The sequence below is a fragment of the Sminthopsis crassicaudata genome, chromosome 4 (genome assembly GCF_048593235.1).
Source record: "Sminthopsis crassicaudata isolate SCR6 chromosome 4, ASM4859323v1, whole genome shotgun sequence".
NCBI lineage: Eukaryota > Metazoa > Chordata > Mammalia > Dasyuromorphia > Dasyuridae > Sminthopsis > Sminthopsis crassicaudata.
Genome location: NC_133620.1, coordinates 166,018,475 through 166,090,563, shown reverse-complemented (window position 1 = coordinate 166,090,563; position 72,089 = coordinate 166,018,475). Strand labels below are relative to the sequence as shown.

Genomic DNA, 72,089 nt, shown 5'->3' with positions numbered 1-72,089 from the left:
TTCTTCAAGTGATCCTCACATAACATGGACTTAATGTCCTTTACCATCCCAAATACTGTCCTTATTAATATCTGGTTTTCTTATCCTTCAATATCACTTAGGACTAAATGATTCTTCTGTCAGTGAAACCATATTCTTTAGCTTCCTCAATTGGATGAGGCTCTTCTGGATCACATCTACATCTTCATCCTATCTCTGCTTTAAGCAAACAACTTCCTTTAGTTTTTTTTTTAATATTTAATTTTCTTTAGTTAACTTAGATCTTATTCTAGAGTAAGAAGTAAAGATGAAAGCTTTATTTACGAGGTAGAATCAATCAATTGACTTCTGTAGGTATGTCTACTTTCCTTATCACTATAGTGCTCTTCTATCTTCCAGGAGGGATAGGAATAGGAATAGAACCAGACAGAGGTGAACCCAAGGACATTCCTTTGACAATTTCCTTTGAAACATATTTCCTTTGAAAATTTCAATGAATTATTTTCCCAGAGGTACAGACATAAATCACAAATGCCTAATCATCACATGTAAGTTATGTTCATGTCTTTCTGGAAATCTTTCATGTAGGTAATGAAGTAAATAATTATTGACATTTGCAAAGTTCTTTAAAACTTACAACACAGTTTATACACATTATATCATGTGAGATAGATACTACAAGATTTATCTTTTACATTTTACATATGAAATTGAGGGTCAGATAGGCTAAAAGGCTTGTTCAAAGTTATGCAATTACTAAGTACCAGAGTGGGGAACTCTGAGTGGGGAACCAGAGTGAACCTCTCAGATCCTCTGCACTCCAATTCTACCTCTTTATTCCACATGCTTAAGACTTTTCTGTTTTATTTCATATTTCATAGATATCAATGCAGTATTTGAGCTGACCATCATAGATCACTTGAAATTTTGATTCTTCTGAGATACTGATGTCCCATAAGTTATAGTCATTCAGTCAAGACTTGATGACTATTATTGCTTAAATAATCCAATAAAAATAAATAAAATTTACTTTGACAAGATAGAGTTTAGGATTGCTGGAAGAGATGGTCAAATTCTTTAATGTGATCTAGGTTGCTCTCCTCTATTCAGAACTAATCCCAATTCATTATCTATAGTCAGTGCCAGTTCAAGAAATATATGTTGATGGACAAACACAGTAGGAGTGCCGGTCCCAAAACATGCCACAATATGGGCATAATACATTTTTTTGAACATTTGATTTTTATAAAGTGTTTAATGTTCACTTTGTGATCCAGAAAATGGAATGAAAGGATAATATAATAGATTATTTAATTTTGTTTAAATAAGAAGGAATCAATTTTTTCATGAATATTTTATTTTTTCTTTTTGTACAATGTTCTCTTCAGTCATATGAATAATTTATTTTATATTCATGCAGTCTGTGTTGGCACATTCATAGCAAAGGGGAAAGTAGTAGATATAGAGTTGAAAAATTTGTTAGTATATTACTATGAAAAAGTCATCAATCTTTCTCGGATACAGTTTCTTATCTGTAAAATAAGGGGATTATATTCTATGGTCTCCAAGATCTCTTCCAATTCTAAATTTATGACTCTAGAGGCAACTAAGTAATACAAAAAAATAAGACGTTGAACTTGGAATCAAGAAAGCTCAAATTCAAATCTGGTCTCATACACTTATTATTTGTGTAATCCTTGATGATGTTTAAGCCATTGCTTGCTTAAGTTACCTAATCTGAAATATGGAAACTAATAAATAGCAAGTTACTTAATTCCCAGATTTGGACATAATGAATTACTATTTGTAAAACTTTTTGCAACCTTTAAAGAACTATATAAATGCTAGTCATTATTTTAGCTATTAAATAAAGTGAAAACTGCTTCAGGGGAGGAATTTTGGAGTAGGAAAGAGAATCACATTGGATATATGAGAGGGTTTGTTTGTTTGTTTGTTTGCTTGTTTTGAAATATACAATGGTCAGTTTGGTTATTTGGATTATGTTGGGGGATGTATAGGGAAAAATTTACTAGAAGAAATTTGTTGCTGAATCTCAATACTCTATAAACATAGTCTTCCCCAAATAAGAGAAGAGACCTTAGTTGGTTTAGGAATGGTTAATGAAATTTCTTTCAAATGAATATGAATTTAACTTACCTTGTTGCATTCCAGGACTTAATGGAATCATTTGTCTGCTATCATGACCTTTTGGGACATTCAATAAGGAAGCTACTTCTATTTGATTTGGACCCTGTGGAGTTCATCTTTTCCACCTCTATCCTTCATTGATGAATTCTCAAGTGAACATATGTCTCCTTATTTCATGCCTCATGTAGAATCTTAGTAGATCACTAAAATTTGCTAACTCCATAATGGATTCTGGCCCAGAATTCTTTCTGATATCTGCCATATTCATTGGAGACACTTAGGTAGAGGAGAACCTTTAAGATAACTTTATGTTCAACTAAGGCAAATACCCTCCTCTTCCTCCCTCCCTCCCCACCATGACCACAGCAGGACTGAATATGCTTTTGTTTCTGCCTATGAAATTTCAGTGACTGCAAAAAACATAGCAAAAAGCAAAAAGCATACAAAAACTTGTGGGTCTTTCTTAATATTTTTCCCCCTTAGATCCTAAGTGTTACCTCCACCCTTCTTCTAGTAATCCTTTGGTTCTTTTATTCAGTCTTTGATAACATGGACTCATAGAACTAGAAGGGACATCATCTAGCCCAATTGTTTCCTTTTATAGATGAGGAAACTGAAAACCTAATATGATACGTGATTCATTCAAAGATACAGAACAGCAAAGCTGGAACTAATTGTTCCTCACACTATTTTCTATGAGTTGTTCTCATTGCCTCCTAAGAAGCTTCATTTGACTGCTGTGATATAACTTTTCATAATATTAATTAGGATTAATTTTATGGAAACAATAAAATGCTTTCATTCCATAGCTGCCTATTAAGAACCATTTTGTTTCAAGCAGTCCACTACAAGTGACTTAGGGGGAAATACAAAAAAAGATGATTATGACATAGTTTCTGTCCTCACAAAACTTCCAATCTTTTATTACACAGTAATATCTTGGAATGTTTATAATATTTCAGAAAATAGAGTAAGGTATAACACAGCGATGGATCATTTGTACCCATTAAAACTATTTTTATCTAGAAATAGAAACTAAAACCATTATTCATGAGTCTTTATTTTTAATGTTTTAACTATTTTGTAAATAATGGTAAAGCCTAAAGATGAGGACTGAGTCCTTCCTTCAGGTAAAAGATAAAGAATTAATGTAAACTGGGCAACCATGGTGGGGGAATGAAGAGGGGGAACCTTTACTGAACTTAATCAGAAAAATGATTACTTGAATTCATGGTATTATTTTTTTTAAGTGCGTTTGTATTGCATAATTAAGGTTATAAGGTTTCTAAAACTGGCTGTTGGGAAGGAACATAGTTCAGTCAAAGCAGAAAGATCTTTAAAGCACTGCCAAAATGATATGCTTATAGTGTCAATTTCAGATATTATCCCTTTGACTTTGAATAATTATGGTTCTACTAGATAAAAGATCAGTTTTTTAAATGATTATGGTTTTCTGAGATTTATTGCACAGCACTTCTCAGAAAACATAACTATTCAGTGTAACTGAAAAGTTACAAAGATTTCTTTTTAATGCATTCTGCTTAGTGACAAAATATAGTAAAATTTTTAATAAAAGATTTTTACATTTTTTGCTATTCTGAACTTTTCAAACATCAACCAAACATTTTCATGTACAAAGAACAGAAAACTTACCTGATATGAAATTGTGAATCTTAATATATATGACATCTGTTATTTTTAAAGTATATATTAAATTCAGCTTGTTATTTCTAAAAGCTGTGCCACTTGTTTATGCTTTCCTCTAAAGAGCATTAATCTTCAAGATTCAATATACTATTTCTATATTTGGAACCCTAAAAGATGAAAGAAAAATATGAACTACATGCCAAGTTGACTAAGATTGGGTATTACTTGAGTATATAGAAAACCCTTCCCCAAAGCATAAGTACCTTCTTGATTATTTCCACTATGGGCTAAAAGAAAAAATCTAATCGTTTTATGATAAAAACTTGGGGAAATGGTTTCTCTTTTGTCCCATTCCCACATTCAATATCTTTTCCAGTTGGAGTTAGTTTTATGTAACGTTTTTAGTTTTATGTAAACTTTCCCAATTTTGTCTCCTTTATTTTGGCCCTTATCCTCTGCCTGCATTCCTTTTCCAGACAGAGGCTTTCATTTGGGTCTAGCCTTATCCAGGTATAGTAGACCCATTAAAGATTCATATACATAAGACTTATTTAAGAGGGAATTACTGTCACACTAGATATAAAATGTATAGTTGTGTGATTGTGGGCAAGTTGTGGATTTTCCTGGATCCCAGTTTTCCCATCTATAAAACAGATTACCTGTATCATAGAATTGTTGTAAGAAAAATGTTTTATAAAGCATTTTGTGAATGTAAACAATTATTTAAAATAATTTCATTTAAGATTATAGCAGGTTGATTTTCTAAGGACTTGGGAGCAAATAGCATAATAAAAGTTAAAAGCAAGAATATATCAAATCATTTCTTACTGACTTAATCTAAAGATTAATGCTTCTAAAACTGAGACTTTCCTGCTGAATGAGCTTATATGTGATCTATTACCCTAAGAGATTAAATTTTATTCTTGCTTAGCTGGTACTTATCATCTAATTATGTCTTATCTTCCTGTGCTTCCACTCTAATCCCTTAGTATCCAGTTTAACAATAAGCATTCATTAAAAAAAAAAAAAAAATCAGTTATAATGTACCACTGGCCAATTCACTTCCTCTCTTAAAGTCATAAATAGGTCACTTTAAATAGGTTTTTGTTACAGGGAATTTAAAGGGATTTTAACACCTTCCTGCGAATGATCTTTCCTCTCTTCTCCTCCAGGGACTTAATCTTCTATCCAATCTCTCACTATAGCAAAAACAGAGGTAGAAGTAGACTTGATCTTTCTCTATTTCATCAACTTTCTGTAGTTTTCAGAATCTCTCCCAGGAAACTTTTTCTTCCTCTAGTAGTCACAGCTTCAGTGAGAATTCCTTCTTCTTGATTTAGAAATAACTAATCATGTCTCTGTCTTCTGGAAAAGCCTCTCTGTAATCCAGAGGAGAGCTAATTGATTGGGATGGGATAGTCCTAGGCTTTGCCAGAGATTTCCATAAGGTTTGATGGCCTTCTGTTGAGTCCAGAACATGGGACTCCAGAACTTTATTCTTCCCACTTTATTCAAAGATCTTTATGAATTCCACATTACCCTAGGCATGGAACAAATGCTCTAGGTTGACTTCAAAAGAAAAAAAGAAGCATTTCTAATTTTAAAAAAAGTTAAAGAGAAAAAAAAAATCCTGGATCAGTATACAGAAGCATTTCTCAACAAATAAAGATAAAAATGCAATGGGCTGCCTCATGAGGTAATGAGTCTCTCTAATATTGCTGAAACCCACTCATAGGACAAGGATTTAGATTAGATGATATCTAAAAGCTCTTCTATCTTTATGATTCTGTATCACACTGTGAATCAGACTTAGGTCATAGTTCATATTCTCTTTTTGATAGTGACATCAAGGGACCTTTTTGAAAAAGCATAATATTCTTCTTGACATCTTCAAAGTTTAGAGAGGTAACCTCCAAATATTTTTAAACCCTGATCTATGACCCATTATCATTCTGTTGCCATTGACTTTATCTAAACTGTAATTACTCTCCCTGATATCAGGCACTATCTCTAAATAATCTTTGTGCCTCTTCCAGTGACTGGCTGATGGAATCTATTAAAAATTTTAACTTGGTGCTTGCTTTGACAGCACATATATAAAAATTGGAATGATAGATACAAGTTTTCACTTGGCCTCAAGCAAGGATGATATGCAAATGTTCCAAATTTTAAATAAAAATATCTATCAATCCATAATGGTACTCTAAGGATTCATAGAAATACAACTATGAAATATTTTATAGGAATAAAGAAAAATTTAAATAAATGGGGAATTAGTCATAGTAAATGGATGTCATATCAATGTAATGAAAATTATATTATGTAAGATCAATTTGTGGATTTGGTATAATGCTGATTAAATTGCCAATATATTACTTGATAAAAGCAAATAAAATTATAGCAGAATTCATTTGGAAGAAAAAAAGATCAATTGAAAATAACTTTTAAAAAATAGACAAGAGGTGAGCCTTATATTATCAAATCTCAAAATATATTCTAAAGCATTTATTATTATTTAGTTCAGTTTTTTTTTTTTTCTGAAGCAATTGGGGGTAAGTGACTTGCCCTGGGTCACACAGCTAGGAAGTGTCAAGTGTCTGAGGTCATATTTGAACTCAGGTCCTCCTGATTAGGGCTGGTGCTCTAACCACTACACCAACTAGCTGTCCCAAAAATTGCTTTAGTTTTCGATAACTTCACATGTACTTTCTTAGTGGGAGACATGGGTAGGGATAAGGGAGAGAATCTGAAACTCAAAAGTTAAAAAAAAAAAAAACAAATGTAAAAAAATGTTTTCAATGTTAACTGGGGAAAATATTAAATAAATAAGATTAAAAGTAAAAAAAAATAATAAAATGAGAAATGATCTCTAAACTTCCCTCTTTTAAAAGTGCTTTTAAAAAACTTAAAAAAAAAGAATCAGTGGAACAAGTAAAATACCCAAGACCCTGAAACAATAATAATATAGTAAAACAAGAATAACAAAAATAGTTTTAAAAGAATAATAAAAAATACTTTGCATTTATATAGAATTGTAAGGCTTGCATGACACTTTTGATCCTTTGATCCTCACAACAATATTGTGAGGTAAATACTATATTTATTCTCATTTTATAGATGTGGAAACTAAGGCAGAGAGAGGTCAAAAGACAAGTCACATAACTAATAAGTGTTTGAAAGAGAAGCCTTATATTATTGACCTACAACAACATGAGACTTACTTATGAACAAAGTTTGTTTGCTAATTTTACCTTGGACAAATAAATAAGATATGTAGTTAATTCTTTCAATTTCTTATACTTTTAATATGTATTGTTGTTGAATTTATCTTTACAACAGTCATTTTTGTGAAGAAAAAATAAAAGCCCTCTCCTTGCTGCATATGGAACAAAGCCTTGTGACAAAGGGTAACAATTATGGAAAAATATCTAGTGATCATATCAGATTATTAACAAAGCATTTTGCTTCTGCCATAAGTACAGGTGTATGTTGAATGATCTGCTCTCTGGTATCTCCAGTTTTTCCTTTTTTTTCCCCCAGTTACTTATAGTTTGATTTCCCTTCAGTTATTTTTCTATCTACACTTCTGTCTATATCATAAACACTGTGTATGTGTATGTGTGTATGTACATACACATATATATTCTCATTTTATAGTTAGTATAAAGATTCCCACAATTTTTTCTGAATTTTTTCATATTCGAGATTTTTTCCTGCTTGCAATAGTAGATCATTATTATATTCATATACCACAATTTTTCCTCATACTTTGATAGACTTCCTCTTTGTTGCAAATTCTTTACTAGAAAAATTGTTCTGTCATGAGTATGTTGGACTTTTGTTTCAGTCTTTGACTTCCTTTATGTGAAAACTCAGTCATGGGATTTCTGAGTCAAAGAGCTTGAAAGTTTGGGCCCTTTTCGTGCACAAATATTGAACTAGTTTACAGCTCTCCCTTCTCACAACCTTAATTATTCCCATGTTTTGTGTTCTATGGAGTGAAGCCTCAGGATTGTTTCAGTTTTAATTTCTCTAACCATTAATTTTGACATATTTTCATATGATCATTTATATTTTTCAGTTCTTAAAACTGTTAGTATTCTTTTATTGTTTAAAGGTTGTTTTGGTGTCAGGTAAAGCAGAGAGTAGAAAAATGGCTTCGAGTCAGGAAGGATGGAGTTGAAATATGGCTTCAGACTCTTATTAATTGTATAATTCACTTGACTTAATTGACAATTCACAGCTTCAGTTTGCCTCAGTTGAAAAATGGAAATCATAATAGTACTCAATTCTAAGGATTGTTGTGAGGATTAAATGACATATGCATGAAATATGTATCACAATGTCTAGCACATTATAGATTCTCTATATATACTTAGTCCATTCCCAATTTTTTTTTATTACCAACTAGGTTGTATAATAGATATAACATTAAACTTGGAATTAGAAATATCTGAGTTTAAATTCTTACAAGCACTTATGGACTGTGTAATCCTGGGCAAATCACTCTACTTCATTCAAAATGAGTTTCTTCATCTGTAATTGAGGATAATTAGAATACACATTTACAGGATTGTTATAAGTAAAGAAACAAATGAGATAATATTTGTAAAATTCTTTGCAAATTTCAAAGCACTATATAAATTTATTTATTATCTATTAATAGGTCTTGTTATCTATTTGTATTAGTTCCTATATGTCTTATATATCAGATTATCATGATATTTGGTGGAATTTTTTTCACCTTTCTTTTTTCTTATCCTGTCTATATTTATGTCTGCAAAAACTTGTTTAATTTTATGGAGTAAAAATTCTTCATTTTTTCCTATTCTATACATTGTTTTGATTTTGATTTCTTTTGTGTCTTATAGTTAAGAATTCTTCCCCAGTCAGAGTATGAAAAATATCTGATCTTATGCTTTTCTAATTTCATTCATTCAAAGATGACTAGGAAAAAAGGAAAATAAACTATATCTATATATTAAACTATTTATAGTTGCTCTCTTTGTAGTGTCAAAGAACTAGACATTGCAAATAGGCTGGCAATTAGGAAATGGCTGAACAGGTTGTAGAATATGATTATTATGGAATATTACTATGCTATAAGAAGTGATGAATTCAATGATCTTAGGAAAAATATAGATAGACTTGAATAAAATAATGCACACAATTAGCAGAACCAAGAGAATATTGTATACAATAACAGCAATATTTTAAGAACAACCTGGAGGGAATAAAACATTGCAATTATTATAATTACCCAAATTAACTACAAAGGATATATGAAGGAAGAAGCTTTCTGCCCCAGGAAAAAGAACTAATAAATAGAAAATTTTTTTGGTTTGTTTTTGTTTTTGTCAAACACTATCAAGATATATGGTATAATGGGTTGAAAACCAATATTAAAGTCAAGAAATCTGGGGTTAAGTTCTAGTTCAGAAAACTACTGCTTGTGTTATCTGGGCAAATCATATAAATTTCATATAGCCTCTGAAATTACAAATTTATAGAAGCTGATGGACAATATCATAGAAATAATTTCTTCATCTGGATGTTCTTTGTACCAGTATGATCACAGATTCAAGCATTATATTATATACTAACAATCTGGATTATTACAAATTAATAATATAGTTTGAAGTATATTAATACAGCCTGATTCATTTGTATTTTTTCATTTTCTTCGATACTATAGTTTTTTATTTTTCCAAATGAATTTTATGTCTTTGTCAAGTTCTATAAAGTAACTCAGTATATTAAATAAGAATAACATTACAATTGAAAATTAAGTAGATTTTTTCTCTACATATGTATGTGTATGTTGTGTATGCATGTGAGAAAAACAGAGAGACACAGAGAGATAGAGAGGAAATAGAAACAGAAAGAGAGAGAGAAGAAAGAGGGACACAGAGAGAAGAGTGAGACACAGGGAGAGAGAGAGAGAGAATTGAACTTGGAAAGCAGACCTGGAAAGCTAGTATTTCAACATGTTCCTGATATTTAGCTTACTTCACTAGAGATTTTAGGAAATTACCGATGATTAAGTTTCAGGATTCTTGGTTGAACTGAGATACTTTACTCCCAGTGTGAGAGCTATGTATTATCTGGTATATACTAATCTGCATAACTTCTCCAATATCTGTTTACTATTTGCTCTGGTAAATGAATATACCATTATCCTTTATACATTTCATAACATGAGGTTAGGAATGTTTCATCCCCATGATTTTGAAAATATGCACAAACAATTTTGGCCCTCATTTCATACCAGAGAAGAAGTCTGAATTATTATTGTATTAAAAGATAAACTATATTGATAATATACAATGTTATAAAGCATTTATAAGTCTCTATGTATTTATATATTTATTTGTTTCTAATGTATTTATTGATGGATGTATGCACTTATTTATGTATTTATAAGTTTCTAAACTTTCTGTCATCTGCTGGCCTTCTTTACCTGTTACCTGTGGCTGCCTCAAAACTCCCTCAGAATTTTCATTTAATTTCTTATGCAGACCTGCAATATACTAAAATATATGTGGAAGGGATAACTATATTCTTCATTGTTTGTCACAGTCTTTGGTGTAATTTTGTGGGAAGGATGAAACTCTATTTTATAGTTTATCTCATAATCTTTAAGGAATAGAGTCCAAGATAACAGCTTGTAAGCTGATGTTGCTCAAGAACTTGGAGGAACATTTTCTTCTCTGATAGAAACCTGGATTTTAGTGGTGGTTAGGAATTTACACCACTCAGATCTCTCATAGTAGCCCCCAAACCAATAGGATGTAATTGAGGCTTTAGGAGCCTCTGCTACTACCTCTCCAATTACTCTAGATATTTCACCATTGCTCTAGGTGCTTCCTTCCCTTGGGTGCTGAAAAGCAGCCATGATTTCTGCTATGTAGTTAAGAGAATGAAAGCTATTACTTCTAGATACTGCATTCTCAACTGGTCTCACTTCCAACTTTGCTGTGTCTAGACTGAGAGGCTGCTGTATCTCAGACTAATGATTATGTGGTTTCCCTGTCAATGACTGTTGAGAATATGTGGCTCCCATGTTCCTTGCCCTAAGGCATCTGTTAATGGGGTTATTAGTTAGGAGTAAGCCTTTGGTGATTCTTCCTTTCTTCTTCCCTCTTGCACCTTCTAATCCTTGCTTTGTTAAAAGGGCAAAGGGACCAAAAAGTAGCCTCCACACTATATATTATAGGACAGGATTCAGTCATAATACTTCATCCTTTAGACCAAGAGTTCTTAAACTTTTTCCACTTATAATCCCTTTTCACCCAAGAAATTTTTAGGTGACCGGCTCTTGAATCTAAACCTAGGTATATCTGGCAATGTTTGAGTATGTGCAGTCCAAAATGTGCATGTCGTATGGTAAGAACCAAGACTACAATGAAGTTGCAAGGTGCAATATGGACAAACATTGCCAAAAACACCTTGGATTCATTATTGTTTGATTTTGAATTAAATTTTGATTGTTGCATTCAGAAATATTTAAAAACTATTGCCATTTTTTTGGTGATTTCCATATTCAGTTACACATCCCCACAGTTTAAGAAACTTTGCTCTAGAATGAGACCTTCTTAACTTTTAATTTCTGGCAAGGACTATTTTGACAATCTGGTGAAACTACTGAATCATACTCCCCACCAATAATGAAGTTTTTTAAATGCATAAAATAAAATGTATAGAATTACAAAAGAAAATAATTATTTTGAAATGCTATTATCAAAAATTTTAAATAATCACCCAGACTAAGAATTTTTAGTATAAGATAAACTCAGGAGTGTGTCAATCCCTGTTATGGCAGATACAGTCAAATTTTAAGCAAAGATTCATCAGGCTATACATTTATTAAATTGTTCAAGGAACCCTTTATGGTAATATGACAAGTAGAAGTCATTTTAGAATTGGAAGGAACCTTAAGGGTCCAACTATTCAAATTCATTTTTTTCCATCAGAGAACTTGGGCTCAGACAGTTTATAAATGAATTGTCTACTGTCATACCCAATTCATGGAAGAGGTTACACTAGAATTAAAGATTCCTTGGTCCTCGTTGTTATTGGTCCATTGTATTTGACTCTTTTTTTTTTTTTTCCTTGAGGCAATTGGAGTTAAGTGACTTGCCCAGGGTCACATAGCCAGGAAGTGTTATCCACTATACCAATTAGCTACCCCAGTGTCTGACTCTTAGTGATACCATATGGAGTTTTCTTGACAAAGATACCAAAGTAATTGCTATTTCCTTCTACAGCTCATTTTATAGATGAGAAAACTGAGGCAAACAGGATTCAGTGACTTGACCAAAGTCCCATAGCTAGTAAGTATCTGAGGTTAGTTTGAACTCAGGCTTCCCTAATTACAGACCTGGCTCTGTATCTACTATACCACCAAACTGGCCTGTCTTCTTCACTGTATTATTTAATCATGGTGTTTTTTAATAAGTCAACCAGGATGCAATTACAGAACATCTTTTGGATTCAGAGGACTTACTTGGAGGTACTAAATCCTGAAATTAGAAATCTAAAAAAACAAAAAAAAAAAAAACAAAACCAAAACAGTCTGCTTGCTTCTCTGTTTGGTTTCTGCTTTGTGGTCCCATTTTCCTATGTAGGATCTTCAAGAATAGGGACTATTTTTTCTTCTTGTATTTGTATCCTTGGTGCTTTGCACGGTGTCTGGCACATGTAAATACTAAATAATGCTCTATCACCTGTCTTTCTTTCTTTTCTGTCTGTTTTTCTGTCTATGTATATCGATCAAATGGCTTCCCAGTCTTCTCTATCTTCTCGAAAAACATAATACAAAGCATAATAGTACAGCTTGAGATAGTAGCCAAAACTTAGTTTCATGGTTAATTCTGAATTTCTTTAAAGGTTCCTAGGCAGAGCCTAACTAGATGCAATTTTGTTTGTACTTGAATCCATGTAAAATGACGCACCTTTCCCCAGATGCTCTGATCTGTTGCCCATACCAAGAACCCATATAGCCCAGGAGAATAAACAAACCATTCAGAGCTTTTGGCTTTGTGTATATGTGTGAGTCATGGAGGGGCTGCTTGCAGGAGTATGAAGAAAGATAAACACACAGCAGAACCTAAGCCTGTTTCTGGAAATCTCACAGGAGGGAACAGATAGCCATTGTTCTGAACCTGTAGAGGCTTATGTGGCTAGAGTGGGCAATGGCTGCTGACTGGGAACTGGAAATGGATGGTAATGATCTAGCAAGAAGAAAAACCTTTTTGGAAGAAGGTCTAAAATAGAATGGGAGAACAGGCAAAGCAACAAAAGTCAGTGAAGATCTTAGCTAGAGATGCTTTGTATCAAGATTCTCAAAAAGAAACAAAATATAGTTTCTCAAAGATAAACCTCCTTCATTTTTTCTTCTGAATAGAAGACAATATATCACTAAGCATATGAATCTGTCAATCCATATTATAGTAAAGGCATCTATCATTCTACTGTTACATGTACATGTCTGTAAGACAGAACTTTCACACTGAATTCATTTTAAGAGTTATTAAGGCTTACTATATACAAAAGCATTATTTCAGGACTGCAATCACATGGTAGTGCAAAGCATTTTGGGCTTGGAGTCAGGAGACTTGGACCTGAATCCCAGTCTGCTACTCAAAGCCATAATAGGAATAATTTTCCACGGGGAACAGTCACTGGGGGGGAGGTAGGGTGTGGTGTAGAGGACTGTCCAATTGGTAGATGTGGTTAATGTGGGTGAAGGAGTGGCCAATCCCCCAGAGATTTTGGCTTATACTCTTGTTGAGGTTGAAGGAAAGGCAAATCCTCGGCATATGGGAACCATGGAGACTAGGATTCTGGGAGGCAAGCACAAGGAGGTTGTTCTACTGTGTGACTGGCTGTTGTAGAGAAGAAACATATGCTTCTGGGAAGCTGGTGTTCTCTCACCTAGATGTCAGTGCCCTGGGGCTCTGTTCTAACTGCTACATGCTAGTTTGGGTATTGCTGCTGCTTACTCTCTGTATTATCTTACACAAATCATATCCCATTTCTAAACCTCAGTTTCCACATTTATGGAAATGTGTCAGATTATTGTGCCAGATGATCCTTTGCTATTTTATCTTCTTTTAAACTAGTAGTAGTACCTTTTATAAAATCTTTTTGTTTGTTTTTAAAAGCTTTTTGTTTTCAAAATATATGCATGTATAATTTTTGACATTCACCCCCACAAAACCCTGTGTTATAATTTTTCCTTCCCTTCTCTTCACCCCCCAGTCGGCAAGTGATCCAATATATGTTAAACATGTGCACTTCCTTTATACATATTTTCACAAATCTCAAAGTGCACAAGAAAAATCAGATCAAAAAGGAAAAAAAATGAGAAAGAAAACAAAATGCAAGCAAACAACACAAAAAGAGTGAAAATACTATGTTATGGTTCATATTCAGTTCCCACTGTCCTCTTTCTGAATGCAGATGGTTTCTTCATCACAAGACTATTGGAACTGGTCTGAATCATCTCATTGTTGATGAAAGCCTCATCCATCAGAATTGATCATTGTATAATCTTATTGTTACTGTATATAAGGACCTCCTGGTTCTGCTGATTTCATTTAGCATTAGTTTATATAAGCCTATCCAAGCCTCTCTGAAATCATCCTGCTGAGCATTTCTTATAGAACAATAATCATAACATTCATATACCATAATTTCTTCAGCCATTTTCCACCTGATGGACATCTACTTAGTTTCCAGGTTTTTTTCCACTACAACAAGAGCTGCCATAAACATTGTTTAGAAGATGTGGGTTCCTTTTCCTTCTTTATGACCTCTTTAGGATACAAGGTCATTAGAAATACTGATAACCCTTTGGGCAAAATTCCAAATTGTTCTCCAGAATGTTGAATCAGTTCACAACTCCACCAACAATGAATTAATGTCCCATTTCCCCACATCCCCTCCAACATTCATCATTATCTTCCCCCATAATTTTAACCAGTCCAAAAGGTGTGTAGTGGTACCTCAGAGTTGTCTTAATTTGTTTTTCCCTGATCAATAATGATTTAGAACATCTTTTCATATGAGCAGATATAGTTTTAATTTCTTCTTCTGAAAATTGTCTGTTCATATTCTTTGACCTATAAGATCTCTTAAACTAAGTTTCCCAACCCATAAAATGGGGATAATGACATTTGTAATACCTAACCTCCTATCCTGAGTTATGGGAAAAATACTTTGTAGATTTAAAAATGTTCTATCAATATGTGTCACTATATTTATGGTTAAATAGGTGCTGTGAAATGACATATAAAATGTGAATCTTGGTGAAAGGAAGACCCAGGTTCAAATCTCACCTCTGACATTGACTGCAAGAATATGGACAAGTCACTGAACTACTTTGAACCTTTGGCAACCTCTAAGACTAATCACTTGTAAGTGACTTATCATTTCTGTAGGTGTAGAGAATTTCCACAGTGAAGAATTTATGGCTTCTTAATGTATTATGGATTTCATAAGGGAGTATAAAGACACAGAGGGCTCAAGAGTTTTACAATCTAATCAGAGATATCAGCCAGGCACTAAAACAATGAGATCATAAAACATTGGAAGTACATGAAAGAGATATACCATTTTGTAAATAGCAGGTCTTAATAATAAATGGATATTATACAATACGGTTATAGGAATTTAAAGGAGAAATATCTATCTCCTTATTGCTGTTTTCTTCAGGAAGACAGAATGCTATGTAAACCATTTTGCAGATGAGAAAACTGAAGCAAACAGGAATAAGTGACTTGTCCAGTATCACACTAATTATAAGTATCTAAGGCTAGATTTGAACTAATGAAGATTAGTCTTATTGATTCCATAGTGTTCTATCCACATGCCATCCAGCTGATCTCCCTCACCTACTTAATATTACAACATTTCCCTTCTTCCCTCTTGAAATTTTCTTTTTTATTGAAAAGACATGACCACATCGCATTCTTTCCTTCTTTTCATAGAAGATAAGGTGACTGATATTCATATTCCAAATGAAGGAGTTATAGATCCAATTATCTAGAAAGGAGCTCATAAGACATCTTGTCCAGCCTGTTTATTTTATGGATGAGTAAACTGAAGGCTAGGGAAATTGTGAGTTTGCCCCCTGTTACTCAGAAAATAGGTTTAGAGGCAGGGTCAGATCACAGACCCTCTCCTTTCAGAGCTAGTGCTATCCCCTCTCTACCTCATTAATTTTATTGAAACTCTTTGGACTTGGGGTCAGATCTTCTCTTTTCTTATTATTCTACTCTTCCCCACCCCCAACTTGAGGATACATCTCCCATTTGTTGATTTTCTGAAGAATTCAAATATATTTCTGCTTCCCATACTTTCTTTAATTATTTCACAATCTGGGAAGCATTTTTAGTCCTCCAATTTATATATGATTCCAAATCAAAATAAGTGAAAACAGTACTGACCATGTCATCTTCCTGTTCAAGAACCTCTAGGGGGATGCTTATTGCCCCATTGGATAAAATCTGATATTTGGTATTTAAATATGACTATAGTTTTTTTCCTTCTTTTCAAAAATAATTATTTACTTAAACTAAATATAAAATAAAAAACAAAATAGGAAAAGATAGAAAAAGGAAAACAAAATGAAACAAAACATTGTCAAGTGTCCAGCAGAATATCAGGAAGGATACAAAATATGTAAAATAAATTTCAATTTTAATAAAGCATATATAATAACAGAAGACATTATAGCCATGACTACCCATCTTTTTTTGCTTCCTTGTAGGCTATTCTTTTGTTTTCTGCTGTGCACTTTTCCCACCCTACCATCTTTCATCCTCTCATCTTCCCCAAGCAGGCTACAGTAGAGCACAGATATATACATATATATATACATATATATATACATATATATATATATATATATATATATATATATATATATATATATATATATATATATATATATATATATTTATTTATTTATACTCACATCTCTCATATATATCTATCTATTTGCCTATTTGTTTATATATATATATACACATATATGCACCTACAGGCATACATAAACACATATATACATACACACCTATACATAGACACATCTAAAATAATCTTAATAAGGCCAAAATACAATATAGATTTCTCTCTTTGTTGAATCTTTAAGTTTGACATTGCCTAAGATCAATGATTACCAGATCTACATTTTTTCTAATAAATCTACTTTTGATTATGTTTGCATATATTTCTTATTTTCTATCCTTGATAGCTCTTCTATTTTAGTTCAACTCCTTAACTTGCTTTGCTATTACTTAACCTTTCCTCAGCCATGGCTCCCTCCCTTATCTTCTGCCCTTATTCTTTCCCTCTCTTTTTATTCCATTTTCATTAATCACACACCTTATCCTACTCCCATTAATCTAAATATACTTCTGTGCCCTACCTTATGCCACTTTTTATCTCCCAATGCTAGAACTCTATCTTCCCAGAAATCAGCAGGAGTCAGGATCACTAAATGTCTTTATTCTAGATCTTTACCATCGCCTCCAACGCCAGGTCACGAGTGCAAGTGAGCGTGAGTTCCACCACCCAAGTTTCTCTTACTCCTCCCACACAAGTCACTTCCCCCTCTTTGTCCCACCAATCAAGTCAGCACAGAACAGCTGGGGCGGGTCAACCTTCAAACAAGTTAATAGGGAACCGTCCAATTGGCAATTAGTCTCACGTGCTTCATTATCCAAGTGCATTGCTCAGTTCTAGCCCTTTACATCCCTCTTTATCCCTTCTCCATTAATCTATATACCATGTCCCACTGCTATAAATTTACATACCCTTTTCTGTCCCACCTAACCCTATTTCTTCCCCTCTTATTTCTTTATAGATTTTGGAGGGTGTTTGGTAAGTGTGTGTGTGTGTGTGTGTGTGTGTGTGTGTGTGTGTGTGTGTGTGTATATACACACATTCATACATACATACACACACACATATATATGTATATATATATATATATACATACATACACACATATATATATATGTATTTATATACATACATACATATATATATATATATATACATACAAATGCATATTCTAACTCTATCAAAATACTTACTATTTCTCATATATGACACTCCATTTCTTGTGTCTATGTCTTTGCACAAAGTATTTTCCATACCTGGGATGTCTTTCTCCTCACTTCTGTTTCTAGTAGTTCCTAATCTCTTTCAGGTTTCCGCTTAAGTGCCATCTTCTGCACACAATCTATTTTTGATGAAGTCAATAAACTTTTTTTTAGTATGTACTATGTGCCAGGGGTTGTGCTAAGTGCTAGTGATACACAAAGAAGGAAAAAGTTGTCTCTGCCTTCACAGAACTTATAGTCTAATGATGGAGACAAGTAAATATGTACAAAATAACTGTATACAGAACTAAGGGAAAACTGAAAGATGAAAAACACTAGAATTTTAAGAAGGCTTCTTGGGATTTTAGTGCCTATTTAAAGCCAGAAAGGCAAGTAAGTAGAAATGAGAGAAGATGGGGGGCAGATCCAGGCATGGGGAACATAAGAGGCATCCAGATGGATTTCCCAGAGCCAAGAAATAGTGTGTTTTGTTTTTTTTTTCCCATTGGACAGCAAGAAGGCTATCACATCTGGGCTATTGTATCAAAGAGTATGTGATGGGGAGTAAGGTGTAAGAAGAATGGGAAGTTGAGGGATTTATGTTATGAGAGATTTATGTTATGTTTGAACACCAACAGACAATTTTATATATGATCCTGGAAATAGTAGAGAGCACTTGGAGTTAATATAGCAAAGTAAGTAACATGGTTTGGGCTGTGCTTAGGAAAATCTGGATAGAGGATGAAGTGGAGTGGAGAAAAACTTGAGACAGGCAAACTCACTAGATAGCTATTACAGTTGTTCAGGTATGAGGTAATGAGGAGTCCATACTAAAATGGTGTCTAAATTTGGGAGATATTTAAAGGTGAAATTGGTAGACCTTAAGAACAATTGGATGTGAGAGGTAAGAAGTGATTAGTCAAAAATGAGGCCAAGGATATGAGCTTGGGAAACTGATAGGATGGTGTTGTCTTCTACAATAATGGGGGAAATGGTGGTGGGTGGGACGTAGGGCTTAGGAGGAGAGATAATGAAATCAGTTTTAAACATGTGGAGTTCAAGATACCTACATGTGATTAGAGATATCTGAAAACAATAATAGATACATGACTGAAGGTCAGCACAGTTTTTAGGGTAGGATAGGCAATTTTGAAAATTATCAGAATAGAGACAATGATTAAATCCATGAGAGTTGATGAGCTTACCAACTGAAGTAGTATAAAGGGAGAGGAAAAGAGGCCCCCAGGACTAAGATATTTATGATTAGAAGGTATGATTTGAATAAGGATCCAGCAAAGGAATCTGAAATGTAGGAAGAGAATCAGAAGAGAGGGGAGATCTGAAAATCTAGATAGAAGAGAGTTACAAGAATAGAATGATCAACAATGTTAAAAGCTACAGAGAGGTCAAGGGTAATGAGGATTGAGCAAGGTCATTGGATTCTCCTAGTCAATATTTATTACCAAAAATCTCTTGATTTTTGTTTATCTTTTGTTTAGTTTAAACCCATAGTATGATATTATATATAAAAATCTATAATATATAAAGCACAATATTATATATTGCCATATATTATATATAATATATGTATATATATATAGTATAAATAATAATATATAACATTATATGAATATAGTAATAAAGTTTGTATTGTATAATAGGAAAGTATGAATTTTTAAATAGCATAACAATATTTATATGTATATATAGACAAATACACACACACACACATATATACAGTTCTTTTAGGAAAGATACTGTTTCACTCTTATTTTAGAATTTATCTCTAATGTGTACACACAGTTGGTGCAATTTATTTAGTGTCTTCCATAAGAATTAGTATTTTACTAGCAATATGGTAAGTACTTAGTAAATGGTTGCTCTTTTTTTTTTTTTTTTTTTTTTTTTAAAGAACAGCGGTGTGGTGGTATGGGGTGAATGTTACCTATCATTTCAGTTACAAAAGAGGCTGAAGCTAGCACACTTCCTGAGTGTGGAACTCCTTAGTTCTGAACTGCATTGGGTTATGATGATATTATATGTTACTAAATTAGAAATTAATATGATGATTCCCTGGAAGGTAAGGGGAACCAGATTACCTAAGGAAGAGTAAACCTTCCAAGATCAGAAATAAAGTAGACTAAAGCTCCCAAGCCCTTCACTTGTGGGAACAAGATTGTGAGGAGTCCCTGACATTCCATCATGAACAAGAGAGGGAGATCTAGTTTTTCTTTTTCCTTTTGAAGTTCAGAGTTTGGAATATATAGCTTTAATAAATGCTTATTGCCTGACCATCATATGCACTTCACTGGGTTGTTGTAAGATCACACAATCAAGATAACTAAGATAAGGACTTTAGAAAGATCAAAGAATGATATTAACACTACCTTTGAGTGTGATCAACTCAAGTTTTCTGAATTTGGCCACCTAAGGGGTTCTCCACCTACAAAACTTTGGATGCCAAGGAAAGATTGAAAGATCAGAAGAACAAGCAGAATAGGGATTGGTCCCATGTCTGGGATAAGATGATAGACATGAACCACTGCAGTGGGATTAACAAATCAAAAATATAATTAATTTGGGAAATCTTATCTGGTTAGGGATAGCTATGAATTCATCTGTCTATCCCTACTTCACTGAGCTCTTGTTTGGGATTGACAGGATTGTACCAGACATGGCCTTTAGAGATGATCCATACCATCACGTCAATTACCTTCTTAATTTGATGATGGAAATTGAATTGTCCTTGACAAGACAACAGCCAACTAAAGTAGCAGGAGATGGCCAGGGTTATCAGTGGTAATGTTTTTTTTTTTTTTTCTCCCTCTGTCTTAACAGAAGAATAAGTGAATTGGAGCACTCAGGTTTCTGAGACATGAACAAACTCCTGGATTTTTTGTTGGATGGTTAAACTAAGAACCAAGAGGCTAAATTTACCTGTTCTCAACTTCAAACAGCAGGAGTTGTTACACACAAAAAAGAGAGAAGATGATATATCAGGGAGAGAACCCAAACTATTGAAGATGTACAAGATTTTGATATTGCTTTATTCCTTGTATTTTAATTCACAAAATTTAACTTTGACTGGTACACAGGAGGTACTCATTAAATGTGTGTTAATTGATTTAATTGACAACATGTAGGCCCTTTACTGAACTAAACTACTTAGCAGCTCCCCCTTGAGGTTCAATTTTATTAAACCTTTCCAAAATTTACTATGAAAAACTTGTGATATAAGTGGCAGAATAAATAAAATACCCTCCACACACACACACAAAAATGGCTTATAACAAAAGATGGTGTTGATTTTTTCTATTAATTTTATAGAAACTGAAATACAATGATTAATATTTGTATCTTTTATTTGATCTGCAGAATATTGCATTTAAAGAGTTAATGCAAATATTGCATGATAATAATAATAATAATAACATCAATTAACATCAAAAGGATATTTTTTAATATTTGCATTTGCAAGAAAAGCAAATTCCTCCTGTCTTAGAATGTCTTTTTTTGTCCATCCTATCTCCATTTCTAATATTCTGTTGTCATTCATGACTCAGCTGAAGTGCATATGTTCCATGAAACATTCCCTGTGCCCTCAATCAGAGACAAACTCTTCCATTAAACAAACTCATTTAGTAAATCTTATCACTGCCTATCAATGTTATTATCAGTCTTAGTATATAATTCTTATAGAGTTGCTTGAAGCTCAGAGACCTTAAATCATCTTCCTTATTGTTACAAAGTTAGTATCAAAATAACAGTAAACCCATAACTTTCTAACTCCAGAGCCAGTACTCTATCCACCATGTTAGACTATTTCTGATTGATATTGAAAAAGCTCAACAGATGATTTTATTATTATTATAGCTTTTTATTTACAAGATGTGTACATGGGTAATTTTTCAGCATTGACAATTGCAAAACCTTTTGTTCCAATTTTTCCCCTTCCTCCTCCACCTTCTCCTCCAACTGGCAGGTAGACCAATACATATTAAATATTTTAAAGTATCTGTTAAATACAATATATGTATACATGTCCATACAGTTATTTTGCTGCACAAGAAGAATCAGATTTTGAAATAATGTACAATTAGCCTTTGAAGGAAATCAAAAATGTAGGCAGACAAAAATAGAGGGATTGGAGATGCTATGTAGTGGTACACACTCATTTCCCAGAATTCTTTCTCTGGGTATACCTGGTTCTATTCATAATTGAACAAATGGAACTGATTTGGTTCATCTCATTGTTGAAGAGAGCCACATCCATCAGAATTGATCATCATATAGTATTGTTGTTGAAGTATATAATGATTTTCTGGTCCTGCTCATTTCACTTAGCATTAGTTCATGTAAGTCTCTCCAGGCCTTTCTGAAATCATCCTGCTGGTCATTTCTTACAGAACAATAACATTCCATAACATTTGTATACAACAATTTATTCAGCCATTCTCCAATTGTTGAGCATCCTCTCATTTCCAGTTTCAGGACACTACAAAGAGGGCTGCCACAAACATTTTTGCACATACAGGTCCCTTTCCCTTCTTCAAAATCTCTTTGGGTGTAAGCCCAGTAATAACACTGCTGGGTCAAAAGGTATTCACAGTTTGATAACTTTTTGAGCATAGTTCCAAATCACTCTCTAGAATGGCCGGATGTATTCACAATTCTACCAACAATGTATCAGTGTCCCATCAACAAATGATTTTTGAATTTGGCTTATTATATCCTTTTATGTGACCTGGGTATATGCTTTATCTACCATACTAAGTTATGAAATCTTTGAGGATAGAAACTATGCCATATTTATCTCTGTATTTCCTTTGCAATCTATCATTATCTAAGGAAGATAATAATAGATGTTATTAGGAAAATAATTAATAGATGATTGTAGAAAAATATAATCCAGAACAATGTTGATCTCCCTATCATAAAACCAAGAAGTTATGTTTGCCAAGTAATAAGAAAAAAGGTCCTCAAAATAAGTATTTAGATAGTTTGCATTTTTTAATATATGCCCACATACACAATCAATTTCCTTATTGTTTCTTACACATAGTACTTAAATGATGACACTGAATCACAGGACAAAGGGAACAAGTCTTTTCTTAATACAGGTGGATAAGAGGGCAAATAGATAAGCAGTGATGATGGTTTTTTCTTCTGAATTAGCCTGAGTCCTTGTAGAAACTTCTCAAACTTCTTGCTATCTAGAACAGCTTCCTGTTTTTAAAATAGGGTGTTTGATGGACTTCTCTTGTCTTGTCTGCTGAGGCAGTCTGGTGTTGCTGGACCCTCACTGGCACATTGTCTATTGCCAGCGTCTGTCTTCTTTTCCTGTGGAAATAAAAGATATGGGCAAGAGAAAAGACATATTTGGTAATGCTTCATTCTCAAGCTTCCTGCTCTGGGGGCTGCCTCAGCTGCAAAATGTTAAAAGAGCTTAAAAAAATAGTAATCCTCCAGCTTGGAATGAATTCCAGACAGACCCTAATGCCTGCAAATTTGTCAGAGGAAGCCAAATCCAAAAAAGCAGAACATGAAGAAGGTTCATTATTTAACTTCAAGAGACGCTCAAATAATCCAGCACTCTGGTATTTATGATTTTTCTCCATTTCATTTGGTTTGTAGTTCACAACATTCCCCTCCCCTTACCGCTGATTCCGACCTTCCTTTTAAATTAAACATTGACAGTTATAAAAAGACCTTCACATTACTTGTAAGCCACAAGCATTGCTGGGAAACAGTCTGTTGATACAAGGCTGCTTATGTCAGGGAAGTGTGCATTTCCTTGGAATATTAGCCTAGGGAGGCAGTTCAGGTGATGAGAATGCCTTTTCGTGACCACACGGCCCTCCTCTCATCCTATGATACCAGCATCAACCCGGGATTCTTAGGGTGTGTAGCTCCTTTTTGTTTGATTACTGTATTTCAGTTGGTCTCCTTTGTGACCTTATGCTTTTCATTTCAAAATATTATTCTGAGTAGTCCAAGAGTTTCACCATTTGGCTAACTAATTCCAAGCTAGCTAAGATGGTGATTAGAGCACTAAGCTCTTGTAGTCAGGAATAACTAAGTTCAATCTGGCCTCTGTTACTTACCACATAAATGATTCTGAGCAAGTTATTTAACTTCTGTCTGCCTCATGTTTCTGAACTGCAAAATGGGGATGATAATAGCACCTATTTCCCAGCGTTGTTTTGAGTATCAAATAAGTTAATATTTGTAATGTGCTTAGCATAGTGCCTGACATATAGAAGACATTTAATAAATATTTGTTCCCTTCTTATCTCCTACCAAACTGCCCAAGGATCTACAACACAAAAAAGGTTACAAAAACCTGAAAATGATACAAGGACCCTATATGAAAATACATAGCAGAGAACAAAAAAATTTCACATTTTTTTGTATTGTACCTTGGTTTACCAAGAAATATGGAATATCAGTTTATCCTGACTCTTGAAGCTCAGGTAAGGTCATAGACCACCAAATTCATCCTGACACTGGGAGAAGGCAAGGAAATGACATGTATTCCCCAAACCTCCTTGAATTGCTACATAAGCAATTTTCCCTTCCCTTTCTTGCTTGTTTCATTGGATTGCCAGTATATTTATTTATATTTGGTTACCTTAAATCCATACTTGTGTGTTCCAATAAACCCAGAGGGATCCATGTGTCCATTTTAGTCAATGGTAGAAGTGCCCACATGAGGACTTGGGAGTCCAGGCTTGAAATGTAGCTTTTTTTGTGTGTCAGAATCAGGTTTTCTGTTTTTTTTTCCCTCTTTTTCCAGAACTGTCCAGCTCATCTCCCTTGGTGCACCTCAACAGTCTAGGGTTTGTCTTAGTTCCATGGTGATTGACTGTGTTAGGTCATAAACATTAAAGTGTGGCATCACTGAGTGAGTCAGACTAGAGGAAAATTGGGTTGGAAATAAAAATGAAGGTTTCAGTTTACACTCAGATAGCTTCCCACCCCAACTTTAATCATAGTATGTGTGGGTGTAGGGGAAGCCCTCCTTGCCCCACCTCTAGGCATAAATTCAGAAGTCTGGACTATACTAGTAAGGGTTAGGAAAATCCATCCCTGTGGTGCACCACCTTTTCCTCCCCCACATGACCCAACCAGGACACTTAGAGGATAACTACACATCTGAGTAAGCAAAAACAAAACAAAACACATTTCATTTAGATGAGAGAATCACAAAATCACTAGAAGTCATCTTTGAGGTCAAATAGCCCAACTCCCTCATTTAAAGATGAGGTAATCTAGAGGCAGAGACATATAATGACTTATTCAAGACTTTACATTTAAGTGATATTGGCAGAACTAGAAGCAGCATTCTAATCATCTACAATCTAGTCTGAGTTTTACTACTAACAATATTACTTCCACAATCTTTTGGGAGAACAACTTCTAGGACATGTCCAGTGGTCTTAAACTTTGGTGTGTTTTGCAATCTCTTTTAGATCTTAACATTGATTGAAACATTCCTTACCAAGGTTACATATTCATGTCTTCTCTTTATTCTCAATTTTTTTGCCTTAACTATAAAATGGTAATTAGTAATGTCCTGCCAGCATGAAGATATGGAAATGGAACAAACTATCCCTTGAAAGATATTCAAGCTCCTTAATGAATAATCCCCTGATTTTATTGACTTGTTATCCACTCAGTCTTTAATAAGTCAAGTGTCTTATTGTCACTTTATAAGTGACTTGAAATGGTACAATTTACATAAATTATTTCTATTTTAGGAAAGGTGTGGCGTTCTCTTCCATCTGTGATGCTTTATTCATGTTCATTCTTCCCACAGAGTGTGTAAATATGTGGGAGAAAGAAGTTCAATTTCATAGAAGGGATGTTCTGTTGTTATGTTATTACTTGAATACTTTTGCTTAGAACTAATATGTCTTTTGATTGGATAGTAAAAGCAAAAACTTGGTGGGAGTTCATGAGAGATGATTATGACCTAGATAATACTTAGAAAATAAAGTAGATTCCTGGGTTGGAGAAAGACAATGGTTGAAGGAAATGCTATGTGCTAATCTTGTAAAGAAAAAAAATGATTGAAATATGAACAAAGCCCATCTAATTATTGTCCATGTTTTTGTCTCTTTTTGGAGATTCTCAGCTATAAAAAATCAGAATCTCAGAGACAGAAATAATTTAATAATGTCATAAACTTAAAGAACTAGGGCTGGATTGGATCTCAGAGATCATTTAGTACAACCTCTTTAGTTTATTATTGAGGAAACTGAAATATAGTGAGATTGAATGACTTTTTCAAGGTTCTACTAATAGCAAATCAGATTCAACACTCAGTTTTCTGGCTTGAAATCCATCATGTTTTCCATTGTCCTACACTGCCTCAGTAAGATGATAGTTGGCACATTTGCTAAAACAAAATCTCTTTCCCACTTTTTTTTTTTTTTTTTGGTGAGGCAATTGGGGTTAAATGACTTGCCTAAGGTCATATAGCCAGTAAGTGTTAGGTGTCTGAAGCCACATTTGAACTCAGATCCTCCTGATTTCAGGACAAGTGCTCTATCCACTGAGTCATCTAGCTGCCCCATTTTTTTCCACCCACTTGTAAATCTTGTTTCCAGGACCTTATCCTATGTGCCATTTCTGATGGAATTCATTAAGTATTCCCAATTTGGGTTTTTTGAGAATATAGGCTACCAGTCAGAAATCTTTGTACACTAGCCTACTGTCTTTATTAGAAGGGTAGAATGGTCACCTAATGGAAATAATGCTTGTCACTGCTTTTAGAATTATATATTCTTCCTTTCTACCAACCTGTCCATCTCTTATCTTTTAAGTCATATTAGACCTGAAATAAAACATTTCTACTGGAACCATCTGGTATAACCAGATATAAAAGTTTCAGAGGAATTCCAGGTAAAACCACAGGGACCTTAGTGAAAGAAATTTAACACACTTCTCATTAAAATTCGCTAACATTTAAAAGGTAAGGTCTAGTTGGTTTTTTTGTTTTTTTTTTAATCTCTACTCATGACAGGATTATAGAAAATAAATTTTAAAATATTGCAAATGAGATTTAGACCAACATAAAAAGAAAACATATCTGGCAAAAAAGGATTTAAGAGAAATCATGGAGTTGTTGTTTCTATGTCTTTAAGAATAGAATTGATGAGGGTCTATCTTTAAAAAGTTTAGGTTTTGTTTTGCCTAGAAAGGAGATAGCATGTGGTTAAGGGGTAAGGAAATAAGGGCAGGAAAAGAGAAAGTACTGGTTAAGGTGACTTCTCTTGGGTTGTTCAAAGATCTGGCCATTGAAATGGACATTGAAAAACAGTGTGATGCTGTCAGATTGGCTAGAAGGCAGGGAAAGATTATGTGGAATGTTGGAGGGGATGTGGGAAAACAGGGACACTGATACGTTGTTGGTGGAACTGTGAATACATCCAGCTATTCTGGAAAGCAATTTGGAACTATGCTCAAAAATCTGTGCATACCCTTTGACCCAGCAGTGTTATTACTGGGCTTATATCCCAAAGAGATCTTAAAGAAGGGAAAGGGACCTGTATGTGCAAAAATGTTTTTGGCAGCCCTCTTTGTAGTGTTCAGAAACTGGAAACTACTTGGATGCCCATCAGTTGGGAGAATGGCTAAATAAATTGTGGTATATGAATATTATGGAATATTATTGTTCTGTAAGAAATGACCAACAGAATGATTTCAGAAAGGCCTGGAGAGAGTTACATGAACTGATGCTGAGTGAAATGAGCAGGACCAGGAGATCATTATATACTTCAACAACAATACTATATGATGATCAATTCTGATGGACCCACGTCCATCCACCCTCTTCAACAATGAGATGAACTGAATCAGTTCCAATAGAGCAATAATGAATTGAACCAGCTTTACCCAGTGAAAGAACTCTAGGAGATGACTATGAACCACTACATAGAACTCCCAATCCCTCTATTTTTGTCTGCTTACATTTTTGATTTCCTTCAAAGGATAATTGTACACTATTTCAAAGTCTGATTCTTTTTGTACAGAAAAATAGCTGTATGTTCATGTATACATATATTGTATTGTACTTATATGTTAACATATTTAACATGTATTGGTTAACCTGCCATCTGGGGGAGGGGGTGGAGGAATGAGGGGAAAAGTTGGAACAAAAGATTTTACAAGGGTCAATGCTGAAAAATTACCCATGCATATAACTTGTAAATAAGAAGCTATAATAAAAAAAGAAAAATATTGTGATTTTTTTTGTGGGGGGAGGGAATGGGAGAGTGAGAATGTTACTCAATTGCCATTAAAGGAGGTGTTTGTAATCAGTCTGCTGTGAAAAGTCAGGCAGCTACTTTTGGCACAAAATTCAAAGATATGCAAAAATGTAGCTGCTCTCTACCTCCTTTGAGTTGGCTGCTATAGCTCATGCATTCTAGAAATGTTTTTATAAGGATTTTGTTTATTGCAAGAGCAGAATCGAGACAGAAACATTAGAAGCTCTAGGGAAAAGGCTGGCTGAATATCTCATTTTTTTGGAAGGATACTCCTAAGGTTTAGGGGAAGTACTGGAGAGGAAATGCTATTTATGTGAGATAATTTTTGCTCACTCACAACAATAACAAAAGAATCCTATGACCCAGCAACATGTTCCAGGATCCAGTCTAATGTTCAGGGAACCTCCCCATAGGCCCAATTACAAAGGACAACACTAATTTGATATGTAAATTCTATTCCCCCACATATACCCTTCTCTTTAAGTTCAAAAATCTCCTTGGAATCTAATCATGAGTTTATTAACTTCTCCCTAGAAGAATATTTCATCTATTTCAAAAAAATTACCTTTAATTATGTGTTCTTCTGTCACATAGCCACCAGAAATACATTGCTATACTAAATATCCCACAGTATAGACTCATCAAGCAGACAAATAAGCATTCCATTATCTATTATGTACTATGTCTTCAGTACTAGAGATATAAAGAAAATGTAAAGCAATAAGCCAATAAACATTTATTAAGTACCTCCTATATTTCAGGTCTGGTGCTAAATCCTAGGGATTCAAAGAAAGGTAAAAAGCAAACACTACTCTTAAGAAGCCAAGTCTATACAGATTGTTTCAATAAGCTTGCATTTAATTAATTAATTATTTGTGTTTTGGATGAGACAATAGGGTTAAGCGATTTGCCCACAAAGTTAGTAAAAATCAGGTCCTCCTGATTCCAGAGTCAGTGATCTACCTAACCACTGCACAGCCTCGCTGCCTTGGAGTTTACACTTTAACAGAAGAGTTTATACATATATCTGCATAACACATATAAACTGTACATAAACACAAAGTAATTTTTATCATTGTTGACTTTTTTTCCTGCTTGACTTTAATGACCCCATTTGGAGTTTTCTTAACAAAGACACTGAAGTGGTTTGTCATTTCCTTCTCTAGCTTGCTTGACAATCGAGGAAACTGAGGCAAATAGGATTAAATTAGTTGCACAGGGTCACACAACTAGTAAGTGTATAAAGTCACATTTGAATTTGAATTTTTGATTTCAGGTCTGGCACTTCTACTCACTGCACTACCTAGCTTCACCAAGGTAATTTTAGAGGTGGAAAAAAAAAAAGTGATATCAAAAGGTAAAAAGATCAGGTTGGACTTCATGCAGAAGATGATAATAACAACAACAATAGTAATACTATACGCTATAAAGGTTTGCAAAGTACTTTATTATAGCATTTGATCTTCACAACAATGCATATACATAGATTGTGTAAATTCACAAACACATCAATTCATAGTTGACGAATAACATAGCTAAAATGAGCAATCTCAGTATTAGCAGTGGATGAAAAAAATCAAAATCATAGTCTTGACATATTACTGATGCAAAACTTGAAGGGAATACAATATAGGAATATATTTAAGTTTTCCTAAAGAGAAGCCTTTGAGAAGGGAACACTATTCCAAAGATCAACCTTGATACACTAAATTAGCTCTTAATTCTATATGGTTCTCTGAGCCCTATTTTCTTTAATTATGCATTTGAAAATAGTAAAGACCAGCCTAGAAAAATCGGGTTACCATATTAAAGAAAGTCAGATAATAGAGTACAAAGTCATTGGATTTGAAGGTGGATTAAAAACATGAGTTTAAATCCTGCCTCATACATTGGTTAACATAGAAATGTTACATATCCTTTCTTTGCTTCAGCTACTTTGTGTGGAAGATGGGAACAATAATTGTACCTGACTCACAGGATTATTATGGGGATTAAATGATATAACATATATAAAGTGCTTTGAAAACCTTAAACTACTATTTAATTGATAGCTATAATTATTCTCTATCTCAAAACTAAAATGATATCTCCCTCAGTTTTTCCCTTTACAAAAAAAAGAAAAGAAAAGAGCATTTAGATTAAATTATGTTTTCCAACTTGAACAGTCTACTGATTAATGGTATAGTTAATGATTTTTTGGGGGAGGGTTATCTATTATTTTCTATACTACAAGCCCATTTAGAGTTGATAACTTAATAGGACAAAGGATTGGGATAAAATGCTATAAAATTCAGCATAGTATTAGAGATAATATAATGTAGTAAATCAGCCTGGAAGCCATGGAGACCTAGGTTCAAGTCTCACCTTTGAAATACTATGTTACTTAATCTCCTCATGCTCTAGGGACAACTCTCTTAAGACTGTATGTTTCAAAGAAGGTGTTAAACTTCATTTCTAGGATTTTCCTCCCCTAGTATTTATTTATACCAATGAAATCACAGATCCAATCCCTGTCTCTAAAATATTATCATTTTGGGGCAGCTAGGTGGCGCAGTGGATAGAGCACCAGCCTTGAATTCAGGAGGACCCAAGTTCAAATCTGGTCTCAGACACTTGACACTTCCTAGCTGTCTGACCCTGGGCAAGTCACTTAACCCTAGCCTCAGGGGGGAAAAAAAAAAAAATATATATATATATATATATATATATATATATATATATATATATATATATATATATATATATATATATATATCATCATTTTTATTTACATAATGCCTTTCCTTCAAAGACTACAACTTCCTATGAGCTCAAATCCCACTTGCAGGCATTATCTCATTAGTGTTTAATATTGTTCATGCATTTTAATTTCTAACATTTTATGTTCTCACCACAGCAAAATATTTCTTCAGAGGTAAATTAGCTCAGTGGGGCAAGTATAATAAATAAATCTCACTACCAGCAGGACTCTAATTAAAAGGAAATCAAAATTATAAAGCTGTCAAAAAAGATAAAGAAGATAAAAAGATAAAAAAAAAGATAAAGAAGATTTTCCAGGACTGGGGATAAATTTAAGTGCCACCTGGTCTATTTAATTTAAGTCTCATAGGGAAATTATGGATGTTTAGTTTAGTTGATTTTTTTTTCTTCAAAGTATCCTTTTTCACTACTGAGCTACAGAAATCTTATCTGGAGGGAAGTTCAACTCAACTCTTCTCAGCAACACTATGATCCAAGACAAGTACAAAGGATTAATGAAAAAAAAATGCTATCCAAATCTAGATTTTAAAAAAATGATGGATTTTGAATGGAGATTGAAGAATGTTTTCTTTAAAACTTATTTTATTCTTTCTTGTGGGTTTTTTCCCCTTTTGATCTATTTCTTCTTTCACAACTGTGAGTAATATGGAAATATGTTTTACACGATAGCACATGTATAATCTATATCAAATTGTCTGGTATTTTTGGAAGAGGGGAGGGGAGAGAGAATGAGAGAAAAATTTGGAACTCCATTCTTGTAAAAATAAGTATTAGAATTCTGGTACCATGATGACAGGTGAGGGAGGAACCCTCTGAAGCTTCTCCAAAAAACTAGAAAACTGCCTCAGAACTGATCAAGGAGCAGGGAAGCAGCTTACCAGCAAGACAGGTCTATCTAATTGGGTTGGGAGGAAGGCAAGTTCTAGCAGATGCAGGAGCAGCAACAGCAGCAAAAAGCAAGCCTCACACAAGGAGGCCTCCAACAAGGCTCCAAAACTGGGGTAATCTACCAGGAACCTACCTAAAAACCAGCAATTCCTAGGCAAGTGAGCTGTTGTTTGTCCTTCATTCTTGAAGAGGACCACAACCTCAGGGAGATGATGCCACAACATGCATTAGATTTAAGTAAGGGAGGGTTATGATCAGTCTGTAAATGCATCAAGGTGCACCCACAGCACACCACTGAATCCTTGATCTCATTGCTGACCAGTAGTGAACCCTTCTCCCCAATATCATGGGGAAAAATATACAAAAACTTACCAAGGAAAATAACTCCCTAAAATAAAAATTTTGCCAGATTAAAAAAGAAAGTACAAAATATAACTGAAGAAAATGATTCCTTAAAAATTAGAATTGAACAAATAGAAGCTAATGACATTTTGAAACATCAAGGCAGAGTAAAAGAGAAGAAAAGAAGAAGGAAAAGAATGAGGAGGAGAAGGAGGACCAGCAGGAGGAGGAATAGCAGGAGTAGGAACATGAGGAGAAAGAAGAAAGGAAGAAAAGATGAGAAGAAGAAAGAGGAGAAGGAGAAGAAAAATTGAAATTTCTCATTTGAAACTGACCTAGAAAATGAAATTTTAGAAAAATTAGATATGATAGATCTCTGAAGACAACTGAATGGGAATAGAAGGGACCTACAAAAAAACAGACCATGTATTAATATGTAAGAACCTCATAGTCAAATGCAGAAAAGCAGAAATAGCTAATGCATTATTTTCAGATTACAATGCAATAAAATTACAGCCAACAATGGGCAAAAGAAAGAGAAAAAGTTAATTAGAAATTACATAACGTAATCCTAAAAATTGGATCAAAGTACAGATCATAGAAAAAATTGATAATTTCAATAAAGAAAATGACAATGAAACAACATGCCAAAATTTGTGGGATGCAATCAAAGCAATACTTAGGGGAAATTTTATATCCCTAATTGCTTATAAAAGTCACATAAAGTAAAAGCAAATAAATAAATCAGGTATTCAATTAAAAAAAAAACCTAGAAAAAGAACAAGTTAAAACTTCCAATTAAACACCAAATTGGATATCCTGAAAAACAGAGATTAATAACTTTGAAAATACAAAAACAATTGAACTAAGAAATAAAGCCAGAAACTTGTTTTATGGGGAAAATAACAACAATAAAATAGATAACCATTGAATAATTTGATTTAAAAAAGGAGAGAAGAAAAACAAGTTAGTGATATCAAAAATGAAAGTGGTGAATTCACCACCAATGAAGAGAAAATAAAAACAATTTTAGGAGTTATTTATAAGGAGTATTATATTATGACATGTTTGACAATTTAAATGACATGGATGAATAGCTACAAAAATATAAATTATTCAGATTAAAATAAGAAATAAAAGACTTAAATAGCTCAATCATAGAAAAAGAAATTGAACAAGCTGTCAACGAACTTCATAAAAAATATCCCCAGGGCCAGATCGATTTACATACAATTTTACTAAGTATTTAAAGAACAATTAATTTTAATACTATCTAAACATGAGGGAAAAATAGACAAAGAAGGAATCCTACTACATTCCTTTTGTAGGCACCAATGTGGTGTTAATACTAAAATTAATAAAAGCCAAAAAAGAGAAAGAAAATTATAGAGCTATTTCCCTCATGAATATTGATCCAAAATTTTTAAAATAAAACATGAACAAAGACACAAGGATCATTCAGTACAAAAAGCTCGCATTTATATCAGGAATGGAAAGCTAGTTCAATGTTAAGAAAATTATCAGCGTAATTGACCCTATCAATAACAAAACCAATAGAAATCATATTATTTCAACAAATGCAGAAAAAGCTTTTGACAAAATATAGCATCTGTTCCTATTAAAACACTAGAAAGCATAGGACTAAATTGAGTTTTTCTTAAAATTATTAGTAATGTTTCTAAAACCATTTCCAAGCATTACCTGTAATGGGAATAAGCTAACTTCTTCCCGATATCATCAAGGGTGATGGTTGAGCAAAGAGTGAAAATGGGCATCATATTATATAATATTGTACTAAAAATGCTAGTTATAGCAATAAAGAAAAGAAAAAAAAAAACTTAAAGGAATTAGAACAGGCAATGAGGAAACAAAACCATCTCTCTTTGTAGATAATATGCTCTACTAAGAAAATCCAAGAAAATCAACTAAAAAACTACTTGAAATTATTAGCAATTTTAACAAATTGCAGGATACAAAGTAAACCCACGTAAATTACCAGCATTTCTATGTAGTACAAAGTCCAGCAGAAAAAACATAGAATGAGAAATTCCCATTTATATAACTATAGACAATATAAAATACTTGGGAGTCTATCTGCCAAAACAAACTTAGGAACTATATGAACACAACTCTAAAACACAGATCTAAACAATTTGAAAAATACTAATTGCTTTCTTTCCCTTTTTTTTCTTTTATTTGAATCTTCTTGTACAAAATGACTAACATGGAAATGTTTTACATAATTGCATATGTATATGGTGATTGCATACCATCTCAGGAAAAGGAGAGGGAAGAAAGGTAAAGAGATAGAATTTGTACCTCAAAACTTTAAATAAAAGTGTTTGAAAAATAAATACTAATGATTGTCTTGACATGTAATTGGGAAAAAATAAAATATTAAAACACTTACACTTAATAGAAGTAATTGAAAATTGTAAAGAACACAGGAAGAGGATGTTGTTTTAGAAAGAGAATGTTGGCAACAATTTGAGGACTGGGTGGAGAGAAAATAAACTGGATACGTGAAGACCAATGTGAAAGCTAATGTTATAGTCTAGACAAGAAGTAATATATTTGAGGACTAGCTATATTAGTAAAAAGTGAACAAATAGGAGATGCCAATCAGTCAATAAGTTTAAACACCTGTTATGTGCCAGACACTATGCTAAGTGCTAGGAATAAAAAAGAGACATAAAGACAATTACTACTTTTAAGGAGCTATAGTCTAATATGGGAAACAAGTAAATATGGCAATAAGTAGGAATTAAAAGAAGGAAAGCTCTAGAATTAAAAGGGATTAGGACAGGTTTCCTGTAGAAGGTAGAATTTTAGTATTTATAGGAAGCCAGGGATGTCAGTGGTCACAGAAGAGAAGGGAAAGAGGTCCCAAGATGAGAGAAAGCCTGAAAAAATTCCTGGAGGGGAGATATGGACACAGCCAGGAGATCAAGGGTACTCGTTGGACAACATGTTTATGAGTACTTGGTAGGCAGTTAATTTATATGAAGATTTAAAAGGTAGATAGATGTTTTTGATTGTAGAATTGACAATGATAATATTGTAGGAAGATTATACTTTTTGAAATTAGAGATTTAGACTAGATAGAAAGTTATTTCCAAATAAAACATATCATAATAGGTATTATTACTATTGTATTACTAAGTGGCAAATAATAGAATCTTAGTGTTAGAAGGATGGTTAGGTGGTACGGTGGATAGAGTACCAAGTCTGCTGGAGTCAAGAAGACTCATCTTCCTGAGTTCAAATCTAGCTTCAGACACTTACTAGTGTGACCCTGGGAAAGTCACCCTGTTTTGTTTGTCTCAGTTGTTTGCCTCATCTGTCAAATAAGCTAGAGAAGGAAATGACCAACAACTCTAATATTTTTGCTAAGAAAACCCCAAATGAGGTCACAAAGAATCAGACACAATTGAAAGAATGACTGAACAAAAAGTTAGAAGGCTATTAGAGCTTATCTAAACTTCCTCACAAAATAAGAATTCAAATTAATTTTATACCACTTCATTGTTTCATTCAATGAATAATATTCTACTTAGCTCTATCAAAAATTATTCTTCATACCCTTCCCTGCTAAAGGAATTATGATGGCCTCCTGTGCTTCTAAGATAAGAGACACATTTCTCTTCTTGATATTCAAACCTTTCACAATTTAAGTCTGACTCCCTTTTTGAGGGTGATACTTTCCAGAGTATACATTCCATCCAAGCTTATTTATTTTCTCCTTATATTATATCCCATTTCCCCACCTCCAGATTTTACCCTTTTGTACTCTATCCCTGTAAAGCATTTCTTCTGCTTACCCAACACCTTCTAGAATCCCTAGAATTCTCAAAGGTTCAGCTTAAGCTTCCCCTCCTCCATGAGGTTTATCCTTTTTCTCCCCATTACCAGTAACATCCCCAATGTATATTAAGTTGTATTTACCATATATATTTGCATTATTGAACTCAGAACAAAATATAATTTTCTCTAGATTAAAGAATGACTTATACACACACATGTAAACATATCTATGTATGTATACACACACACACACACACACACACACACACACACATATATATATATATATATATACACACACATATATTTTGTCATCCTTGCCTCTTAGTATAGTACTTGGTACATAGAAGAGGTTAATAAATGCGAATTGAATGAATAAAAAAAGAAACATCTAATGCTTAAACTCACTTCAAAAGCCTTTTCACTGGAGACTTGCAGAATGAATTTTGTATTAACTTAAAGAGACTTCTGGTGCTGACAGCAATAAGACCATTTGTCAAATTGTCTGGCTGGGCTAGCAATCTACAACTGGAATGAAATCATCATTTCTTCTTTCTACTACCTCTTCACCATTACTGTCTCCTCTCCTTTCCAACCCTATAATCAGTCATTTAACAGGACTGACCATGAGCCAGGCATTGTGCTGACCACGGACAATACAAAAACAAAAGTCTGACAGTTCATCTGCCCTCAAGGAATTTAGGCTGTAGCTGATGGGATAGCTTATTTATGTAAATATATATATATATATATATATATATATATATATATATATATATATATATATATATATATATATATATATATATATATATATATATGTAATATGCACAAAATTAATACAGGCTATTTTGGGAAGTGAATATTCTATTTGTCAAGAGTTATCAGGAAAGATTTTGAAAGCAATGGTTCCATGTCTTCTCCCAATAGCATAAAAAGCATAAGATTCCATTGTTGGTATAGTAATTTTTTCCAGATAGTTAGGGTTAGGAATGAAGTACCCCCAAATTTTTGGCATCTTTTGAACCAGAAAAGAAGTCTGGATTTTTTTTTTCTTTTTCTGTAATGCAATATTTACAGTATCTTATTGGAAAATTGGGCTAAGTATTTGGTCATAGGTTTTGTATTATCTGCTGGCCTTCTAGTGTCACTCTGGCTTCTGCAAAACTCCCCCAAAATTCCCATTTAATTTCATATGCTAACCCAAGATATATTGAAATCTTGATGGGGTAAGCCATAATGTGGAAAGGATAATTGTAATGCTTTTAAAACATTTAATACTCTCTTTCCCTTTCTGTTTAAAAACAAGGAAATTGAGGCCCGTGGCATTGTTACTTCATATAAAGTCCTACAGGTAGTAAATATTAGAGTTGGGATTTGAACTAAGGTCCTCTGATTCCAAAGTCCAGTTCTGCTAAATTTCTTCACCAGAAAATTCCTTTGACTGATAGAAATTTGGCAATTGTTCTGCAGTTTATAGTCTTACATATTGCCTCAGACTGCCATAAAGTAGACAATTATAAATATTTTTTGAATCAAAATCAAAATAGTTGTGATTTTTACTGTGTAGAACTTTCTTGTACTTCTATTGGTTGATTAGCCTCTTACACAGTCAATTAATCAATAAGGAAATTTAAACACTTATTATCTATGAATCACTGTTAGGTGAGAAAGTGAAGGAAAAAAAAATGTGATGGTCCCTACTTTCAAGAAACTTACATTAAAGAAGAAAAATTATACATATAAAGGTTGACACAAAATAATTAACTGTGACCCAAATATATGGTACTTCTTGGCAGTAAGAGGACTAAAACAAATGATATAGTTTCTATCCCTGAAAATCTTTAAGAAAAATTTAATGAGAATATGAATGGTTTAGTTTTCGTCCTTCTAAGAGGGTATAAGAATGGGGCAATCTAAGACTAGATGAGATCTCTCCTTTGGCCCTGGAATTCCCTAGTATAAGTTGGGTTTGTTTCCTCATCTTTAAAATAATAATAAAATACATTTATATAGTACTTTAAAGTTTACAAAATTGTCTTCCTATATTGATCCTGTCAAATAATTATTCTAAATATTTTCATCATGGTTAACTTTACATAAAAATCAATCAATAGACAACCATTTAAGTGTGTACTGTGTGTCAGACTCTGTACATGGAACTGGAAGAAACTGAGGCTCATAAAGGTTAAGTAATTTGCCCAACCACATGACTAACAAGTAAATGCCTGAAATAGGTTTCAAACTCACAGCCTCTCTCTCCATATTAGTAGTTGGGTCCAAGAATCTCCAAGGTTCCTTCTTAGTCCTAAAATTCCTTGGTTCTCCTTGACTCTGAATGAGGCAGTGGGAAATAGAAGAAGATAGTTGGGGAAGGAAATCTTGTGGGATGGGGTCATTACTGGTCACAAACTTTTCCTATACCACAATTGTGCCTGAGGGGAATCCTGAGCCAATTCTTTTGAGTGTACTCTTAATCATTCACTTCAGAATATATTTACTTCCCTTAATTTCTTTGAATCTTCACCTTTGGCAGAGGGCTAGTAAGGTCTGCAGACTAACATAGGCTAAGAATAATACCAGCGTTCAAAAGAATGAGAACATACTTGTAGAGTGTGGGATGGATGAATAGCATGGATGGAAAATCCCAAAGGAAAGTAGAAAGGGATCAATAGTTGTTCTATGTGGTAGGGAGAAAAAGAGTTTATAAGAGCCAGATATCTTAGCATGTACACTGTTTGAATTAAACAAAATTGTGTATGTAGGAAATGAGGAGACTAGGGAAAAACACAACTTTTTTTTTTTTTTAAACATTCCAGACAAAATTCTCTTAAAGTGAGCTTGGGAACCTACTCCTAGCCAGGATAGTCTTTTTACAAGATGTTTGCTCTCTTTTCCCTTTTCTTTCCAGACATAATAACAAAATATACTTTAGTTGAGAGGTTAAAAAAATTCTTTAAACTGAAAGTCTGGCTTCATGTTAGGTCTTATATTTGTTAGATTACAAAGGGCCATTTGCAGCCAGGGTTGGGGTGCTCCTGTCCTGCATCATGATATAGTCCTAGGACAATGTGTTCTAGAAAGAAAAAATGTTGTACCTCAGAGCAGATCCATTGGAATGGATCATAATTCTCCTAGGTGACACTCGAAGGCCAGCAGATAGCACAAAGTCTATGACCAAATACTTAACCCAGTTTTATAATAAAGGTACTATAAATATCATAATAATTTCATTTAAATTCTCTGACCCTTAATATTTTCTTCTGTAGAATAAATGTATTACAAGAAATGATTGTTAAGATTCTTTTCAACTGTATTTTGCCAAGTTAAGGAAAAATCAACGTTGTTTGATCACTGGTTTTGCAAGAAATGAAACTTTTTGGGAACTGAAGAAACTGAATATAGGCTGGAGAGATTGGTTAGAGACCTGATGATTTCATTAGGGCTCTATCCTATTCACACATTTAATTGGAACAACAGATAGAGTACAAGGCCTAGAATTAGGAAGAATTATCTTCCTGAGTTCAAATCTGGCCTCAGACAGATTTGTTTGTATTACCCTGAGCAAATCACTTAATCCTGTTTGCCTCAGTTCCTTTATCTATAATATGAGCTGGAGAAATGGTAAACTTCTTTAGCATCTTTGCCACGAAAACCACAAATTTAGCCATGAAGAGTCTAACAATTCTACAAAATGATATTACTAAAGTAGGGGTTCATAATCTAGGTTCTGTGAATTTTTCAAAATATTTTGATAACTGTATTTAAATATAGTTGTTTCCTTTGTAATGCTACCTGGTTTATTTTATGCATTTAAAAGTATCATTCTGAGAAGAGTTCCATAGGCTTCATCAGAATGTTAAATAGGTCATTAATATAAAAATGGTTAATTCTAGGAGATTAACATCTTCTTAGTGGCTAGTAATCACCACTTCTTCATACCAGTTCTTTCCAATCCAAGGGAAAATCAAGCCTGTTATCAGGTAGATTTTTCTGTGTGTTCTATTTACAACTCCCTCATCAACACATAAGAAATAGCAAAAAACACACACAAGTTTTTGATAAAGATAGATTATCCTGATTATCCTGAATTCATAATATGGACACAGGGATTTGTCCATTCAAACACATTTATACTATCCACTGATGGATAGCTTTTCAGAAACTCCAGAAAAACTAAGTTCTAATACATGTTCTTCTTCACATGTCAATCTCTTATTTTAGAATGCCAACTTTTTGAAGACAAATGCCATGTATTATACTCTGGTGATCCAACATGGTGCTTTGTTATAGAAGGGATTCTTTACTGAACAATGATTAAGAATATACTAAAAGGTAAAACAGAGAAGCAGAATTTTTACTCTTCTTCTAGAACAATTTCCCAGGTAACTTCCAAATATAAAAGAAAAGTTTCAGCTTTAATTACGTACTGGCAACCCAATAGCCCAATTCCCAAATGGGAAATAAAAATGACTTCAAGAAAAAAAAAAATGATTAACACTAATCTTCAACATTAAGAAATCTAAACTTTTTCATTTTAAAGTGGATGCCTCCATGGAGTAAGGGTCTAATGGAAAGAATTCAAAGTTTTAATAACTGGTTAAGATTGAAAAAACAAGCTTCAAACCTTGAATTTCCTCCTGGGGGTCTCTTAGGTATAGGATCAAATATTTAGAGTTGGAATAGACTTTCATATTTATTTAGTCCAAATCCTGCCTTTTACAGCTAAAGAAATTTTATTTTATTTTATTTAAAATTTTTTAAATTTAATTTTATAATTATATATTTTTTGACAGTACATATGCATGGGTAAATTTTTTTTACATTATCCCTTGTATTCACTTTTCCAAATTTTCCCCTCCCTCCCTCTACTCCCTCCCCTAGATGACAGGCAATCCCATACATAATAAATGTGTTACAGTATCCTTAATTCAATATATGTGTGTAAAACCAAATTTCTTGTTACACAGTAAGAATTGGATTCCGATAAGTAACCTGGGTAGAAAGACAATAGTGCATTGTTACTTCCCTTCTAATCTTGTTTGCATTAGTTTTGTTTGTACAAAAGCTTTTTAATTTGATGTAATCAAAATCTTCTATTTTGTGATCAATAATGATCTCTAGTTCTCCTTTGATCATAAATTCCTTCCTTCACCACAAATCTGAGAAGTAAACTATCCTATGTTCCTCTAATCTATTTATAAGCTCATTCTTTATGCCTAAATCATGTACCCATTTTGATCTTATTTTGGTATATGGTGGTGTTAAGTGTGGATCCATATCTAATTTCTGCCATAGTAATTTCCAGTTTTCCCAATAGTTTTTTTCAAATAATGAATTCTTATCCCCAAAGTTGGTATCTTTGGGTTTGTCAAACACTAGATTGCTATAGTTGTACCCTATTTTGTCTTTTGTACCTAACCTGTTCCATTGATCAACTAGTCTATTTCTTAGCCAATACCAAATGGTTTTGGTTACTGCTGCTTTATAAAATAGCTTTAGATCAGATACAGCTAGACCACCTTCATCTGACTTTTTTTTCATTAATTCCCTTGACATTCTTGACCTTTTGTTCTTCCATATGAATTTTGATGTTATTTTTTCTCAGTCATTAAAATAGTTTCTTGGGAGTCTGATTGGTATAGCACTAAATAAATAGATTAGTTTGGGGAGCATTGTCATCTTTATTATATTCGCTCGGCCTATCTAAGAGCACTTAATGTCTTTGACTTTCTTTTTGTGGCAAGTGTTTTGTAATTTTGCTCATATAATTCCTGACTTCTTTGGTAGATGGATTCCCAAATATTTTATACTCTCGACAGTTGTTTTGAATGGAATTTCTCTTTGTATCTGTTGCTGTTGCATTTTGTTGGTGATAGCTAAAGGAATTAAACCAGAAAAAAAAAAAAAAGGTTCAAGAAATTATCCAAAGTCACATAGGAAATATATTGTCAGAACTGGAATTTGAACTCGGATCTTGTTATTTGAACAACTGTTCTATGACAACTTTAGCACAATTATCATTTTATAGCTGTTGCTAGTTATTCTTCACAAAATACATTTTATTTGCCAATTCTGTACATTTCATTTTCTGTACCTCATGACTTAAATGTTATTCCTGTTTATCTCTACCTCTTAGCTTTCTTTAAGCATCAGAAAAATCCCATCTTCTATGATAAGTCTTTCCCAGTTTCTCTTTATGTTAGCTCCTTACTTCCAAACCATCTTATATATTTTTATTTACACAGAATTATTTAAAAATGGTCTCCTTCTTTAAAATGTAAGCTCCTTGAGGGTAAGGGTGATTTTTCTCATTCTTTGCAGTACTATGCAGTACTTGGTAGAATTCCTGGCACACAAGAAATGTGTCCAGTGCTTGTTACTTAGAAGAAAGCAGGTAGAGGTAACTGAGCTGTCCTGTAATGTTCTCTTTCTTTGGGTTGTAGATCTGGTTCCCCGGCTTATTGAGGCAACACTGCAGAAATGTAACTATAAAATACACTTCTGAATTTTTGATATTCCTCATAGGCCTCTGCCTATGAATTTCTAATTTCCAGATTTTGAGAATTACATAGTCAAAATAGTTTGCTGCAAACTAGCAACTGTAAAAGGAGTTAGATTGTTAAGGCTTGTTTATGTTATGACTTTGCAATCATTCCAAAGAGGCAAACATCCTTGCCTTTAGGTTACTTGGATAAGGGCAGTAGTAACTCAAATTGGGTTGTACTGTTACTGGTTCCATTTAGACATTTATGCTACGCATCTTTCAATAATCAGAATGATTCCAAATCATGATGTTCACAATGAAATGAAAAACTTACTTCATCATCAAAGAAACAGAAGAGATTTTAAGATCTGTTGTTTATTTACCTGCAAGTTCTGAAAGTCTTAAGTATTTTTTACTCATAGCTTGGCTGCATTTTGGGGGAAAAACTTAGCATCAACATTTCTTTTATCAAACAAGGGACATCTGTGTCCTCTTTCCACACCTTTTGGAGAAACACAACATTTTTTCCACTTACTTTCTACTTCACTTTTGCCTACAGTTTTTTTTTTTTTTCCACTTCATTACACCTGTTTTCAGAGGCAAAGGAGAATCATGCCTTATCCATGGGAGAAAATGACAGATTCAAGAAATGTCATTCATGGAATCTTCCCCTGGATACAAAGACAGAAATAACTCCTTCAAAATAAATGGTGGCCACACACAGCTAGTTTCTTCATGAGGGGACAGCATGACCTCACAAGATAGCCTGCAGCACACCCACAGAGGATGAGCCAATCTCACGCTGAAAATTCTCCTACTGTGGCTTATAATTACGGTGATGAAGGTATTTGTCTGAAAGCAAACTTTATTTGGGCATTAGCCCCAAAGCTCCATTAGCTCCAAATAACTTAAATTGGCAAAAATTCATCTAGGTATATAAAACATAGTAACTCTGATTAACTGGCAACATTTGGATCTAATTCCTCTGTTCACTGATTTCTACCTAATTCTTACAGTTCAAATTTGCCTTGAAATCTCACCTTTTTTCCTTTCTTTTCTTTTCCTTTCCTTTTCAATTAATTTACTTCCTTTCATTTCTCTGCCCACTACAATGAAAAGATTATTGGAATTTTCATTGTCTGAAATTTTTCTCTTGCAAGTTGTGTGATCTTGGGGGGGGGGGGAAACATGTGTCCTAAGTTTCCTCATCTGTAAAATGAAGTGTTTGGACCAGATGATTTCTAAAATTCTTTATAGTATATAACAGTGACTAAAACATAGTAGGTACTTAACAAATATTTGTTGATGGATACCCATATACTTAATAAATAATAAAGCTCTAAAATTGATACATAATAACATAATAATAATCTACATTTATATAGCATTTTAAAGTTCATATAGGTTTTCCCAAAGATCTGGGTTGCAGTTTTAAATTTAAATTTAAATGCAGATTAAGTTTTAAAAATTTAGTTACAACACCAATACTATTGCTGGTCTCTATATTTTATAACCACATTTGGGCATTTAGAGTCATGGGAACCAATAACTATGTATTTCAAGTATTCAAGATCCAAGTATTCTTATATCTAAGTTGAAAGGCAGACTATGAAGGAACAAACAGTAGGGGATTTATCTGGTTTAATGCTGCTGCTCTTTCATTATTGATTCTCAGAAGATCTTACATAGTTTCTGGGGGAAAGATTTGAAATGGGCATTACAGAAATAATTAAAAGGTACATTGAAATCACTCACAAGTGTTCAAAAGATTGATACATGAAAGACTTCACATTTCACCAGCTTGAGAGATTTCATTCACCAAGACAATCAGCATAGTTATTAAGAACTTTCTATATGGTAAGCATTTTGAAACAATGAGTATTACAAAATGAAATTGAAACATTCCTTGACATTAACAAGCTTACATTCATTCCTTTAGGACAGGTAATGTTTACATCTATGTGAGCATATAGGTTATACATAAAATAAATATATAGTAATTTAAAGAAGCATGGTCCTAGTAATTTGGTTGAAATTATTTTTTTTTTTTGCTAATTGGGTATATCTAAACACATAAAGGTTAAGTGACTTACTTTGTGTCACACAATAGTCTGTGAGGTAGGATTTGAATGTAATTCTTCATGGCCCCTATCCCTTCACTCCATCTGCTACACCACACTTGTCATTTGAACATAGGACATGAATCTGGTCCAGGTACTTCTTTTTGGATTTCCTTTTTTAAGTGATTAGGGGAGGAAGAAGATTGATAATTACTTCCTATCAAATTTTTTGTTGACACTTGTTAATGATGAAAAAGGATATATATTTGATATGAAATTATAAATGATGTGAGTGATATAGCACATGTGGAGCAGATTATTTAAATGAGAGACCAACTAATCTAGTCTGCCTGGTATGTATCTGACTACTCTAAACTTAGCTACCCTAGAGGAAAAGACCAAAATCATCCAGAGTAACATCCAATAATTGACCCTACAGAGAGTCTATCTAGTAGAAAAATCCTAGGGCAGATGCTTGTTAGCTCTTTGTCAGAATGATTGACTAAGTTAGATACTGAATTTTGTTGTTGTTGTTTTTTTTTTTTTAGTTACCTTCAGGGGAGCAGGGGAGAGTTGAGTCTGATATCTAAACAAATTCAGTTTACCTAGTCTGCTAAGAATTCAAATTCCCAGCCTGTGATGGTTGCTTTAATATATTTTATTTGATTCCTCATTATTATTGACTTTCAAAATTATGTATAATTGTATAGTATTATATATAATATTAATTACATTGTAAAATACTATACCATATGTAGTTATAATGTTAAAATATAATAGTAAACTTATGTATAATTATGTATAATATGCTTTTGTTTGTAAATACTATTAAAGTTTTCAGAGAAGAGACACAGGAAGAACTGTTGTGGTGGTGGTGGTGGTCGTGGCTGTTGCTTTCCTAGAGGGAGATATTGGTGGGATAAGTGAGCCATGATTGTATACATCTGTCTCTTAGATTAACAAGAAAAGTACTGTCACCACAAAAAGATTAGAGCAAAGAAGAAAGAGATAGTCAGCTCTCTAAGGATGTCCAATTAAACTAGAAAGACTTCTTGTTTGGATTTCCATGCCTAAGCACTGAGAATTGAACATTAACTGGCTTCTTTTTAATGGATAGGATGTATGTACCCCTTGATTTGTGGTAAAGCCTGTAATCCATGCAAGAATGGACTTTAGGATAATAAGACACTGGCATTACTTAGAGTAGCCAATATTATTCCATAGATAGTCTAATGTGTGAGTGACAGACTATTGAAAGGAATACAAGTGAGTTAACTTAGTCACACTGTTACTAGATAGCAAATGGTTAGTTTTTTTTTTCCTTTCTATATAAATCCATCATATAATAGATTTAGTACCAGAAAGGATCTCAGAAGTCATTCAATCTATTCCTTCATTTTGCAGGTGACAAAGGAGAATTAACTTGTCCAAGGACATAATAAGTAGCAAATATCAGATCAGGGACTTGAATATAGATTCTCTGACTTTGTTGTATGGAACCAATTCAACAAGTCTAAATTAAATGCAGTATCTTTCTTCCATATTCCTGTTAATACCACCTAGCCATAATTCTTACCACCTTGATATCCAGTTAGTTTTTAGTCAGTTCAATTTCTATATCTACATTCCTTTCCATTTCCATTGTTCTCCAACTTATGCTGCCAATCCTTCTTGTTACAGGTGAGAAAACAGAGGCCAGCAGAAGGAATTTGACTTAGAAGCATCACAGAGATAAATGAAAGGGTCAAGATTTGGATTTTGTGTTTAAGCTATATTCTTCTTCAGTCTTGGAGGAGTTTATTAATATTTCTATTTGATCTTATTGATTATTGTTACCTCTTGTTTCTGTTTCTGTTTTTTTTGTTGGAATTCACAGAAGAGCTGAACTCCTTTAAGACTTTTTTTTTTTTATATTAACATTTAAACTAGAAAACAATAAACTTCCTTCTCTTCCTCCATAAGCCATAAAAAGGGGGCAGCTGAGGCTCATCTGGCTAATCATTAGGTGTTCCTTGCATTCTTTTAACAAGCTACCAATTTGTATACAATAAATCCTATGGGAACATGTCCTTTAGTTACTTCCACATGCTGCTCTATCAGCAATACGATTGAGAAACTTTGATACATCATACAAAGATATTTTAGATTATTTCAATTAGAGAAAAATTCCATTGTGTGATGTCTTTGCAATTATAAGTATGGTGGTTACAAATAATTTGGCTCTGGTGAGGAGAGGCTACTAGTCCTAACCTGTTATTTCATCAATTAGAAAACTTTTTGTGTTCAAGGAGGTACCAGTGGAGGAAGTATATACATATATACATATATACATACATATATATATAAAATTTAATGCCTAAATTTTATAAAACTTAATGAAACTTACTTTGTAATTAGAATCATAGATTGCTATGTTTATCAAATTTACTTACTCATTTTTTAGCCATAGCACTCTTCTCCAAATGTTCCTTCAATTATTTCTTTTATCAGTGGATAAGAAGAGCTAGATAAAGAAGTCTCTTGTGTCTCTTTATCTCACATAACTTGAGCATATATCCATAAAGTATTAAAGATCCAATTTCTTTGTTATCTAATATTTATCTTTCTGAGGAAAAGAAAAACTGGATTTCATAAAAATAATTTTTCAATATATTTCTTTTGCCTGACTTCTTTATAACTTCCTGTCCTCAAATGAAAAGACACACACACACACACACACACACACACACACACACACACACACACACACACAGAGAGAGGCACAGAGTCAACCTTTCATAAGAAGAAAATTAATTTGTTGTCGTTTGATTGTCATTTCAGAATTTTTTTTTCTTTCTGTGTATGAGTTTTCAGTTCAGTTGTTGATTCTTCAATCCCAAGTGATAAGAATAGATAGCACTAAAAATTAAATGTTTAGGATTAATCCTATGTATTTCTCTTTGTATATACTTTTCATTTAAGGCGACACAAAAAGAAGCAAAATAATTACATTTTGCCAAGTAAAACATTTTTGACCATTTCAATTACTGTTTTAATTGGCTGGGTCTGGCTTCCAGATTATCCTCTAATCTGCACAAGAATGTTGTTTAGAAAAGCTGAAATAGGCCCTATGTGGAGGCCACATTCATTCCTTCAGTACACTCGGGTTGGAATAACTGCTCAATATACTGAAATCAGACTGCAATGCAACTGGCAGTTCCTGGAAGAACTCAATCCATAGATCATATAAAGGCTAATTCACCACGAACTTCTTTCTCTGATGTCTGAAAATAATATAGGTGTGCCTAGGTCCAAGGTAAAGAAAGGTCATGAAACTGAGATGTTTGGACATAAGCATTACCCCTCAAAGAGTGTGTGTGTGTGTGTGTGTGTGTGTGTGTGTGTGTGTGTGTGTGTGTGTGTGCTGGTAGTAGGAAAAGTTAGACAGAAGGAGGGAAGTGGTTGAAAATGCTTTGATAATATCACCAAAGCTTTGTGGTATGTGGGATGTGTTTAATTAAGTTTACAAGAGAAATATAGCCAGCTACTTATCATAGTTCTGAGCTGAGGTAAAGAAGGGAGAAAGGCCTTTTCATTTTTGTTTGTTATTTTATGCATTTTAATTATATGTCTTTAAAGATTGCCACTGGGGCCAGAGAATTCCAAGTCCAGACTGCGATTTCTTAGCAGGACTGTGGCACAGTGGGAAGAAAAAATATATAATGTCTTAAGGCTTGTAAAGTACTTAATGTATCACATTTGAGCATCACAACAATTATGATTACCCTCATTTTACATATGGGGAAACTGAGTCTGAAAGAAGCTATCTGAGGTATGATTAAACCATGGATCCTCTTGATTTTTTGTCTATCCATGCATCATCTAGATGTCTTAAGTAGAAAGACCTAGATTCAAATCCTGCCTTAGGCACTTAACAGCTGTGAGACCCCAAATCATAATCTCTAAAATAAGGAGTCTATATTAAATAAGCTCTAAGTTCTCTTTCAGTTTAAATCAATGATCCTATGAAAAGTGATCCTCCATTTATTTCTAATCAAATTCAAAAAGAACATGGATTCAATGAAAGGATTTGAATTTGAACCATGACTCTACTTCTTAAGACTTATGTGACCCTAGACAAGTCTCTTCCCAGAAATATAGAATCTCAGAGTTGGAAGAAGCTTCAGGAATCTGGCTCAACCCATTTTCAGTTTCACTTAGTTTCACTAAGATCAGATCATGCTAGACTAACCTGATTTCCTTTTTGGACAGTAGTTCCAAAGTGCCAAGTCAAGGGAATATCATAGATGTAATTTACTCAGCATTTTAGAAAAGTAAAGATTTGGTTAAAGTGTCTCATCCTACTCTTTTGGGAAAATAAAGCAATGTAGACTTGACAATAATACAATTTGATATATTTGGGACTGATTAAATGACTCAATTCAAAAAGTCATCATTTATGTTTCAAGGTCAACATCGCAGGAAGTCTTCAATGGAGAAAACAAAAGGGATTTGCCATTTGTGCTGTTTAACATTTTTATTAATGACTTGCCTAAAGGAAGAGATTGCCCTCACAACCAATTGAAAGGCAATACAAAACTGGAAGGAAACAGATGGACTAGATGGCAGCGAAGAAAGGACATTCCCATGAGTTTTCATAGGTGAAATGAAAAAGATGTTTAATTAATTTCTTTTACCCATTTGAAAATTAATAGGAATAACCCATTCCTATATTAGCAGCAAAAAGACTTTCTAAAAGAGTAAATATGGGCTTTATTCTTGGGAGAAGAACAGGAGAAAATTAATGCACAAGATTTTTATGTCCAAATGGGATCTATTCAATTATATTCTTTAGAGTCAACTAGAGACAGGAGGAATACTGCAGTTCTCTAAGTTGGCATCCAGATTGGCATGGCGATATAGAAGCTTCAAAAATGGCTTTCTGGATTTTCACATTTGTAAAGAAAATAACTCTTTTTGGGTTTATATTAGGGAGTTCCTTCACTTTTAAGTGGCTCCAGGTTGGTGATTATTGGGAAGGAAGGAAGGTGTAGTGAATTACATCTACTCTCAGGTCAATTCTTTAGATTTTGAGTATTATAATTTGCTAAAAGGGCAAAATAAGAAGAAATGAATGAGGGGAGAGTCTTTTTGTAAGGTGATGGGACTCTACTTTTCAAGGTCTTGATTTAACTTCTGAGAAAACACAAAAACATGCCCTAGTTATAGTAAAAAGGCTGACATTTGCACCAGGGCCCATTCCATCTATAAGAGAGGTAATTAACTACATATAGAATATATTGTCTTTAACAAAATTTAAAATTTTCAAAAAGATCTAAATAATTTAGAGCATTAGAATAAAGGTCATTTCCTAAAAGATATAAAGAAATTGCAATACTGGAGTGAATTTAATAAGTTGAAATTCAGTAGTAATACACTTGAAGCATTCTATCATATTAAAAAAAAAACAACTTTAGAAATACAGGATTAGGGAGGCATGGTTAAATAGCAGTTTATCTAAAGACATTTGGGGTACTTTAATGGAATGCAAGCTCAATAGGAATCAGAAGTTTTATGAAGGAGCCTCAAAAACTAATATGACCTGGAGCTGCTTTTTGATTCATATTGTTGAGGGCAGTAGCCCCTTGGTATTCCTTGTTTGATCTCCAACTTCCTTTGGGACTTGGACCTTTGATATAAGATCTGGTCAAACTAGTTTGGGCTATCTGAGCTGGCCAGGGTTTTACAGCCCCCATTCTAATCTGCTCAGATAGACCAAATGCCATCAGGAAATTCCTTTTTGGGAAGAGACTTCTGTCTGTCCCCAAAAGATAACAAGAGAATCCTTATCTTATTTACATCACTCTCCTGAACCTCCTTACATCACTGCATCTGAATGATTGTGCTCTGGTATAAAACAGAGTCCTCAAAAATCTACTCTTTGCAAAATTGGCCTTGTACCATGCAGCCATTTTGCCCACTGGCTTTCCGGTGTTTCCATTCTAATCAATAAAGACTATGTTTCCATACAGCATTGAGTAGCAAATTCCTTTGCTGCTGATCCTGCCCTTGGTTACTTTGGGGAAGGAAGGAGAGAGAGAAAAGGAACTGACCCATCTCTGTTTAGACCTCATTTACTCCTCATCAATATCAGTACTTAGAGTGAAGAATTGTTATTCTTCCTGTTCTACTCTGTTGGAGTTAAACAACATCTGCAATACTACGTTATTTTTGGGTAACACATTTGCAGGAAAACATAGATAAACCATAGTGTGCTAGATGTGGGAAGAGTCAAAGGCCTTAAGTCAATGTTATATGAGAATTTGTTAAAGGAACTGGTGATGTTTAGTGAAGAAATTGACTAAAGGATTGGGACTTGTCTTCAAGTATACAAATTACTTTAATATCAAAGAGAGTTTAGATCTGTTCTCATTGAATTCAAAGGGCAAAATCAAGAATAGGTGGAAGATACCAAGGATCAAATGTAGAGTTAATATCAAGAAAAATCATCAGAACTTTTCAAGATTAGGATGGGCTGTTTCTGAATGTGGGAAGATCTTCTTTCTTTGGAGATATTCAAATCTTTGGAAATGACCAGATGATCAAAGTTAAGATTTATTCTATTAGATTCTTTTTCTAACATAATTTGAATCAGATAGAAAAATGAGATCTCCAGTTCTAAAAATTTTGTGATTCAGTAATCCCTGATTATAACTTTCCTTCTCCAAAATGCTTGACAAATGAGTATCTAGGGTTCATTTGAAGATCTGCTTTGAAGGGGAATCTAGTCCCTTAAAAAAAAAAAAAAACAACCACTATTTTTTAGATAGCCCTTTTTATTGAGTCATTTTCTCTTTCACTGACCCTGTTTGCTTCACTTCAATTTCTACCCATTTTTCCTACTTTTGCTTTCTAGCTTCAAGAAGAAACCATTTAATCTTTTTTTTCCTATGATAGCTCTTCCAATCCTAAATATAACTCTTTTATCTATCCTTCATTCCCTTCTCTAGGATCCTTATTCTTAGTTCCTTTGACCTTAGTTCCCTCTGCCATATCAAATGGTTGACAAATATTGAACTGAAAATCTCCTACTCCCATTGCCCTTCCTTCTGCCACTCCACCCAAATCTCTTTCAAACTGTTACATAAACCAAGACTATCTATTTTGTCCTTGTGAAATTAATTTTTGGAACCCACATATACAAATTTATATGAATGACTATTAAATTCTACCTTTTAATATTTGGCCTGTTGTCTTAGTCTATTTAATTTTTTTTTGAGAGGGGCAAAAACTTGATTTGTCATATAATATGCTTAAAACTACTCCCTTGACATTTGGGTAACCAGAAAATTTGACAAACATGTCATTTTTGCTTGTTTCTATGTTATTGATAAAAATATTAAATAGTACAAAGTAAAAGATGATTTCCTAGGACACTCCACTAGAGAATTCACTCCAAGTCTCCAAAATTGGCCTTGACTCCAATTGTTTTGTTTCTTAATCTATAAAACTGGGGAGGGGTTTGAGCTTAATGAACTACAGCACCTTGTTTACCTCTATTTTCATTGTGTATAAACTATCCCAAAGGTTTTAGTGTAGTTTTAAGCTTTAATAGCTTAATATATACATTTTCTATATATTTGTGACATTTACAAAACCTTTAACTTTTGCAAGTGTTTTCCTATCTAGTTTCTGTTCAAGTAAATAAGTCTAAAGCTGGTTATAATCAGAATGAAATTAATGTAGCTTCCTTTGCAGCAATAGTGTTCCTTCAATTGGGAATAACTAGAATCAACAGCAGGGCCATCCCAAATAGAATTGACTGTCATGGGATGAAGTTACTAAGTGATTCTGTTCAAAATAATTTAGGATAATATACACAAGCAGCAGACTAGGCTCTGATTTCTTCCATCTTTATGGCCAGGAGTCTGCATTACTTCATCAGTGTATTCATTATGATATCATACTTCTAACAATCTGTGAATCCAGATGATCCCAAGATTCCCTGGGGAGGATGGAAGTGTCTCAGACAGCCTTGGCCCTGAGGCCTCAGATCACTTAAAAATGTCTTTTAAAATATTCACTTAGGCCAGAGAAGTAGTTGGCTATAAAACATGGATATATTCCTTCTGACTGAGCTTCCTTAGGGAATGCGTGGGTACAGCTCCGGGACACATAACAGTCTCATATGTTTCTGCTGTTTACAAGACAGCAAAGAAACATTTCTGTAGGAAATCTCCCTTCATTTTGGCAGTCTATGTTACAATGAATATAATGCTCCCATGAAAGGAATTGTTGAGAGGAAGCTGATGGAGTATTGAGCCACTGAGACTCACTCTCAAATATATCAGTTCAGTCTTTGCCAAGATATTTGCAGTCATCAAGACATGATCTCAATTGTGTTTTATGGAATTAATACATTCTTATTCTTTATGATTTTTAAAAACTTTCTCCTCAATCACAACACCTAAAATATTCTATTGAAAGTCTCTACTAACATTTTCAACTTCACTTGCTGTCAATCAATCAGTAAGTCAGGAAACATTTATTAAGTGCCTACTGTGTGCCAGACATTGTGCTAAGCAGTAAGGATACAAAAAAAGCTAAAAATGATCTCTGGGAGCTAAAACTTTGATGGAAGAGATAATATGTTTATGTAAATAAATAAGTATAAGATACATACAGAATAGATAGAAAGTTATCTTAGCTGAGAAGGTCGGTGGGACCAGGAAAGACTTCCTATAGAAGGTTTCACTTAAGTTTTGTGTTGAAGAGATTCTGTGAGGCTGAGGGGACCTCCAGGCATGGGGCATGGCCAATGGAAAAGCATAGAGACAGAAAAAGGTATATTGTATTTGGGGAATAAGTACACAATATGGTTGGAACATAAGATACAAGAAGGAAATAAGGTATAATAAGCCTAAAAATATAAGATTGGCCCAAGTTAGAAAGACTTTTACATATATGACCTTGAGAATATAGGAAACTACTGGAATTTGTTGAGAGGTCTGAGGTGATTGGTTGGAGAGAGAAGTATGACACGGGAAATTCTGCTTTTTTGGAAAATCATTTTGACAGCAATGTAGAGAAAGAATTACAATGGAGAAATATTTGAGTCAAAGATCCCAATTTTAATTATCTATGTTAGAGGTGACAAGAACCTTAAATAGTACATTACTATATAAGGAAACAGAAGGGGGTTTATACAAGAGATTGTATACAAGTTTGATGAAAGAACAGATTTGGCAACTAATTGTGTAGATGGAATAAGACTGAGGAATTGTGGATTGCACTAGAGATTATGAATCTGGATGACTGGGAGTATGGTAGAACAGTAATAGGTGATTTTGAAAGGAAAAAAAATCTTTCATTTTTATCATGCTAAACTTGTAATGTCTTTGGTACATTCAATCTAAAAGGTGCAAAATGCAGTTGGTCATTCAGCACTAGGTCTAGATCAAGGACTTTGGAAAGAAGGATAAGTGCCATTTTGGTCATGCTGAACTTGGGATGTCTATGGTCCATTCAATCCAAAATGTCCAAAAGGCAGTTGGTGATTTAGGACTAAGACCCAGAAGAGATGCTAGAGTTGCTTATATAGCTCTAGGAATCATCTATTTTAAAATGTTAACTGGCTCCATAGGAGTCAATGTGATAACCAAGTGAAAGAGTATAAAAATAAAAAGAGAAGAAAATCCAGCACAGAATATTGGAGGATGATCATAAGATCAACTTTGTTAATATAAGTGAGATCATAAAATTAGAGATTCAGAACTTCTGGAAGCCTTATACTTCAAACCTTCATACCCTTACTTTTTCGAGGAGGAAATTTAGGCCAACAGAGATTTAGTAATCTAAGTTCATAAGATATTCAACCTCAAAGTCAAGATTTAAGCCTAGATTCTTTCCTTCCAGAGGTAGTATTTTGTTTTGTTTGGCTTGGTTTGTTTGGTTTGATTTGGTTTATTCTATAATAATGTCTTCCAATGACCTTAAACAAAAAGATAGATTTCAATAAGGAATTCCAAACCAATCAATAGCTTTGATTGAGAAATTTGCCTTTTTTTCTTATAGATAATATATTTATATCTGGAAGGAGCTATGTAGCCGAATTTTCTCATGTTACTTATGAGAAAACTGAGTTATGAAGGGCTATTCAAAGCTACACAAGTATTAAGTATAAGTCAGAATTTAAACCCAGGACCTCTGAATCACTTTCTCTACTCTACTAGTAGACTAATATGAATTTAACTCATGAAGTAGGAATATATTGACTTTTGTGGATACACTGAAGATCTGTGTTTTGGGGAACAATATGGGAACAATACTTGGTTGACCAAAGTGCAAATCTTGATATTAAAGTCTTAAATCATTGTTTGTCTCTCTAAGAGGATAAGGAACTTGTCTAGTAAAGTATCAGAGGCTCTTGTTGTTATTAAATACCAGAGGTTCAATTCTAATATAGATGCTCCTAACTTCAAATCTAGTCCTCTATCCATTGCATACTGATTCTTCCAGAAAAAGGATAATTAGGATCTGATATGTTAATAGGGAAAGGGGAACAAATAACAACAACTGCAAAATCTGGTTACAAAAGAACAAACCCATTTGAATAGCCAAAGGGAAACACTCTAGCAATAAACTCTCAGAAAAGACAAAAAACATATAAATAAACAAACAAACAAACAAAAAACCCCCTCCCTTTTAACAAAGAAAAGAATAATGCCTCTAGGTGATACTAACAGGATCAGCTGATAAGTAACCTGATTTTTATTTATATAATAAGAAACTCTTCTTGTGTACTTTTATTTTTCTGGCCTAAAGTACTAAACAGCCTCATCATTTCAATAACATTCAGTCAGGCCTTTGTTCCTTGTGGGCTATTTGAATTCCAGACCTAAAGCTGAATATGAGGTTGAGTAATAAGTAGCAAGTTGTCATTAGCACCTGTTCATAAGATTTAGGTGACTTTCTTATACCCCTTTTCTTTATGAATAAGAACATTTCTAACTCCTAATAAAACCTACTTGAACCCCACAGTGTTTCAAGGATTATCTCATTCTCCCAGATTACATGTGAACAAATCTATAATGATGGTAGGTGAGAGATGTCTATATTAAAAAGACAGAAGCCAAGAGATTCAGAGTTCAGCTTTTCCAGAGAAAGTTCATGTTCTCACAGTGTATTGGGCAATTCTGTTAATTACTGTCTTACTTAACATCTATCATAAGGATGGGTGTTACAGCCAAGCTAACAACATTTGAACTTTTAGGTGGATTAAGTTTGGTGCTTCCTGTTATATTATCTCACTGTAGGCACTAATTTACAAAACAAATATACTTCTAAAAGCATTGATAGAGTATAAAGTTTGTGTCACTCATTGTGCTAGGCACTGAGGGAGATACAAGAATGTGAGTTTTCCCCTCCAGTAGTTTAGATGTAATAAAGAAATTAAATGAATAAAAATAACTTTAATAGAAACTGTAATGTGCAGTGTAATAAAAATAATTATAATGATAGCTGACATTTATGTAGCACTTATGTGCCAGGGTCTATGATATCTTATTTGATCTTCATAAGAATCCCACAAGATATATTCTATTGTTATTATTCCCATTTTTCAGATGAGGAAATTGGGACAAATAGAGTTTACAATATATAATTATGGTCACATAGCTAGCAAGATCTGAATTCAAGTTTTCCTGATTCCAGGTCCAATACTCATCTTCTCATCTACTGTACTATGTAGCTGTAAGAATTAGTTTTCTAGATTCAAATAATCCAAGAGAGATATGTGGAAAGAATATCCTATTTTTAGGAAATGGCAAATCATTAAGTTTGGTTGAAGAATAGACTATATAAAATAGAATTGCACAGGGGTAAGGCTGGAAAGATACATTAGAGCTAGATGGTACAGCCTCTTGACTATCAAGAGTTATATGGTAAAAAGTCTTGAATATTTGAGAGTTTCAGGAAAAGTGACAAAATTAGCAGCAAAATATAGAGAAAGAAAAGTTATGAGCTTGAAGTCATGGGATCTGGGTTCAAATCCTGTCTCAGCTACTTCTTACTTACATAACATTGAGCTAGTTATATTTAATCTCTCTGGGCCTTGTTTCGTTATCTATAATATGAGAGAGTTGGACTCAGTAAGTTCTCAAGATTCCCTTAACCTCTAACTCTATGGTCGTATAATCAGATCTGTGCATTAGGAAAAAAGAGTTTAGTAGTGTGTCACATGTTGTTTGTCTTTCATTTTCAAAGAGAACCAATAACACTAGAGGTTAAATCTTGACTTGTGTGTGAATCATATATAAGTGAGCAGAATTGCACAAAGTCTTCAGTCTAACTCTCTTTAAGAGTTATTATCAAAGATCAATGCTAAAACAAAAAGGATAATGGAATGAATGGATGACTTTGGAGTCTTCAATTGTATGTCACATACCCATGACCCCAGTGAAGCAAATATTTAAAGAAAGAATAGTAGAAAGTGTAGAGAGTACAGCCAGATATACAGCAGTAAGCTTAATCCCAATAGAGAATGATTGCAAAGTCATCTAGCTCTCTCTCTTGTATTTATGTCTGGTTGTTGGACCTACACAAGTTAGTTATAGATACACAGAAAGGGCAGAGACATAGCTCATGCACTGAACCAGCCATCTAAAAATATTGGCTGTTCACACACATACACATACACAGTGAGTTACATAGTAACATGAGACCACCATTATCATTATTCTGTAGTATTCCTTTCAGTCTAATTCTTCCTATTCCTGACACACTTCCAACAGAACATAGTCCATAATAACACCAATACATTAGCTATTGGAGGTACATTTATAGAAATCTATTCCCTTAGCATTTTAGTAGGCCATAGCATTCATGGAATTCTTTGGCTTACAATCTCATTTGGGCCCCTTCTGCTATGATTACAAATTTTATTGCACTAACACAATATTGTACTGAAATATTGTAGTGCTAATACAAGGAATGGGTGAGAATTGTTTCCTCTTTGCTCTTGACAACCAAGAAAGTGATGGAGAAAATGTTAATAATCAGGTTAATCTTAAAAGTGTGCCCTATTTGATTGAAAATCTGGTTGTTGAACATTTACCAACCTGGGTAAGATACTGGGCCAGGAAAAAAAGTTATAAGGCTATTATTTCAGGTCATGAAGATGGAGAACAATAAAATAAAATAAGATAGAAACAATTAAATACTAATCTTTTCAGTTACGGTGGTAACATGGCAATTGTTTCAGGTTTTCTGTTAACACATATTAATACAATGAAATATACTTCACTCATTTCTATTTCCCAATCACTTATTAAATGAACTTATTATGATGATACTTGCAATTATAATCATTACAAGTCTATTTCTAGCCTTGGCCCTCTGTGTGTGTGTGTGTGTGTGTGTGTGTGTGTGTGTGTGTGTGTGTGTGTGTATCCCCATATATATGTATGTATATGAAACAAAGTATTTTGAAGGGGTCAATTTCATGGAATAAAATGGGTATAATTGGAGTGGAAGAGAGAAGGACACACCTGATACATTTTCTGGGGCATGTCTTCATGACAGTCTGTCACAATGTTTCTAATAATTAAAACCTTTTTGGACAGCTTCACACATCCCATCTAATTTAAAGTTTTCCTGAGTAATTTGATATAAAAAAATTAGCAAATGCTTGATCTTGGAAAGTGTTTTTTCCCCTGCTGCTGTCATAGCCACAGTTAAATGTACTTTTCTCAAAATATCTTATCTATGCTATCCTTTGGACTAGCACTATCCTTTGACAGTATATATGTGTATATGTATATATATATATATATATATATATATACATATATATATATTTATTCACAAATATATCAATATAGCTGTATAATAGACATATGTATACACATATACATGTATTGCATGCGTGCATATATTATATAGCTACATGTAGAATTTATGTGTTGTTTTCCATTATGCTACTTTTTGTTGATACAATTTAATTAATTATACTTACATGCATGAGTGGAAGAACATATATATATGTACGTGTGTATATCTATGTGTATATATATATATATATATATGTATATATATATATTTGGCACTGAAATATACATAAATATATCTTTATACCCTTATAAATATAAATGATTCAAATATTATGGTACCAAACAGCATAAAACATTAGCAATGGTATGATCTTAATTCCATTCTAATATCATGAATATTAAAGTCTTATACTATATACATGTGTTGAGTCATTTAGTCAGAAAATATTTATTGAGTGCTTATGTGCCCAGAATTGGGTTAGTAATTGTAGAGGATCCAAAGAAAGCAAAAAACACGTTTCCTTCCCATAGCCCTATTCCATTTATAATTCTTCCCCTTCTCATGTATTTTCAATCTCTTCTGCTTTTTTGTCTCATTATCTTTTTACTGCAAAGATGTTCAGGTTTCCCTTGTATTATTCTAAAAACAAATACCTTAGGATCTTATCATCTTCCCAAGTTAGCATTTTCTCCTTCTCTTTTTGTCTTTATGTCCAGACTTCTAGAATATGTTGTCTAATTACTGTCCCCATTTACTTGTCATTTGCTTAATTCTTAATCTCACTTTACTAAGATACACTTATATCTCTAAGGCTGCTAATGACAAAATACCTTTCTGTCAGTTCAGCAGACTCCTTTTCTTGTCATTTTTCTTTTTTTCATCATTTTTGAGCATTTTGTAATATTTGACACTATTAACTCCAATATCTTTATTCTATCTCACCCTAACCTTGATTGCCTCATCTGTGAAATTAAACAGGTCTGATGCTTGCAATGGTCTTTGAAGCACCATATTTCAAATCCTAGGATTGTTAGCTTCTGTGGTTCATCTTTTACCTTTGAAAGCTTCTTTTCTCTTTTTTCCTATCTTCTCAGTCTCTTCCAAACTTGAGACACAAGTGTCTGCCAATATTCTGTTTTTGTCATTCTTCTCTTCTTACTTTCTCATCTAGACTGATGCCTAGATGATGCTTATTTACAGATCTCCTCCATCCTTTTCTGCACTTCTAATTGTTTCCTAGATATCTCCAGTTAAATATCCATAAGATTAGAGATAGTAGAACTGCAGACTATCCCAAAAATGAAATTTAGCCCCTCAGAATTTATTTAAGTTGTTCAGAGTCAAGCAGAAATGAAATTTAGAGCCAGGTCTTCTGGTTCTATATTCATTTATTCATTGTGCTTTCCTTCTCCCAACCCCTTACCTCCTGAACTTCCCTTCCCCCCCCGCCCCGTCTGTCTTTCTTCCAAATAACTTGCTACTTTTTCTTTTTCTGGTGTGAGCATTTTGTCCAGCCAATTAGAATTTAAAATTTATATTCATCCTCCTCCCCCATTTCCATGTTTAGGCAGTCACCAAATTTCCTTTCAACTATTTCACCTATAACTATGGCCAGATCTCTGGCCAGCATCACTAGCCACTTAACAAGTAGTACAGATTCCAGTCTCAAGCCTCATCATAAACTGTTAGAACAATAGTTGACCATAAAAGCTATTTAATAACATTTATTAATGCCATAGAATAGAAAATGGAGGTTTAGTGGCCTTCAGTCACATAGATAATAAGCAATAAAGTCTAAGTGACTTCAGACCTTTCAAATTCAAGTTCAGTGATCTATATATACCATACTTCTTGGTCTCCCCAATATATCATTTACCAATATGCTCAAATAAGCTAGTTTATCAATTTACTGATTATTTGAGGTTAATACAGTACCTGATAAAGTCTACTACCCCTGGAATTAGAAGGTCTGTGTTCAATTACCGTCTCGAGGCTTGGGTGAATGGGTCATTTAATTCCCTGGACTTTAGCTTCCTTATTTCCAAAATGAGGGAACTGATTGTACATACACTTATGAACCAACGGTGTCTCCTCTGGGCCTGTATCCCTAAAAGATCATAAAAAAGGAAAAGGATACATGTGCAAAAGTGTGTGTAGTAACCCCTTTTATAGTGGCAAGGAACTGGAAACTGAGTGGATGCCCATCAGTTGGAGAAAGATTGAATAAGTTATGATATATTTTTGTTAGAGAATATCATTTTTCTCTAAGTAATGATCAGCAGTATGATTTCATAAAGGCCTAAAGAGACTTGCATGAATTGAGGCTAAGTAAAATGAGTAGAACCAAGAGAACATTGTACACAGAAACAGATTATATGATGATCAGTTCTGATGAATGTGGCTCATTTCAACAGTGAGGTGATTTAGACCAATTGCAATGGACTAATAATAGAGAGTCATTTACACCCAGAGAGAAGACTATGGGTACTGTGAATTATAACATAGTATTTTCACCTTTTTGCTGTTGTTTGCTTGCTTTTTTGCTTTATTTCTCTTTTTTTTCCTTTCTGATTTTTCTTATACAACATAATAATTGTGGAAATATGTATAGAAGAATTGCACATGCTTAACATATATTGGATTACTTGTCTAGAGGAGAGGTTGGGGGAAAAGAGGGAAAAAATTGGAATACCAAGTTTTGCAAAGGTGAATGTTGAAAACTATGCATATATTTTGAAAACAAAAAGGTTTAAAAAATAAAAAAAATAAAATGAGGGAGCTGCATAAGATGCACTCTCTTACTATATAATAGTAATATATAATAACAATAATAATAGTAATAATTATAATAGTAATATAATATTCTCCAGACAGAGAATAGATTGTTCTGTTAATAGCCACAGTGCTTTTAGGCCTTTCTTCCTTCTATGAGAACAGTTTTTAATCGACCAATAAGCATTTATTAAGTACATACTATGTGCCAGACTTTGTGCTAAGTAATAGGGATACAAAAATTAGGCAAAAGACAGTCTATGTCCTTGAGGTACTGTCTGATAGAGGAGACAACATGTATATACACATACATACACATATAGAGCAAGCTATATATAAAATGAAGAGGAAATAATAGAGGGAAGCACCTGGAATTAAGAGAAATTGGAGGAAGAGGGATTTGCACTTCAGGATAGGAAATAAAATGCTGTCTTTGGAGTTTCAGCACCCATTCTTGCAAAAATGTAAAATAAATCTTTCTTTCATTCAAAAAAAAAAATGAGGAATTGGGGAAGCTTTGCTGTAGGAGCTGGGATTTGAGTCAGTACTTAAAGGAAGTCAGGAAAGTTAGATCAGAGGAGGGAGAAAATTCCAGGTATGGGGGAGGAGAACCCAGAAAGAATGCCCAAAGCCAAGAGACTGTTTTGTTTCTGGAACAACCAGGGGGATAGTGTTGCTAGATCAAAGAGTACTTATTGGGGAGCAAGTATACTTAGAATATACAAGGGGGCTTGTTCTAAACTGAATTTGCATATGGTCTTTCCAATCTTCCTAAGTGATGATTCCAAGACTCTCTTGAGGGTTGGCCTTTGGCCTTCAAATTTGATGCTTCAGAACTATTGAACATTTAGCCAGTTGGCTCAAGGTATCTCACAATATTCTAATGTGTTTTAATCATATTGAAATATAATTGGTGAATATTTTAAAAATAAAGTATAATAGCATGCAGGTATTATTAATATGTGGTATTTTAAACTTTATGCAGCACATAAGGATCCTTATTTTTGGATTAGTGATCTTCACTTCTGTTTGAATTTGATATCATTGACCAAAGATCCCTTGGCTTCTTTCATCTCCAGATTTTCCTCATTCCATTCATTTCTCTAAACTTGTTGAATCATTATTAAAGTTAATTTTCTTTATCTTTCTAACCTTTCCCCTTCCTTTTCTTGGGATATTTTGTTTATCCTATGATTTTAGCACATTTAAATCTATTAATTAGTTGTGTTCCTTTGTTACATCTGGATCGAGAAGGAAAGCAATATTCATTAGGACCACAACTTTGAAAATAGGAATAACAGCAACAAAATGAACAATAACACCATGAAATTAGTGTGTCTGGATATAAAAACCAAGTTTGACCCTGAAGAAGATATTGAAAAACAGTCTATGTATACTGTTTTCCTTGTTCTTCCTATTTTTTTTCTTTATGTTTTCATGATAATCTGTATTCTTTATATTAATATTTTTCTTCCAGTATAATTATAACCATTGTCATTGTTAATAAGCCATCAAACACACATTGGCAATTGATCAACAGTGACAGATGGGAGGATGCCTTTTTTTTTCTTCCAGTATTATTGCTGTTATTATTAAAATCATCTTTTAAACTATATCACACTCAAGTGTTGGATATCCATTGGAATGATACCTCATCAACTCATATAGAAATATCCTCATAATCAGACCCTCAATTTATTTTCTTTTTGACCTGTTCTTCACAAACAATAAAAATATTACTCCTTTCATGCTCTTTTGCAGAATATTGGTTTTAAAAGTCTAATATGAGAAATGTCTTCTCACAAAGACGTGCTCTGAAGTCAACCAAATTCTTTCTACATCTAGAATGAGAATCTTGGGTCTCAGATCTGTATAAAAGTTGGATAGCAATCAACAAAACTTAATTGCTTCCAGCAATGTTGTACACATAGCTACATGTCACATACAGACATAACCATCCCTAAAGTACAGAAACACCCATTCTAAGAATATCCACTTATCATATCTCAAGGAAACCAGAGATATGCCCTATGTATGAAGAATGATTATGTCTTATGTGGGCTGTTTGTGGAGAGAAGAGTAAAAACAAAACAAAACAAAACAAAAAACCCAACTCATGCTGACTATTTATTTTTACTCTAAGTGTACCTCTCTGTGAAAAAGTTGTCTGGTAAAGATGTGTGTATGTGTGTGTGTGTGTGTGTGTATGAGTGAGTATGTGAGTGTGCCTACAAGTAAGGAACTATAGCTCTAGATCTCTACAGGTAAATTAGTATGCTCCAAAAGTGAAAAAAACTGCAGATAGTAAGAAAACTTCAGAGAATCCCACTTTCTACTTAACTTTTGTTTATGGAAAGGATTAAGTCCATTAAAAGAAACTGAATTTAGAACTTTGTCTTTGGTCTGATGGCAAACATCTTTTAGTGGTAGTGTTTGACAGAGAAAGGCCCCAGAAGTCATAGGAGAAGTAACTTCCTTCTCAGAGGCTGACTTTGTCTTTCCAGGACAGCATCATTCAAATGGATTCAGGAGGGATGCATGAAGACATAGGGATTTATTTTCATTTTTTCCCAGTATGCACTGGCTAGACATGGGAAACTTTGCCTGTTGATATTTGTTGTGTTTGTAGCTTTGAGAAACTCCACACAGTTGATAAATCTAAATTTAAGCATGGAAAGGAGCCTGAATTTTCCATATGGTTTTATTAGGTTATAGATTCTCAGACAGCCAGCTTTCTGTGGGCAGCTTTTTTTTTTTTTTTTTTTTTTTTTAACTGCAGTAAAAGAAAATTCCTTGGAAAAGTCCAGGCAGGTGTGTGTGTGTGTGTGTGTGTGTGTGTGTGTGTGTGTGTGTATGTGTGTGTGTGTGTGTGTGTGTGTGTGTGTAGTTTACATACATTTGTGGTTCACATACTTTGTGGCTAAAAATATCCCAAGCTCACATCCCACCTTCCAATGCAGACTTGGGTTTCGGCTACATTGCCATGTACAGTCTTTATGTGTGGTTTGCCTTTGCTTGAATCTGAAAATAATTTGGAAGAAACGGAAACATAAAATTTGATTTGGCCCAAAATTTCTTTTCTCCATTTCATTTTTAAAAATGCAACTAGTCTTGTCATTTCTATATAAGGATAAATAAGCCAAGTTTGGCTAATGCAGGAAAAAAAAAATTTGATCCTGCAGAAAGCCTCAAATACTATATTTATACAAACTAATATTAAAAAATAAAGATCAATGATATATGTCTTCATCTTGGAAATTGTAGTATTATAGAAGTAGGCCTTCTCTTACACTGAGGTCTCTATCATTCCATCATCTCCATATTTCCCTGCTCCATCTATTGGCAATTATCTTGCTTGTTCACACTTTGCCATTTTGAATTTCTTCCTTTACAAAGACTTTTTGACATTGGGTTAAATTATAGTGAGCAATGAATTCCAAAGGCATAAGGATTCATTTGTGTTTCTTTTCAGAACTCCCTAAAGAAAAATAATCAGGGAATCCAAAATATATTGTGAGTACTTACCAAAAGCTGTGGGATGGTGGAAATTGCACAGATATTAGTGATTAGTGGTAAGACATCCTACTCCAGAATTGACACACTGTGTCATAGAGCCTAGGGCAGCTCAGTATAACCCAGTGGATATAGTGCCACATCTAGAGTCATCTTCCTGAGTTCAAATTTGGTTTCAGACCCATACTAATTGTATGACTGTGAAAACATCACATAAGGACCACAATATCCAGTATTTTCATTTTAAAGATGAAGAAATTGAGATCCAAAGAGATTAAGAGATTCCAAAAATCACTAAGATATTACCAGTCAGGTTTTGAAACTCCGATCCTTGAGCCAACATTTAGATCTAGGTTGGCTTCCTCCTCAAATGCTACCTGTGTGATGAAGAAAATCACTTGGCTTTGATGGATCTTAGTTTTCCTCATTTTAAAGATGGAAATAATAATATCTACTTGAGGGTAGCCATAGAATCATGCAACTAGAACTAAAAGGAACCTCAAAAGTCATTTAGATCAAGCTCTTCCTTTTGCAAATGAGGATTCCAAGGCCAAAAGAAATTAAATGACCTGCCCAAGATCATATACTTAGTAAGAGGCTCTGATAAGTCTAACTTCAGAAGGAATAAAGTACACAAAGTATTTTGCAAAGCATAAAGTTCCATATGAATGAGTTATCATTCATATATATCAGCTCCAGAAGCATTATCAATGCAAATATTTCTTACAAGTAAACATTCTTCAAGTTTATATTTTTAAAAAGACTCTATTGGTAATTAATACTGGGTCTATGAGTATTTAGGCAGTCTTACTGTCAAGGAAATTTACTCAATGCAATGGTATTATTTTCAAATAAGAAGAAAGATATATTCATTTTTATTTCTTATGCTAGAGTTGTGGAAGTAAAAATTGATTTGGAGCAATTCTTTTTTTCATATTTTCATGTGTAATAAGATTTTTATAAACAAGAGTAAATCTCTATTTTTATTATGTGTGTCTAAGTTCTCAGGGCTAAGTTCATATAAGTTTATGTCAATTTAGCATAGTCAGTGCTTTATCTGGGAAAAAAATGGTGAAGAACTGCTTTTCTTTCTTCTGGACCATATTCTTTATAGTACTTGCCTCCCTTTCCCTTGCCTTCAGTGAAAATTGTCTACATTATATTTATCTTTTAATTGAACTTATACGCAAGTATTTTCCCCTGAAAATGGATTGTTTTCAACTTGAATTTTATTCTATAACTCTTAATAGTATTTTATGAAATACTATTTTCCAAATATATGTAAAGATAGTTTTCAGCTTTCATTTATGTAAGACTTTGTGTTCCAAATTTTCCCTCTATCTTTCTTACCTCCCCTAGCTCCAAAACACCAAGCATCTGATATTGTACATGTACAATACTTTTAAACATATTTCCATACTTTTTGTTTTGCTCAAAAAAATCATACCAAAAGGAAAAAAAAACATGAGAAAGAAAAAAACAAACAAAATAAGTGAAAATAATATGCTTTAATTCACTTTCAGTCTCCATAGTTCTCTCTCTGTATGCAAATGGCATTTCCCATCCCAAATTTATTGCAATTATCTTGAATCATCGCATTGCTGAGAAGAGATAAGTCTATCATAGTTGATCATCGTATAATTTTGCTGTTAATATGCACAATGTTCTCCTGATTCTGCTCACTTCACTTAGCATCAGTTCATGTAACTTTTTCCAGGCTTTTCTGAAATTAGTCTGTTTAATATTTCTTATAGAACAATAATATCCTCTATTACATTCATATATCATAACCTATTTAGCTATTCCCCAATTGATAGACATCCACTTAATTTTCAATTCCTTGTCACTACAAAAAGATCTGCTAAAAATATTTTTGCACTCTTTTATGATCATTTTGGGATACAGATCCAGTATTGAGACTGCTCTGCTGGATTTTTATAGCCTTCAGGGAGTAATCATTTGAATTTTAGAAATCTCCCTGTTCATCTGAAGTCATATCTACTCCTTCCCATTCTCTGGCTCTCTCAATAAGATAATTTCCCATGTAAGTCTCCTGATGATTTCCTACAAGTTAAAGAGCTTTTGAGATGAGACTTTTGCCAATATAATAACTAAGAGGTTATTGAGTTTCTTTCTTTTCTTTTCCCTTTTTATAAAGGAGTATTCTGGAAAGCTTAGGTATTTCCCTTACTAAACAGTTCAGTTTAAGCTCCATCCTGAAAAGTTTTTTCTAAAATTAACCAAGATTGGACATTTATAATGCTCTAATTCTAATGCCCCACCTGTGTAATTTAAGGTACACCTAAAATTATGTTAAAAGTGAACATTTTTCTTTTAATAAGATAACTGAATTTTAATATGGGATCATTTTTCAAACATGATCACATTTAGGATTATATAACTGTAGTGGGATCTATTTCTCTTCACCTCACTTTTACACTCTCCTAGATTGGAAGTCACAAGACTTATAGCTTCATAGACTTAAAACTGGAAGGGGTCTCAGAGATCATCTGATCCAAACTTTTCATTTTACCTATGAAAACAAACAAATAACTGACCAAAAAAGATTAAAGTGACTTACTTGAAGGTCAAGAAATAGAGTTGGATTTCCAATCAAGGTCCTCTGTCTCCAGGCCTAGTAGTTTTCTCAAAGTCCAATGTTGTTTCTCTGTAGTATACCATTACAAAGTCTATTTACTTTTACCAATTCCCTCTGCCCTAGATTTGTCTGGGGACAGCCTATTTGAATTTAAATAGTGAAATCTGCTAGAACTTGAGAAATAACTGGAAAGAACTGGGTTGTCTTTGAAAGTTCCCTAGACTAATAAAGATTGCTAATTCAGAGGAAGACACTATCCAGATCTGAACTCAGGGTCAATGACTGTTACATACTTATACAAAGGGAGGACAAATATGTTCTTGGTATCTGATCAAAATTCAGTGAAGCATAGGGAGGACACTTCATGATTAAAACACCATATTTAGCACTCTTGGAGCTATGACTCGAGAAATACCATGTCTCCTGCCAAGGGAGCAGTAAAGTATTCTCCCTCTCAATTCCCCCATTCTGCACAAGCACAGTGGTGGTACAGGGTCCATGACAAAGAAGAATTTTCTGGATTACTGGGGTCTAAGGAGTTATCTTGTATGAACCATGAATGATCTGGCAGGAGGTGTGTGAAATTACAGAGGGAGTTCCAATACTGGGTAATGAGGAGGAGCTGCCTAGCACCATCTTCTTAGAGACATAGGAACTAAAAGATGTAGCAATATCGATAACATCTTACTCTTCATTGGAGTCCTCTTCTGAGAGCTGAACATATAACTATAGAACAATTCAACTACTTAAAAAAATACTATGTGGAAAAATGATTACTGAAAGTGCTGCCAAATTAAGCTTTTAGGAAAATGACAGACTCTAAGTAGGATATGGGGAGAGCATTGCTTATTAGAAAATTTTATTTTTCATGAACTCTGTTGTAAACACTATTTCATTTGCCTGTATATGTATATGTGTATATATCATATATATATATATATATATATATATAAATTTACCATTCACACATATCCTTCTGAGTATTGTGGATTATGTTTTTGCAAGGATAGTTGATGTCAGTATTGAGGGTATAGCCATGTAATAATTTTTCTGGATAGGAGAAAATAGTTAATGAATTAATAAATGCTTTCCTAAAAGCATTTTTGCCTTATCACTATTTCCTGATAGTGCTTACTAAAAAAGGTCACATAGTTATCATAGCCCATATGTGAAAATCTGCAAATTTGCAGATAAAACACTTTTTTGTGGAGGGCCATTTGGGTTGTCCAACATAATAGAAACTTTTGGAGCCATTTAAAATTATTAAGGCTATTAGCTCTGGCTTGGATTAGGAGGAAAATAAGAACTATTTTTTTTCCCAAGTAGAAACTACTTTTGCTGTTTGCCCAGACTTTATAGTCATCAAAGTAATAGTTTTTTCGGTGCTTAATATCCTAAAGATGGCTTCCCTTGGCTACATTGCTTTATTGCTTGTTGCAAGACAGAAATAATTAATGCCTGTACTTCTTTCAAAATATTTTCATATCTTTTTTGTGTTGTCATTACCTCATGGGGTCATTGTGAGTCTCAAATGAGATAATATATTTAAAACCTTTAGTAAACTTTAAGATATCATATAAATGTCAGTTATTATTGCCACAATCTTATTCTCCTCTTTCTATTGGAGTTCATAAAAAAACAATCTTTATAGTCCATTATATTTAATGTTCTATGGACTTTTTCATGGGTGGGATAAAGCAACTGCTTTTTGTCCTTGTACTAAACTCTTCTGATGCAAATTTTTGTTGTTGCTTTCATTTTCTAGAATGCTCAAGCATTTTAGGCATGTCTCCCAGTCCACTTACCACTTACAAAGGAAGGCTTACTTCAAAGGTAGATTTAACATTTCCAACCCCCAACTCCTGAGGAGGTATAAAACTTTTTAACATAACTTGGTCTTTGGAAAGGAGGGAAACTGTTCAGAGTCATTTGCTATATAATTTTGGACCCATTAAGTTCCAAATTCCAAACTCCCATGACTTTATTTCCTGGGCCCCTAATTTCTCATGACTTCCCTATTGGGCTGCCTGCCTATTAGATATTTCTAACCCATATTCCTACCCTCCACAGTCCCATGGCCTAAGTTTCCAAATCTAAGATCTTGAATCTCTACCAAAAAAGAAACAAATTAAGACCAAAATACCAAGCTCTATAGAAGTCATTTTTTTTGGTGTCTCTCATGTGAGTACGTCCATCTCAAGTGATTTAGGCATATACCAATGTCTGGTTTTATAGGTACATGAATTATAAAAAAATATATTTTGACTTGACTGCCTTTTTACCTTAGAAACCATACTTTCTTAGGAAATATGAAAATGGTTTTACTTCTAGGCAAAATAATGAAACTCCTAAGCTATTTCTATGAAAATATCACACTTCTAACAGTTGTTCTGGAATTTATTGTTAGTAATGTTTTAGATCTAAAAGTCTCATTAGATTATTTTCTTTACCTGTTATACAGCAATTAGAAATGAATGCAAAACTGAATCAAAAGCTTTGTAATAAACATTGTAAATGGCATGGCATTTTGAGGCAATTTATTAGATAATCACTAACTTGGTAAGTTGCCCTTTACAAACTTTGGATTTTTTGGAATGCTCATTTTTCTCAGCACTCATTTTTTATGCTTATGGATTTGGAAGAGTTAGTAGTATTCTCATCTTTTAATGTCTGCTCTTAAGAAACTTGCAGCCAAGATGGTAGAGAAGGCACTCGTGACTTTCTAAGCTCTCTCATGACCTCATGACCAATTATTAAATTCAGCCTCAAAAATAGCACTTAACTGGTAAAACCCAAGAAGATTAGAAGTAAAACAACTTACTAGCCGAAGATAAACTGGAATTTTGTCAGAAAGGATTTGTCCTGAGGGGCCTGAGGAGACCCATACAGGCAGGGATAAAAATAGAGGCTAGCATATTGTGTAGATGAGGCAGGTTGGCCTCTGTGGTTAGAATAATTACAAAGACGACTCTGGCATAGGATAATTCCTCTGCTCTGCTAGCAGAACAGAATATCAGCAGAGAAATTAAAGCCAAAAGCAGAATCTAACAGGATTTGGCTATACCCACTCAAAACTGGAAGTGACTCAATATAGATCTCAGCACAACTGTGTAGCCCCAATCTGTAGTATGGGGCTTTTCCTTGGGGAAGGTACTAACCTGCACTACAGGGGGCACAGACAGGGCAGCCTCTAATCTTCACAATGGGGGCCTCGGCCTAGGGCAATAAAACTTTCACAGCACAACTACTTCCCAGGCAGACACTTCTGGTCTATGCGGGCTATTCCCTGGTCAGCTGCTAATATCCATAGCTCTACAGCAGGCTTTGGCTTGGGGTAGTGACACTTTCACTGTTCAGCCTCTAGCCTCAGGACAGTCACTAAGCCACACAGCAGGTGTTCTTCACTGGGCACTTCCACAGCTCACCTGTGCTAACCAGGATTGAATCACTTCCTGTGGGGGGGAACTTTTGCCCATAGCATTCCTGTACCTTTCTGCTCTTTGCAGCCCGTTCACAAGACAGTTGCCATCCATATATCTATCCCTGTTCCACAGAGGAAGCTAGTAACCTCTTGCCCTGAAGGCAGATCCTACAGGCTTTAAAAAGTGAGTTAAAAAATCAAAAGGACTATCAATAACTTCTATACAGAAAGAGAGCAGGTTTGCAACCCTGAGGAAACTACTAGTAAACAATCTCCAGATAATACCTCAAAGGGGAATGTTACATGGCCCCCATCACATAACTCTCTCCTAGAAGAGACTATTAAAAACTTTAAATGAAAGTTAGAAGAAAAATGGGGAAAGGAAAGAGAAGCTATACAAGAGAGTATACTTCCTGAAATGTGAATTTGAAAAAGTAAAGAATTTCCAGGAAGTGCAGGGAAATATAATTTGTGAATTGGAAAAGATGAAGAATTCCCAAGAAAGTAGGATTTGTGAATTGGAAAAAGAAAATAACTCACTTAAAAAAAAATTAGTGAAATGGAAAAAAAAATTCCATAGAGCAAACAATTCATTTAAAAACCTCAATTGGACATATACAAAAAGAAATTTAAAAAGCTAATGAAGAAAATAACTCATTAAAAAATCAGAACTGAACAAATAGAAATGAATGATTCTTTGAGATATCAAGAATCAGTCAAGCAAAAACCAAAGAAATGAAAAACTAGAGAAAAACATCAAATATCTACTTGGAAAATGACAGATGTGGAAAATAGATCCAGGAGAGATAATCTGACGATTATTGGACTTCCAAAAATTATGATGAAAAAAAGAGCCTAGACACTATTTTACAGGAAATCATCAAAGAGAACTGTCCATATTCAATAGAATCAGAAGGTAAAATAGGTCTTGAAAAAATTCATCGAACACCTTTTGAAAAAGACCCTAAAATAAAAACTCCAAGGAATATTGTGGCCATACTTCATGACTATCAGACTAAGGAAAAAAATATTACAAGCAGCCAGAAAAAAAAATCCAAATACCAAAGTGCCACAATAAGGATCACTCAGGGTCTAGCTGCTTCCACATTAAAAGATAGGAGGTCCTGGAATCAAATTGAAAAGTTTTTGTACAAACAAAACTAATGCAGATAATATTAGAAGGGAAGCAATAAACTGGGAAAACATTTTTACAGTCAAAGATTCTGATAAAGGCTTCATTTCCAAAATATATAGAGAATTGAATCTAATTTATAAGCAATCAAGCCATTCTCCAATTGATAAATGTCCAAAGGATATGAACAGACAATTCTCAGATGAAGAAATTGAAACTATTTCTACCCATATGAAAAGATGCTCCAAGTCATTATTAATCAGAGAAATACAAATTAAGACAACTCTGAGATACCACTACACACCTGTCAGATTGGCTACAATGATAGGGAAAGATAATG

General features: G+C 33.6%; 1 long non-coding RNA gene across 1 annotated transcript; it reads right to left on the bottom strand.

The window, feature by feature from the left end:
* Window positions 1–22,877: 22,877 nt before the first annotated feature.
* On the bottom strand, window positions 22,878–67,454 carry LOC141565963 (uncharacterized). The gene is made up of 3 exons (XR_012489189.1): window positions 67,179–67,454; window positions 24,520–24,802; window positions 22,878–23,228 (listed from the first exon to the last, which is right to left on the bottom strand). It is a non-coding gene; the product is annotated as an uncharacterized LOC141565963 (long non-coding RNA).
* Between the last annotated feature and the right edge of the window lie 4,635 nt (window positions 67,455–72,089).